The following is a 72089-nucleotide window of genomic DNA, read 5'->3' on the forward strand; positions in this document are numbered from 1 at the left end:
AGATAAGCGTACTTGTTTATAAAACAGGCACAACCACATAAAGATTGGATGGTCATCAGGAGTAATTCTGAGATTTTGGATCAGAGAAGAGGAAGCAGAACCACTCCAAAAGGGACACATCTTTCTCCTTATTCCTCCTTCCTTAGTAGTTGCCTTGTAATACTTACCAAACATTGGAAATCGTCCAAAAACTCCGATTTCAGTGTAAATCCAACTTAATTCAGATTGTTAACTAACCTTCAGAAGGAATGTACACTACATAATCAGATTCACAAAGAGAATCCAGACCAGAGCTGTCAATATGGCAGAAATGTTAGGTGTGTCATTAATTTGAGTGAGATGTGGCACTGATCTGCCGGAGAGACTGGGGTTTCCATGGCAACGGTATCCTCCAGCTACAACGTAAACTGATGCTTTCATCCTCAGTGGCTCCCTCCTATTATTAACATTATATCTCACCTAATACAAAGCTGATCCCGCCTACCCCGGGCCAACACTCATGTGTCGTCGATAGCGACGCTCTATATTTGCCTTTCCTGCACCGCACGTCTCCTCTCTTGGCTCCCAGTCCTCCCTGCCAGTATCCCAGACTGCTCCGCGCTCAGCAGCCGTTGGCTAGCAGCGCCGCCGCGCATGCGCAGTTTGTCCCGTGGCCTTCGCGGCTCCTCACCTGCGGCTGTGTCGCAGGAATATTTTTTTTTGTAACTTTTACAATCCGTCGGGTTGTGTGCCCATCCCGCCCGCAATCATGGTAAGGAGGCTCGATACCCCAGCCCGGGGCCCCGATGAGCGATGCCGAGTGTATATTTCACACAAAGGCGGCTCCACGGCCGGCAGGGATCGGGTTTTATTTCTCAGGGAGGGTTCGCTGACGAGTTCGCGCCTGACCGCGGCCTGGTAGTCGGGCTTCTCGAGTAGTTGTGAGGAGAAGGAAGAGGAAATGGGCCTTTATACCGTCAGGGCCTGGCTTTAGACTAAATCACTTGCAGCGTTTGGTATTCGGCACCCTGTGCAGAACTGGAGGGTTTACAACCAGCACAAAGCCCCAACCACGGCCGCGCTGGGAGAGTATTCAGTGTCTCTGCCCTCTTCAGCTTCTCTCCCTGGGGTTTGTTGGGACTTGTTCATCCTTTTGAACTTGATCAAGATGAGCAGTTTCACAATATTAAGACTCAGATTTTTTTTTAAACTGGCTGCAGATCAGTGAATGAGCAAGGACAGGCTGATGTTTCCGAGTAGAGATTCCCTCCTCCCCAGCCCAACTTCCATCTGATGGAAGGGTCTCACTTGAAATGTTAACCTGTTTATTTCGATATCTGATTGTGTTTTTACAGAATTTTCCACTTTTGCAGAATTATATTCATGCTTACATATGAATAAAGACTAGATCGACTGGGCTTGTATTTTTCAATGGAGTTTAGAAGAATGAGGGGAGATCTTATAGAAACATAAAATTCTGACGGGTTAGATGCAGGAAGAATGTTCCCGATGTTGGGAAAGTCCAGAACCAGGGGTCACAGTCTAAGGATAAGGGGTAAGCCATATAGCCGAGATGAGGAGAAACTTCTTCACTCAGAGAATTGTGAACCTGTGGAATTCTCTACCACAGAAAGTTGTTGGGGCCAGTTCTTTATATATATTCAAAAGGGAGTTAGATGTGGCCCTTACGGCTAAATGGATCAAGGGGTATGGAGAGAAAGCAGGAATGGGGTACTGAAATGCATGATCAGCCATGATCATATTGAATGGTGGTGCAGGCTCAAATGGCCTACTCCTGCACCTATTTTCTGTGTTTCTTACTGATGTAGATAACCTGCTGATAATGTCCTGAGTCTTGCCAGGGAAACCAATTTACTGCCAGTGAATTACTGTTGGAGTGTAGTCACTGTTGAAGAGTGGGATAATATTGTCAGGGCTCATGTTTCCTTGTACAATAGGAAGCAAAATGTCTTGAGTTGTTCCCAGGACTAAAGAGTAGCAGGGCAATAATATCAAGTAGCACCGAATATACTTTCATGTAAAAGCTTTCTTTAATTGTTTGAGACCAAGGAGAGGGCTGTCTATAATTATTTAACTATTTACTGCATTACAAGAGCTTTTTTTACATTTTAAGTTTGTATTCTTTCATGGTGTGCAGTTTTTTTTTGTTAAATGTGCTCTACATTGTTTTGGAGCAAATTAAGATCTATTGTGAGTGGAGCTGAAGCCCTTGACTAAAAATCAGAGCATAATGTCTTTAATTGTAGCAGTTTTCTCCCTCTGATGTCAGCATTGAGCTGTCTCAGATCAGGGATGCTGCAGGCTGGAACCCTTCTCAATTCTGCTAATATAATGCTTTAACTCCCATCAATGAGAATTTTTCACTTTCCACACCAGCTGGCTTTGTGATGCTGTCTATTTAGTGAATCGTGAAGTGTTTGGGCATTAGACTGTTGCTTCATAGGGAAAGGGTTAAAGACTGCCTTAGGGCACATTTATACTTCAGCTGTAGAGGTGCCTTAGTGGCAGTTAGTGTAAATGCTTCCTAATTCCATAGTCAGGACCTGACCTAGGAAAGGGAATCTCGCCCTGCTCCAGAGTGAGGTTGGATCCAAATTCTAGATTTACTTTACACAGATTTAGCATTGGTGTAAACATAAGCTGCTCTGTGCAAAAATCAAACTTGTAGTGTAAATACACCCTTTGGCTCAATAAATTTGGGATGCCTGTGTGTTAGGAAGCTTTCAGCATGTTCTAGGTTGAACTTTGCACTCTGGTCTCAGGTGAAATGGCAGTGTGCTAATTCACTGTTCCATCCACTCTTGACTAATATTTCTAATAGCAAGCTCAGGAATTAGATTGTTCATATGAGGTGGGAGAACGCAGGACAGCATGGAATACAACACCTTGCATTTATATAGCACTTTTAACAGATTAACAAGGTCTGTTCGCCTTCTGTGCGTGCTACGGTGTCAGAGTTTAAGCTGAAGGTAAGTACTTTTGAGTTTTACGGCAACAAGTGATCCTGGGGTAGAACTGTTAGGTTTGAGCATTAAGTGGTTTCCATCGCCCTGGTATCTTTATTTTCTATGTCTTTAAAACTGAGATGTGAATCAAAAGGTAATCTTGGTCAGCTGGACATCTGACCTATGGCAATCTATTAGTATGCTCGAGTCTCCAAACTGTACTAACAAGAAATCAAGTAGTAGTTAGGTAATGTACTTAAAAGCCAGAAAATCGTTAGATTGACTGGACTGAAGTTTCGTTGAAGTAGTGAGCCTTTGGTATGATCTTTTATTTCTCTCCTCAGACGGTGGGTAAGAGCAGTAAGATGCTTCAGCATATTGACTACAGAATGAGATGCATCCTCCAGGATGGGCGCATCTTCATTGGAACCTTCAAAGCTTTCGATAAACACATGAACCTTATCCTGTGTGACTGTGATGAGTTCAGGAAGATCAAGTAAGAAAGGTCTATAAGCTTATAGACCACAAATTCCTATCTGGACGGGTAGAATATTTGCTCCACAACAAATCTGTAGCTGTGATCTGGTTTGGTGGTGCTACCTGCTTCACATACCTTTTTTTACAGTGTCGAGATGGCAGTCATTATTAACTGTAACCACATGTCACATTGAATGGGCCATGCCAGTTTTGAAGCCTTTGACCAGAGTCTTGAGTTTCTTTATCAGTATTGGAACTTTTAAAAGAAAAATTACAAAGGAGTACATTGCTCCTAACAGTGCAGAATTCAGACTATTTAGCCATTGTTTTCTTTTGAGAAAACAGATCGTTCTCCATTATAAGTTGCCTAATTTCTACCCTCCATAACCAACTACTTGCCAGAAATTAGTCATTCTTAATTACTAGAAATCCGTTTCCTTCCCATTTGCGTTTTTTGTTGAATTTGCCAATTCACAATTATCCTTTGCAATAAACTGGTACAGGATTATTTACATTGAAGTGATGTGTTTCTAAACCAGTGATGGAAGTAAAGTATGCCAGTGAAATAGATGTACATTAGTGCCCTGTTAAGTGGGATTACTTCTCACCTAAAGCTATTGGGATGAGTCCTGTAGAGCATTAGTCAGGGCTCATTTAAAATTACAGGTGCCTTTATGGGCATCTAGTGACCTACAGTGGTCCACTCTTAAGTCAGATGTGTGGTTCTAGGATGTCTGCACACAGATCAGTGCCTTAGTACTGTGTTTCATATGTGAGTCTTTTGGACATTTCATTGCTCCTAAGTTGCCATTTTGTTATTTCTTGACAACATAGAATGAGAACATAAAATAGGTTCTCCTGCACCTATTTTCTATGTTTCTATGTAGAACTGCAAAGTTATTTTCAGTTTAACAAGCAGTTACAGTCCAGGCCATTGACATCGCCACTGAGTCTGTAATTACTACTTAACTGCACAGTGCACATGTGTGAATGTTAGGTGAGGATCGTCAATTGTGATGGCCCTCGTGGTTGAATAGCCTGCCTTGTACAATCACTTGTACATGAAGAATGACACTTGGGTGAGGTACTGGAGGGTGCCAGACTCCATAGGGCCATACCACAGTGAGTGTCAGTAGTTTCCAGAATGGAGGGGGGGGGCGTTTGCTGTAACAGCAACTTTGCTCCCAGGACTCCTGTAAACCCAATGTCTCAGTATTTCAAGGGCAGTCTCATTCTTGCACATCCCTTACAGAGCAGGGCAGACTTGATTCTATTTGGTCAGTAAGAAGTGGGTCGATGTAATTGAAGGCATAGCCTTGCTAACCTGGGGTAAAGTGCTGAGATGACAGTTTAACTGTGAGCCAATAGCTGGTTGTAACTACTAATTCTTCTGTGTTCTTACACAAGGCCAAAGAACTCCAAGCAGCCTGAGCGGGAGGAAAAGCGTGTTCTTGGACTAGTCTTGCTTCGAGGTGAAACCCTGGTTTCTATGACCGTGGAAGGACCTCCTCCCAAAGACGTAAGTATCTGGATTTAGCTGAGGTCTTCGGGGTTGGATGGTTCTGACATAAAATCAATAAGAATGATTCCCCTTTATTTAAGGAACTGCTCAATTTGGAATTCCGAGCATTTGGTATTCTATTGTTTTAGTATACTATAGTGTTGTATTGAATTCAGTGACTAGATTAGGAGAATAGAATGATTTGTCATAAGAAGTGCTTGAGACAGAGGCCAGCGTGTCTTTTAAAGGAACATTGCATAAATATTTGAAGCATGGCCATGGGGAGAGAGGCACAGTAGGATGAGTTTTGGATTAATCTAGAAATTGTTGGCAGATGCATTTGGCCAAGTCGTCTTCTAAATGCCTGTGGTTCTAAATAGAGCTACTTTCCATTTTGAGTTGTGCCAACGGGTAACTACTTGGAACAATAGCTAAAAGGTGGTTAGTTAGCTAAAAGGTAGATTTTTCAGGTTGTAACCTTCTACTGAGCCAGTCACAGTGACGTTTAACTGTACAGATAGCTAGATACACGGTGAGCGAACGAATGATGTTTGAGTAATCAATTGGTTTGCAGTTTTTTAGTTGGCCAGTGAGTGATGTATTTATGAAATCTTGTTTTCAACTGCAAATCTGAAGTCCTTTCCCTTGTGAGTTACCAATGTGGAAAGATGTTACTAAAGTGAAATGCTGGATGACGGCCTTTGGGAAATACTTTTAAAATAAAATGTTTAAAGCACTGATCGGTTTACTAGTATCGGAGTTACCAAACTGCAGCTGTACCGTGATACTAATCTCTGTTTGCTTCAGACCAAAATAACACTTGAAAAAAGAAGCAATAAAGTCCCCATTGCTGACGAGATTAAAGAATTTCAGTGGCTGTCTCTTGGACACCACTGTGGGTCAGCGCAGGAGTGTGCCGCATTGCTTCAGGAGTTCACTGGGACAGTTTCTTGTGGTGTTGTGCGATGGAGAATTTAGTGGTTGATTGGGGTGGATGCCAGTGCATCTGAGGGTCATGTTCGGGGCAACAGCGGTTGTGTGTCCCCCAGCAGTAAAGCACTAATATTTGACAGTTTGCGTGGGAGTAGGTTATTCATCCTGCTCTTTTGGCCAAAGAGAGCTTGTGGCCTAGGGTAATCTGGAGGGAGAGGAATTGACGGCAGCATTCGTTCAGTAATCTGTTGCTTTGCTAGATTTGGATTGTGGCTGTTCAGCTGAAGTGTAGGTTTCTTGGGTCACTTGGTGTGCCTTTCTAATTGCAGACTGGAATTGCTCGTGTGCCTCTTGCCGGTGCAGCTGGAGGTCCTGGTATTGGCCGGGCAGCCGGTCGCGGCGTCCCTGCTGGAGCACCGATGCCACAGGCTCCCGCTGGGTTAGCGGGTCCTGTCCGAGGAGTGGGGGGACCATCTCAACAGGTGAGAATCGTTCTGTCTCTTCATCCCTGTGCTGCAGAGCTTTCATTCTCTTCAACCAGACTGCAGCCAGATAATAAGATGCCCGTGTGCATTGCTTTATAATGTTTGTATCACCGACGTAAGGATCTGAATGACCAGTGGTGTGCAGGACCTTGCCTGCCCAGACTGATTTTGATGGCAAGTCAGTTGGGTTAATATAGCATTTGTATAGTTGTGTAAATCACTCTGTTTCTATGGGGAGGAAGAAAGAAAGACTTACATTTGTATAGCACCTTTCACGACCACTGGACATCTCAAAGCATTTTACAGCCAATGAAATACCTTTTGGCATGTAGTCACTGTCATAATGTGGGAAAAGTTCAATGGAAGAGTTCTATGTATTGTAATATAACCCTAAATAGGGAATGTGTACATAATGTATATTAATTTACAAACCATCACTGTCTAGTATACTTTACTGGGGAAGCCTTTGCACATTAAATTGACTGCAAATGTGTCAAAACAAAAGTAACTGGGGTAACTTGGGCTGCCAGCACCTTTTGAACAAACTCTTCACACTAGATCTCCCGTGATTTTTCCCTTGGAAAGTCGGGACAGTGCAAACTTCCCTCTGTGTTAGTGACCTTGTAGGTACAGGGGTCTGCAGCTTATGAGAGTTTGTTTATTGTTAGATGTACTGTTAGCTGCAGAGGTGGCTGTGCGTCACAGACTGACTGTGCCCAAATTTGACACTTTACAGATACAGTATTTACTGTAGTCAAGAGTCCCCATGTGTTTATTAATGCTGTTTATGCTGATGCAAATAGGTGATGACACCCCAAGCACGTGGAACTGCTGCAGCAGCTGCAGTCACATCCAGTATCGCGGCAGCCCCTCAACAGTACGCACCAGGCCGAGGAGGCCCACCACCAATGGGACGAGGAGCTCCCCCACCAGGTGAGAACTTAACACAATGGCAATAATCTGAGACTGTTGTGGTGAACACTGTACGATGTACAGTGGGGCCTACTAAAGGCGGACATACAGGAAGCTAACTGTTCAGTATGCCAGGGTCCAGTTGTCAACATTCCTCTTCTATTCCATTATTTCAGATTTCCCCCTTTTTCTCCCTGTTTCTCGATTAATGTAGCAGGAGATATAATCAAGCAGCCAATAAGCTTTTACTTTCTCTAGACCTCTAATCGGAGGTTAATAAAAAAAAATCCCAAATCAGCTGAGTAGCTGGTTCACATATTCAGCAACATAGAAATGTTTGAAGCAGTCACTCTGCATTGTTAGTGAAGGGCTGTTAATTTGTGACACACTAATGTTTATAACTTTTAAGATTTATTGTGGGTGATTACTTCAGCACATGGTGGACACAGTTGTGAAAAATGAAGCTTTAATTTTGCATTATAAGAAGCTGAATTATTAGGAGTTAAATATTCTGAGCTGCTTCTCTCTTCCCCCTCCACTCCAGCCTGGCTATAAGTTGGAGAGCAGAGATCTATGGTTTGATCCCCGCTCTGTGATGAGTTGGCTAGTTTTAGCCAGAACAGCAGTAGGGCACTATGATTGGTTTCAGTGCCTGATTTGTCGTTTGGGAGTGGAGGGGGTGCTGATACTGGCCAGTGTTCTCATTACTGGAGATGGACCATCAGGCAAGATTTGGCTTTGCTGCCTCTGACTGCTGACCTTTGTTGAGGCTCGGCTATGCAGAGTACCCACTTGATGTGGAGCAGCAGAGTGCGCACTATGATTGTCCCTCAAGCGAGCCAGTAACTTCAGGAAAGGAGGGCGGGACTGGTGGTTTCTAGCTCAATTCACGTGTGTTGTGCTTGTGTGCCCTGACATTGGTGGACACTGTTGTGAAAAATGGTTTTAATGGGTTTGCAGGTATGATGGGCCCGCCTCCTGGTATGAGGCCACCTATGGGTCCACCAATGGGAATGCCTCCTGGACGAGGAGCACCAATGGGAATGCCACCAGGAATGAGACCACCACCACCAGGAATGCGAGGTAAGTGTTTGAGAGAGTCTCGAATGGATGTTGAACCAAGGGTTGGAATACTGTTTTGTTCAATTTTGAAATTATCCACAGACTGATTTACAAAGGTATTCAACTTAATCTCAAGTACGGTAGCCTGGTGGTTATCATAGAAAATTGCGACTCGGAAGTAGCCCATCATGTCCGTTTCAGTCGAAAAAGCTACCCAGCCTAATCCCACCTTCCAGCACTAGATCCGTAGCCCTGTAGGTCACAGCTCTTTAAGTGCACATCCGAGTATTTTTTAAATATGATAAGGGTTTATGCCTCTACCACCCTTTTAGGCAGTGAGTTCCAGGCACCCACCACCCTCTGGGTGAATTTTTTTCCCTCATCTCCCCTCTAATCCTTCTTAACAACTACTTTAAATCTCTGACCCTGGTTATTGACCCCTCTGCTAAGGGAAATAGGTGCTTCCTATCCACTCTATCTAGGCCTTTCATAATTTTATACACTTGAATTAAATCTCCCCTCAGCCTCCTCTGCCTATCCAATCTTTCCTCATAGCTAAAATTTTCCAGTCCTGGCCTGATCCTCATAAATCTCCTCTGCACCTTCTCTGGTGCAATCACATAATTTCTGTAATGTGACCAGAACTGTATGCAGTACTCAAGCTGTGGCATAACTAGTATTGTATACAGTTCTAGCATAACTTTCCTGCTCTTATATTCTATGCCTCAGCTAATAAAGGAAAGCATTCTGTATACCTTTTTAACTACCTTATCAACCTGTAAGGATCTGTGGACATACACTCCCCTCTGTTCTTCCACACCTCTTAGTATCCACCCATTTATTGTGTATTCCCTTGCCTTGTTGCCCCTCCCCAAATACATTACCTCACACTTCTCCAGATTGAATTCCATTTTCCACTTTTCTGCCCAACTGACCAGTTCATCGATATCTTCCTGCAGTCGAGAGCTTTCCTCCTCACTGTCAACCACATGGCCAATTTTTGTATCATTTGCGAATTTCTTTATCATGCCCCCTACATTTAAGTCTACATCGTTAATATATACTACAAAAAGCAAAGGATCGAGTACTGTGGAATCCCACTGAAAACAGCCTTCCAGTCGCAAAAACACTTTGCTTCCTGCCACTAATCCAATTTTGGATCCAATTTGCCACTCTCCCTTGGATCCCATGGGCTTTTAATTTTTTCATCAGCCTTGTCAAAAAGCCTTGCTAAAATACATATAGACTACATGAAATGCACTGCCCTCATCTGCCCTCCTTGTTACCTCCTCATAAAATGCAATCAGGTTAGTCAGACATGACCTTCCCTTAACAAATCCATGCTGCCTGTCCTTGATTAATCTGTGTCTTTCTAAATGAAGGTTTATACTGTCCCTCAGAATTGATTCCAATAATTTGTCCATCACTGAGATTAAACTAACTGGCCTGTAATTACTCGGTTTATCCCTTCCTCCCTTTTTAAACAATGGTACAATGTGTTAACAGTTCTCCAAACCTTTGGCACCACTCCTGTAGCCAGAGAGGATTGGAAAATGATGGTCAGAGCCTCCACAATTTCCTCCCTTTTAATAGTCGAGGATATATTTAATTCGGTCCTGGCGACTTTCAAAGATGCTAAACCCCTTAATGATTCCTCACTTACAAGATCCAGTATTTCACTCTTCCTCCTTAACTTCAACGTCGGCATCGTTCCCCTTTTTTGTGGAGACAGCCACAAAGTATTCATTAAGTAACTTACCCACATCCTCCGCCTCCACATACAGATCACCATTTTAGTCCCTAATTGACCCTACTATTTCCTTAAGTTATCCTCTTGCTCTTTATGTAATTATAAAACATCTTTGTGTTTTCTTTGATTCTACTTGCCAGTATTTTTTCATGCCCTCTCCTTCCTTTCCTAGTTTCCTTCTTAATTTCACCCCTACACTTTCTGTAGTCTTCTAGACTTTCTGCAGTACAGAGCTCTAGATATCTGATACAGTGCACCTCTCTTATCCGATACTCTTTTACTCGGCTACCTCCCTCGTCCGGCATCATTCCCAGCAGGGGGGCTGGCCTCTCCCCACTGCCTCCGGTGCTCCCTCTGAGGCCGAGTCGACATGCTGCGTCCTGAGGCTGGCCGCATTTCGGGCCCAGCTTAGTCCTGGAAATCCTCCTGCCCGTCGCACCGCCACTGCTTGAAGATGTCGATCTTGTGGCCACAGTGGAAATTCCCCAGCTGACAGGAGAAGTGACGGAGCGCCGGTTGTTGCGGAAGGAAAGGGGCTGCAGCAGCCTGCTGCGCTTCTGGGCTGCCCTATCGTGTACATGCACTTCGTCGCTGTGGCCCAGCTGCAGCACGATGCGCCGGCTGTCCTGCGTGTCCACCATCCAGGTGCAGTCCAGCTGTGCCGTGGCACGCTGCGGGTGGAAGTAGTCAGGCAACGCAAAGGAGCCATAGAAATTGTCCAGCCCCTTGCCGCAGCTCCTCCTCTCCCGCCACCTCCGGGCCGACCGAGGGTGCCAGATAAGAGAGGTTCAAACTGTATAAGTTTCCCTTTTTTTTTTAAATCATTGAAATTTACAGCACGGAAGGAGGCCATTTCGGCACATCGTGTCCACGCCGGCCGACCAAGGGCTATCCAGCCTAATCACATTTTCCAGCTCTTGGTCCATAGTCCTGTAGGTTACTGCACTTTAAGTGCACATCCAAATATGTTTTAAATGTGGTGAGGGTTTCTGCCTCTACCACCCTTTCAGGCAGTGAGCTCCAGACCCCCACCACCCTCTTGGTGAAGAAATTTCCCCTCATATCTCCTCTAAACCTTCCCCCATTTTCTTTAAATCTATGCACCTGGTTGTTGACCCCTCTGTCAAGGGAAACAGGTCCTTCCTATCCACTCTTTCCAGGCCCCTCATAATTTTATACACCTGAATCGGATCTCCCCTTAGCCTCCTCTGTTCCAAAGAAAACAGACCCAGCACCTCCAATCTTTCCTCATAGCCAAAATTCTCCAGTCCAGGCAACATTCTTGTAAATCTCCTCTGCACTGGAAAAAGTGCAATCACATCTTTCCTGTAATGTGGTGACCAGAACTGTATGCAGTACTCAAGCTGTGGCTTAACTAGTATTGTATACAGTTCTAGTATAACCTCCTTGCTCTTGCATTTATAAGTCGAGGCATGGAATACAAGTCTTCCATATGCTTTCTTAACCACCTGGCCTGCTACCTTCAGGGCTCTGTGGACCTGCAATCCAAGGTCCCTTTGTTCCTCTGCACTTTTCAGATCGTACCATTTAATTCACATTTGGCAGTTGTGATTAGAAGGAAAACCTCTCCCTAAGATACAAGAAAACTAAATTACAAATGCCGGTAACTACAACCGCTGTATTCCCTTGCCTTCTTAGCCCTCCCCAAATGCATTACCTCACACTTACCAGATTGAATTCCATTAGCCACTGTTTTGCCCACCTGACCAGTACATTAATATCTTCCTGCAGTCCACAGCTTTCTTCTTCATTATCAACCACACAGCCTATTTTAGCGTAATCTGCAAATGTCTAATCATGCCCCCAACATTTAAGTCCAAATCATTGATATATACCACAAAAAGCAAGGGACCCAGCACCGAGCCCTGCGGAATCCCACTTGATACAGCCTTCCAGTCACAAAGACACCCATCAACCATTTCCCTTTGCTTCCTGCCTCCGAGCCAATTGTGGATCCAACTTGTCACTTTGCCCTGGAACCCATGGGCCAATACTTTTGTGACCAGTCTGCCATGTGGGACCTTATCAAAAGCTTTGCTTTATCTTACCCTGTATGCACCTCACCATCCAGGGGGCTTTAAATTTGGCACTTCTACTCCATTTCTTTGTAGGAACATGTTTACCCTGAACTCCATGTATCTCCCTCTTAAATGCTACCTACTGCTCTGAAATTGATTTATCTTCAAGTAGCTGTTTCCAGTCCACTTTTGCTAAATCACTTCCAACGTAGTAAAATTGGCCTTTGGTTATGGTATTGGACAAGCAACCCAGAGGTTGAGTTCAAATCCCACTGTGGCAAATGGTGACATTGAGCTCAAAAGCTGGTCATTTGTGGGCTAGCACCAGAAGGGAGTCTCTCCAACCTGTTCTGGCTTACTTGTGCCTCCAGTCCCATACTATGTGGTTAACTATCATTGTCCTCGAGGCAACTGGATGGGCGATACTGCCTTGTCTGAGTCATCCACATTCCAAGAAGTCATATATTTTATACAGCCAGTGTCTGGGATCCTCCTCCCACACCCGTACTATGAACAGATACTACTGAAGTCCTTCCCCAAAGGGTAATTTTCATGAGTAGTAAATGTCAGTAACACTTATGGGTAATGGATGTGGCTGAAAGTATTCTGAAAGCGAACCGTGTCAGAGGAGTCTAAATGGGGCAGAGGAGCAATGGGGTATAGATATACAAATCACTAATCGTGAAGCTGGTTAATAAGGCCATAAAAAAGACAAACCAAGGCATTGGGGTTCATTATAGAGGGATAGAATTGAAAGGCAGGGAAGTCACGTTAAATTTACATAGTCCCTTGGTTAGACCACACTTGGAGTACTGTGAACATTTCCAGGCTCCAAATTAACAAAAAGGATATGGAGGCATTGACGAGGGTGCCAAAAAGATTTGCAGGGATGGCACCAGAACTGAAAGTTATAATTATCAGGAAAGACTGAAACAGCTGGGTCTCTTTTTTTCTCTAGAAAAGAAAAGGCTGAGGGATGACCTAATGGAGGTCTTTACAATAATTAAAGGGTGTGAATTACAGCAACAGGCCTCTTTCTGTCACGCTCAATGCGTCTGTTTAGGCACATCTTGTAATCTCTGAAAGCAATATGCCGATTTATAAATAAGCTATAGAGACAGAGCTCCTGCTGCAATAAGGCTTACGACTTTCTTTAAGCAAAGTCTTGTTTCCCCATCCCACTATAGCAAGGGAATGTTGTCACATTCATGTTCTTCCTTCTACCTCAATTTGGGGAAGGAAATGCCACGAAGCTGGTTTCTGCATACGCTGTCAGCTGGGAACAACGTATTTATTTTGTTTTTTGTAATAAATATAAGTCTAATGGTAGGAGATATGAAGTTTCCTGGTGTGTCTAATTTGTGGTTTCCCTTCTAGGTCCTCCACCACCTGGCATGCGTCCACCGAGGCCGTGAAAATAAAACTAGTGAGACGTGCGGGCTGGTTGGTTACACCCAACTGCGTGGGAACGTTTGGCCATTGTGATGGGGTGGTGTCCTGAGCAGAGACTTTCCAAATCTTGCCGTTTGTAATGGCTGGTGGTTGCAATGCAATCGCTGAAATTTCTGGGACTGTTATCAATAGATTGGCGTTACAATAGACCCGACAGGATTTGTGTTGGCTTTTTATTGTAATATTTGACATTTTTATTAAAACGTTTTGGTAAGATGAAAGGCTGACTATCTTGGCATAATGGTGCTTCAGAGTCGGGTCATAAGAACATAAGAAATAGGAGCAGGAGTAGGCCATCTGGCCCCTCGAGCCTGCTCCGCCATTCAATAAGATCATGGCTGGTCTGATCTTGGCCTCAACTCCACTTCCCTGCCTGCTCCCCATAACCCTTGACTCCCTTATCATTCAAAAATCTGTCTCTCTCCACCTTAAATATATTCAATGACCCAGCCTCCACAGCTCTCTGGGGGTAGAGAATTCCAAAGATTCACGACCCTCTGAGAGATGTAATTCTTCCTCATTTCCGTTTTAAATGGGCAGCCCCTTATTCTGAAACTATGCCCCTTAGTTCTAGATTATCCCACGAGGGGAAACATCCTCTCTGCATCTACCGTGTCAAGCCCCCTCAGAATCTTACACGTTTCAATATAGTACAAATTGCTGAGAAATCTGGATAATTCTGTGGCATTGTTTCTCTTTGTATCAGCAGCAACATTTGTGATTTTTGAAAGTTTTTTTTTAAAGCAGTTTCTAATATTTAGGGAACATTTTAGTGATTTTGGAATCCCAATGAATGGTCTGAATCCTGGTATAAGGGGCCATCAGCCTTCTCTCATGAGCGGCTTACTGCTCCGTTGTTGGAGGCATAACTGTCAGTCTCCTGATTTTATGCTCCCATCACCATAGTACCTGTTTTTTAATTTTCTCTCGGAAGCTGTCTTTTGGTCTGCCCAGCCCCACTATGCAAGGTGCTCCCAAGACATTAGAACCATAAAAGTTTGTATCACAGAAGAAGCTATTTGGCCACTGCGTCTGCTGATTCTTTGCCAGAGCAATCCAAGCTGAGAGAATGCCCATCTTAATTCATCCAGAAACTAAAAACTCATTGCTGCATCTATTTGATTCTGAAATGATTTCAGAGTTTTTGCCTCCACTACTACATTCCAAGTGTTGATCACTCTGTGTGAAGACGAATTTACTGATTTCCGCTCTAAATGTTACCTTTTACTGGTTTGAACCAGAGAATTTGGAACGCGTTGCCACATGGAGTGGTTGGAGCAGATAGACATAAGAAATAGAAACAGGGGTAGGCCATTCAGCCCCTTGAACCTGCTCCGCATTCAATAAGATCACGGCTGATCTACCTTAAATCCACTTTCCTGCACTGTCCCCATATCCCTTGATTCCCTTGAGATCCGAAAATCTATCGATCTCTGTCTTGAATATACTCAACGACTGAACCTCCACAGCCCTCTGGGTAGAGCATTCCAAAGATTCACTGAAATTTCTCCTCATCTCAGTCCTAAATGGTCAACTCCTTATTCTGAGACTGACCCCTGGTTCTAGACTTCCCAGCCAAAGGAAACATCCTCCCTGCATCTATCCTGTAAGAATTTTGTATGTTTTGACACTTTTAAGGGAGGAGGAGGAGGAGAAGGGGGGGGGGGGGCGGGGGGCTTGATGCATATGTGAGGGAGAAGGAAACTGGGAGCTTTTGGAAGAGATGGAGTGGGAGGATACCCAAGTGGAGTACAAACACCAGTATGGACTAGTTGGGCTGAATGGCCTGTTTCTGTCTACATTCTATATGTCCCTTTGTCCTACCCTCACAGTTTTAATTTGTGGTAGTATTTTAGATTTAGGCATTGCATTAATTATCTTGTATACCTCTTGGGCTTTCTAGGCTGAAAAGCCCAAGTATCGCCAGTCTTTTCTGCACTCTGACCCCTGACACTAGGAAGCACTCTCGTGGCTCTTTGCACTACTTCCAGCACTTGAATGTCTCCCTTGTTTCTTGGTGAGCAGAACGAGATTCGGTACTCAAGGTGCAATCTGACCAGCACTCTGTACAGTTCACAACTTCCTCTGATTTGTATTCTTTTGGCTATGTAATTTAACCATCTGTTGGCTTTGTTGATTGCTGTTCGGTATTGGTTGGACATGTTTAGGTCTATTTTGCCTTCATCCTTAGCTAGTTTATCACCATTCAGAGTATGTGTGTGGCCCCATTTTTATTCCCCATGTGCTGTACTTTACATTTATATTAAATTTAATCTGCCATTGCTTTGCCCACTCACATTTTAACTCGTGCTTTAATTCCTGAGCTACCTTGATTCCACTGCCCCTCTTAATTTGGCATTTTCTGCTGTTTTGAACAATTTGCATTGAGATTCTGAATCCAGATAGAGATTTTGTCGGCCTAACACACATGGTTTCTACTTTCCAGAGGAAGGAATCCCCTTCAATCAGTCTCTCTGACTTGCAAACAGCACCTTTAAAGGATTTAAACCAATTATTGGGAGAGGATTCAGTCAGAAACAATAGTAAAATGATAGTTTAAATATATTTTAAAACGGAGCAAGAGCAGAGTTCAGGTCGCAAATAGTGATGTAGATACACCTGGTGGAATGAATTTTAAAATAACTAAAGTAGTAGCAGGAGTGAAATAAGAAATGTGCTCAGTTAAACGGTGAGACAGGCAGCAGAAGGCCAAGTTTGGGGGTCTCGCCCAAATAAAGAAAGACTTGCATTTATATAGCGCCTTTCATGACTGCCAGACATCTCGGCTCTTTACAGCCAATGAAGTACTTTTAGTAGTAGTCACTGTTGTAATGTGGGAAATGCGGCAGCCAATTTGCACACAGCAAGCTCCCACAAACAGCAATGTGATGATGATGACATACAGTTTTTTGTTCTGTTGATTGAGGGATAAATATTGGCCTGTACATCGGGGATAACTCCCCTGCTCTTCTTGGTGCCGTGGGATCTTTCACATCAATCTGAGAGGAAAGACTTGGCCGCGTTTTAACATCTCATCTGAAAGACGGCGGCTCTGACAGTGCAGTACTCCCTCAGCACTGCACTGGAGTGTCAGCCTAGTTTTGTGTGTGCAAATCCCTGGCTTAGGTGAATGTGTTACCGCTGACTCAGCTATATGAGTTTTATACATGCACGGAGTACAAGAAATAAATTGAGTGAATTGGAGGCTTAAATACAGCTTAGAGGATAGGACATGGTGGGCATTAGAGACATGGCTGCAAGCTGGTCGTGGTTGGGAATTCAATATTCCCAGTTATAAGGTCTTTAGAAAGGATATGGAAAATGAGGAAGGGTAGTCTTATTTAAGATGCTATTCCAACATTAATAAGAGGTAAGCGAAAGCAATCAGCAGAAAGTGGTTAGAATGGAGCAGTAAGAGAGGATGAAACTAATTGGAGTTATCTACAGGCCTGATAGCAATGAAGTGGCGGAACGTATTCAGAGATTAAAGATGCAAAGTTGTTTTAATGGGATAAATTTTCATATAAATTGGGAAGAGCAGAGTAGCTCAAGTCAGAAAGGTAGTGAATTTCTTGAGTGCGTTCAAGATCATTTTCGGAGCAGTATGTTCTAGAACCAACAAGAGGACAGGCCGTACTAGATATTATGAGCCAGCAATAGTTATTATTAGTAAGGGAATAGTGATCATAATATGATAGAATTCAATATTAGGTTTGAAAAGGAGAACATTAACACAATTACAATTCTAGATTTTGGTACGGCTAACTTTTAACGGAATGAGGCAGAGACTGACGACAGCAAACTGGTCAAAATATTATCAGGTAAAACTACAGATGAACAGTAGGAGATGTTCAAAAAATAATTTATCTTAATACAGGACCAGTATATACCCCTAAGGAACAAAAGCTCTACTTCCCAAATAAAACAGCCATGGTTGACAATGTAGTTTATATGGACTTCCAGATGGCATTCGATAAGGTTCCACATAAGAGACTGAGCTAAATTTAAAGCTCATGGAATTGAAGGCAAATGATTGACTTGGTTAAGCAGTAAAAGACAGTATGGGCAATGGGTATGTACTCGAATTGGAAGGAAGTGATTAATATTTTTAATTCATTCATAGGATGTGGGCGTCACTGGCCAAGGCCAGCATTTATTGCACATCCCTAATTGCCCTCGAAGGTGATGGTGAGCCGCTGCCTTGAACCGTATGGTGAAGGTACTCCTACAGTGCTGTTAGAGAGGGAATTCCAGGATTTTGACCCTTGGATGATGAAGGAATGGCGATGTATTTCTAAGTCAGGATGGTGTGTGGCTTGGAGGGGAACGTGGAGGTGATGGTGTTCCCATGTATCGGCTGCCCGTGTCCTTCAAGGTGGTAGAGGTCGTGGGTTTGGGAGGTGTTCCACAAGGATTTTTACTGGGGTCACAGCTATTCACTAGATTAATGACAAATAAAACAATAGAGTACCATATAGCCAAGCTTGCCGATTGGTGGTTTGGTCAGCAGTGTAGACCGGAGCATAACATTACAAAGAGGCAATGATAAAGTGAATGGGCGAAACTGGCAGATGGATTTCAACGCAGGTAAGTGTGAAGACATCCATTTTGGATCATAAGAGGATCGATCCGAATATTTAAATGGTGAAGAACTAGGAATAGTGGAGGTCCAAAGAGATTTAGGGGTCCATGTACACAGATCACTAAAACGTAGTAGTCAGGTCCAAAAAATAATCAAAAAGGCAAATTGAATGTTAGCCTTTATATCTAGAGAGTTAGAATATAAAGAAGAGGAAATTATACTACAGCTATACAACTCTTGTTGTAAAACAAAATTAAACAGTTAAATCAAGTGCCCCTGAACACTCCAAACACTTTTCAAGTGCCTTTTTTTGGTGATTTTTGGGCACTAAAACCATAAATTTTACAAGCGCCCCCTATAAAAGGGGAAAGGGGACACTAAAACCCGGCAATAAAAACAAATTAAACTTTAAAACATATAAAATTAAATTAAAATTTGGTTGCCGGGAGTGATGATGCACTCCAGTCCCTCCACCGCCCACCTCTACTACAGCTATACAAAGCCCTAGTTAGACTGCATCTGGAGTACTGTCAACATAGGCAGTCCCTCGGAATCGAGGAAGACTTGCTTCCATTCCTAAAGTGAGTCCTTTGGTGGCTGAACAATCCAATGCGGGAGCCACAGACCCTGTCACATGTGGGACAGACATTTGTCGGGGGTGGGGGGGGGAAACTGATTTGCTGCACGCTCCTTCCGCTGCCTGTGCCTGACCTCTTCACTCTCTCGGCAGCGAGACTCAAAGAGCTCAGTGCCCTCCCGGATGCACTTTCTCCACCTAGGGTGGTCTTTGGCCAGAGACTCCCAGGTGTCAGTGATGATGTCGTACTTTACCAGGGAGGCTTTGAGGGTGTCCTTGTAACGTTTCCATTGCCCACCTTTGGCTTGTTTGCCGTGAAGGAGCTCCGCATAGAGCAATTGCTTAGGGAGCCTCGCACTATGTGGCCTGCCCAGCAAAGCTGATCGAGTGTGGTCAGTGCTTCAATGCTGGGGATGTTAGCCTGGGCGAGGACACTGATGTTGGTGCGCCTGTCCTCCCAGGGGATTTGCAGGATCTTGCGGAGACATCGTTGGTGATATATCTCCAGTGACTTGAGGTGTCTTCTGTACATCGTCCATGCCTCTGATCCATACAGGTGGGCGAGTATTACTACAGCCATGTAGACCATGAGCTTGGTAGATTTGAGGGCCTGGTCTTCAAACACACTTTTCCTCAGGCGGCCAAAGGCTGCACTGGAGGCAATGTTGAATCTCTGCATCAATGTCTGTCTTTATTGATAAGAGGCTCCCGAGGTATGGGAAGTGGTCCATGTTGTCGAGGGCCGTGCCATGAATCTTGATGACTGGGGGTCAGTGCTGTGTGGCGAGGACAGGCTGGTGGACGATCTTTGTCTTACGGATGTTAAGTGTAAGGCCTATGCTTTCATATGCCATGGTGAATACGTTGACTATATCCTGGAGTTCAGCTTCAGAATGTGCGCAGACGCAAGCGTCATCCGCGTATGCAGCTTAACGACAGGTTGAGGTGATCTTGGACCTGACCTGGAGGCGGCATAGGTTAAACAGCTTCCCACTGGTTCTGTAGTTTAGTTCCACTCCAGCAGGGAATTATGTACCGTTCTGGGCACTGCACATTGGGATATATTGGCCTTGGAAGGAGTGCAGTGCAGATTCACCAGCATGGGTTAAATTATGAAGAGAGATTACATCAACCAGAGATTACATATACACGGAGCCCTATATACTCCTTTCAGGTGAAACCGGGATTTATTTGTACTTCTTTCAATTTAGTATACTGTATTCGCTGCTCACGATGTGGTCTCTACATTGGAGAGACCAAACGCAGATTGGGTGACCGCTTTGCGGAACACCTCCGTTCAGTCCGTACCCTGAGTGTGATCCTGAGCTTCCGGGCGCCTGTCACTTTAATTCGACACTCCACTCCCACTCTGATATCTCCGGCCTTCCAACTCCTTCACTGTTCCAATGAAGCTCAACGCAAGCTCGAGAACAGGCACCTCATCTTTTGTTTAGGCACTTTACAGCCTTCTGGAATCAATATCGAGTTCAATAATTTCAGACCATAACCTCTGCCCATCTTTGGCTCCCTTTCCCACCTCTCCCGATCTTATGTTTTTTTTCTCTTCGTGGCTGCTGGTCATTATTCTGCCATTCACACCCTATCTTGACTGACTAACCTGTTTCTAACTCCTGCCATTACCATTTCAATTCGGCCCATCATCCCTTTTGTCTCTCTAATCTCTCCTGCCTTCCACCTGATCACGGACGTTTCCCTTTGTCCTATCCTCCCCTCCCTCTTTCAGTGCTTCTTAAGATTGTGTTCTTTTCGAACATTCGCCAGTTCTGATGAAAGGTCATCGACCTGAAATGTTAACTCTGTTTCTCCAAAGATGCTGCCTGACCCACTGAGATTTCCAGCATTTTCTGTTTCTTTTACATAAATTAGGGTTGTATTCCCTGGAATATTGATGGTTAAGGGATAAAGATTGAGGTTTTTAGGATTTTGAATGGAATAAGGTAGATAGGCCATTTTGCTGAGGTATCAGTGTTCATTTACTGCTATTTTGTCAAAAATCCCTGCAATTGAAATTCGTGTACTTTGCTTCCTAATTCCATAACATTTTCTGTAAGCTTGTTGCTCAAGCTATTTTTGCATCTCTTCATCCTTTGTATCTGGATAGTTCATTGGTGAACATTCCATAATAAACACAATTGATATGCCTCCAACTTAAAATTACTTTCAGATCCTTTCAGTCTTCGTTCTCCCATTTGACTTTTATTGCCCAAAGTGCATTCTTTGGTTTTACTGCTTTTTTGCATCCCCTTCTAACTTTTGCTTCACTCAAGTGTTCCTTTTTGGATTTTTTAAACTTTGGGTATCCTTGGTTACTGCTTATTGGTTACCTGCTAAGATGGTGTGTAACACGGGTGAAAGCTCCAGACTTCAGCACCACGTCAACACCAGCAATGTATGGCGAGGGGAGCTCTCATCGTGGTCAGCTCGATCAACGGGAGTAACCGCTCCAGGCCAGAAGAAAGCAACCCAACCAATAACGAGCAGCTCCAACAGGGCATGTGATGGGAAAGAGCAACCGCATTCTGGATTGAGTGCGGGTCCGGATGGAGAGCGGGGGGGTTTGGTGCATCTGTGCAAGTCAACGTCAAAGTTCCTCCTAATTTACAGTCTAGGTGTGTGGTCTCTTAGAATCAAATTTACAGCACGGAAGGAGGCCATTTCGGCCCATTGTGTCCGCGCCGACCAACAAAGAGCCATCCATCCGAATCCCACTTTCCAGCTCTTGGTCCGTAGCCCTGTAGGTTACGGCACTCTAAGTGCACATCCAAATATTTTTAAAATATGGTGAGGGTTTCTGCCTCTACCACCCTTTCAGGCAGCGAGTTCCAGACCCCCACCACCCTCTGGGTGAAGAAATGTTTCCTCAAATCTCCTCTAAACCTCCTACCAATTACTTTAAATCAACGCCCCTTGGTTGCCGCAGTATCTCCCAGCAGCTGGTGAGTGGCCTGCGTGGGACCTCACGATTCTTGCACAGCCGCACACCTTATGGGGAACATTGGTCAACATTCTTAGCATTCACTCTGATGAAGTTAAATTACTGCTCACAACTACTGGACAAAAACCTAGAAGCTGCACCCAGATGTGTTGTAAATTCATGTCAGAATTCTGCTTGTACTGCCCTAAAGTACAATCCCCCCCCCGCAACCCCCTCCCCAGGTTTGATCTTTTAACTTCCCCGTCATTTACCTAAAAGCATTGCATCTCCCTGCAGCTCTGGAAGCTTTGCAGAGCTGGGGTTTTCGGTGAAGCATTCGCTATTTTGCTCCCAATGGAGACTTTCAACCAGGAGAGTTACCTGGATACATTGTTCCAGGAGGCAGTCACGGCCCTTAGGTTAAGCAGTACTTTAGCATTAGTCATTGGTCAGGGACAGGAGGGTGTGACTACGAGTGAGGAAGGTATGGGGACCAAGTAGGCAGTGATGGAGGAGCCTCAGCCCTTGACCGTGTCCAACAGGTCCATGGTTCTTGCTGCCTGTATGGATGAGAACGACTGCAGGGAGGATGGGCAAACAGACCACAGCAGCATGGTACAGGAGGCCATTCAAGTGGGGGGAGGGGGAGGGGGAGGGGGAAGAGTAAAAAGGAATGTGGTAGTGGTAGGCAGGGAGATAGATACTGTTCTTCGAGGGGGGGTTCTGAAGATTGTGTTGCCTGCACTTGGAGTGGGAGGGGGAGGATCCAGTTGTCACGGTCCACCTAGGAACCAATGACATAGGTAGAACTAGGAAAGAGGTTCTGCTGAGAGAGTTTGAGGAGCTAGGATCCAAGTTATAAAGCAGAACCTCAAAGGTAATAATCTCTGGACGTGCAAATTGGCATAGGGACAAACCGATTAGAGGTTTAAATGCGTGGTTGAAAGAGTGGTGTGGGAGGAAGGAGTTTCAGTTCAGGGGACACCAGCACCAGTACTGCGGAAAGAGGGAGCTGTTCCATTGGGACAGGCTCCACTTAAACTGGACAGGGCCCAGTGTCTTGGCAAACCAAATAACTAGGGCAGTAGACAGGGCTTTAAATTAATGAGGTGGGGGCGAGGAGGTAGGATACAGGAAAGAGTAAATTTAAAGGCCCTGTTAAAAGAAATATCAAGACTCTAGAGCAGAGTGGGTCAGGAAGGGACAGAGAGAGTAACAAAGGTAATAGGGCATCAGTGACTAAGGTGACATCAAGGAAAAATAGAAATAAGTCAAAGCTAAAGGCACTATATCTGAATGCGTGAAGCATTCGCAACAAAATAGATGAATTGCACAGATAGAAATTAATAGAAATTAGCCATTATGGACACGTGGTTGCAAAGAGGCCAAGGTTGGGAACTAAATACTCCAGATACTTAACTTCTAGAAGAAATAGGCAAAATGAAAAAGGAGGAGGGGTAGCCCTAATAAAGGATGGGGAGAGAAAGGATCTTAGCTCCAAAAATCAAGAAGTAGATTCAGTTTTGGGTGGAGCTAAGAAACAGCAGGGGACAGAAAACTTTGGAGAGAGTTGTTTATAGGCCTCCAAACAGTAGTGGTAATGTAGGGCAGAGTATAAATCAGGAAATTAGAGGCAATTGTAACAAGGGTAATACAGTAATTAATCATGGGGGACATTAATCTACATATCGACTGGGCAAACCAAATTTGCAGTAATAGCATGGAGGATGAATTCATGGAATGTATACAAGATAGTTTTCTAGATCAGTATGTTGAGGAACGAACTAGGGAACAATTAGATCTAATAACCTTGTAGTAAAGGGACCTTTAGGGAAGAGTGACCATAATATGATAGAATTTTATATTGAGTTTGAAAGTGATTCTGAAATTAGGGACTAAATCTAAACAAGGCAAATTACATAGGTGTGAGGGGCGAGTTGGCTAAGGTAGATTGGGAAACTATATTAAACGGTAGGAAGGTAGACAAGCAAAGGCTAGCATTTAAAGAATTAATACATCATTTACAAAAAATACACATTTTTAAGGCTCAATAACCCCACAGGAAAAGTGGTCCAACTGTGGCTAATAATAGAAGTTAAAGATAGTATTAGATCAAAAGAAGAGGCTTAAAATATTGCCCTAAAGAGTAGTAAATCTGAGGATTGTGAGGATTTTAGAATTCAGCAAAGGAAAACCAAGAATAATAAAAAGGGAAAATAGAATGAGAGTAAACTACCAAGAGCCAAAGAAACAGACTGTAAAAGCTTCAAAAGCCATAAGGGCCATATCCAACTTCCTCTTGAATATATCTAACGAACTGGCATCAACAACTCTCTGCGGAAGAGAATTCCACAGGTTAACAACTCTCTGAGTGAAGAAGTTTCTCCTCATCTCGGTCAGACTGTAAAGGATAATGTGGATAAATGTGAGGTTATCCACTTTGGTGGCAAAAACACAAAGGCAGAATATTATCTGAATGGCGGCAGGTTAGGAAAAGGGGAGGTGCAACAAGACCTGGGTGTCATGGTACATCAGTCATTGAAAGTTGACATGCAAGTGCAGCAGGCGGTGAAGAAGGCAAATAGCATGTTGGCCTTCATAGCTAGGTGATTTGAATATAGGAGCAGGGAGGTTTTGCTGCAGCTGTACAGGGCCTTGGTGAGGCCTCACCTGGAATATTATGTTCAGTTTTGGTCTCTTAATCTGAGGAAGGACGTTCTTACTATTGAGGAAGTGCAGCGAAGGTTCACCAGACTGATTCCCAGGATGGCAGGACTGACATATGAGGAGAGACTGGATCGACTGGGCCTGTATTCACTGGAGTTTAGAAGAATGAGAGGGGATCTCATAGAAACATATAAAATTCTGACGGGACTGGACAAGTTAGATGCAGGAAGAATGTTCCCGATGTTGGGGGAGTCCAGAACCGGGGTCACAGTCTAAGGATAATGGGTAAGCCATTTAGGACCAAGATGAGGAGAAACTTCTTCACTCAGAGAGTTGTTAACCTGTGGAATTCTCTTCCGCAGACAGTTGTTGATGCCAGTTCGTTAGATATATTCAACAGGGAGTTGGATATGGCCCTTACGGCTAAAGGGATCAAGGGGTATGGAGAGAAAGCAGGAAAGAGGTACTGAGGTGAATGATCAGCCATGATCTTATTGAATGGTGGTGCAGGCTCGAAGGGCCGAATGGTCTACTCCTGCACCTATTTTCTATGTATCTATAGGTATGTAAAAAGGAAAAGATTAGCGAAAGTAAATGTGGGTCCCTTACAGGCTGAGACAGGAGAAATTATAATGGGGAATAAGGAAATGGAAGAGAAATTAAACAAATACTTTGTGTCTGTCTTCACGTATTTATGAAAGGGAAATCATGCTTGACGAATCTGTTAAGAGTTTTTTGAGGTTGTAACTAGCAGGATAAAGGGGAACCAGTAGATGTGGTGTATTTGGATTTTCAGAAGGCATTCGATAAAGTGCCTCACAAGATGTTATTGAACAAAATTAGGGCTCATGGGATTGGGGTAATATGGATTGAGGATTGGTTAATGGACAGAAAACAGAGTTGGAATAAAGGGGTCATTTTCGGGTTGGCAGGCTGTAAATAGTGGGGTACCACAAGGATCAGTGCTTGGGCCTCAGCTATTCACAATCTATATCAATGATTTGGATGAGGGGACCAAATGTAATATATCCAAGTTTGCTGATGATACAAAGCTAGGTGGGAATGTACGTTGTGAGAAGGATGCAAAGAGGCTTCAAGCGTATATAGACAGGTTAAGTGAGTGGGCAAGAAGATGGTAAATGGAATATAATTTGGAGAAATGTGAAATTATCCATTTTGCTAGGAAAAATAGAAAAGCAGAGTTTTTAAAAAAATGGTCAGAGATTGGGAAATGTTGGTGTTCATTGGAACCTTGGTGTCCCTGTACATGAATCACAAATTTTAATATGCAGGTACAGCAAGCAATTAGAAAACCAAATGGTATGTTGGCCTTTATTACAAGAGGATTTGAGTATAAGAGTAAAGACATAATACTGCAATTATATAGGGCCCTGATGAGACAACATCTGGAGTGTTGTGTAGTTTTGGTCTCCTAACCCAAGGAAGGATATACTTGCCATGGAGGGAGTGCAACAAAGGTTCACCAGACTGATTCCTTGGATGGGGGGGTGGGGTTGTCCTATGAGGAGAGATTGAGTTGAGTGACTGGGCCTATATTCTCTAGAGTTTAGAAGAATGAGAGGTGATCTCATTGAAAGGTACACAATTCTTACAGGGTTTGACAGGGTAGATACAGGGAGGATGTTTCCCCTGATTGGTGAGTCTAGAACCTGGGGTCAGTTTCAGAATAAGGGGTTGGCCATTTAGGACTGAGCTGAGAAATTTCTTCATTCAGAGGGTGGTGAATCTTTGGAATTCTCCAGCCCAGAGGGCTGTGGAGGCTCAGTTGATGAGTATATTCAAGCCAGATCGATAGATTTTTGGATATTAAGGGAATCAAGGGATATGGGGATAGTGCAGGAAAGTGGAGTTGAGGTAGAAGATCAGCCATGATCTTACTGAATAGCGGGGCAGGTTCGAGGGGCCGAATGGCCTCCACCTGCTTCTATTTATGAAGTTCTTATTAACCACCTTTACATTTAGCAATCAATAGTTGTCTTCAGTGTCTGTGCCTGAATTGTATTAAATGTAGTCTGTCTTCACCGGAACCCTCCTGCAGAGCAGCCCTCTCAATCAGTTGGAACACAATGTACATCTTGGCTGCTGTGGGAATCATCCTAACGCACTTAACCTGAAAACTGTACTTAGTAATTGGAAACTGTTAATGACAGTAGCCACTGACTCCATCCCCATCCTTAGCCAATGTCTGAGGCTGAAACAGACGGCTCACAAACTCGTCGTCCTATTTGACCCCGAGCTGACCTCAGATCCTCTCCATCACCTAGACAGTCTACTTCCACCTTCATAATATCATCCGTCTCCACCCCACCTCAACACATCCACTGAAACCCTCATTCATGCTTTGGTTACCTTCCAATGCTGTCCAGTTTGGCCTCCCACTTTCACTAACCTTTAGCTCACCCAAAACACTGCTGTCCGTATGCTAACTCATACCAAGTGCCCTTCTCTCCTGTGCTCGCTGATCTACATTCGCTCCCCCAGTCTGACAAAGCCTCGATTTTAAAATTCTCATCCGAGTATTCAAATCCCTCCATGGCCTCGCCCCTTATTTCTGTAACCTCCTGCAACCCTCCGAGATCTCTGAGCTCCTCCAATTCTGGCCTCCTGCGCATGCCCGATTTTAATCGCCCCACCATTGGTGGTCGTGCCTGCTGCCGTCTAGACCTTAAGCCCTGGAATTCCCTCCCTAAACCTCTCTATTTCTCCTTCTTTAAGATGCACTTTGACCAAGCTTTTGATTAACTGTCCTAATATCGCATTATGTGGCTTGGTATCAAATTTTGTTTGATTATGCGCCTATCAAGCACCTTGGGACAACTTGCTACGGTAAAGGTGCTATATAAATAGAAAAAGTGAAATTCTTTAACTTTTATTAGAAAGCAATCACGTTTGTACAGCACATGTGAAAACATCCACTATTCTTAATATACAAAGAACTGGCCCAAGAATGAGTGTCCATTTCTCGAATAAATAGTGCTTATGTCTCAAAGATTCACACAAAGGAGCCATACAATCATAAAATCAATTCTATGGCACCGTTGTCTAATTTTCTCATTCTTTTCAACGTTTTGCAAATAGTTTGCAGGTAAAATTAACAAGTGAGGTCTGTTAATATAACAAAATCTTGGTCAAGGGTAGATTGCCTCCTTACTGAGGTATGGTTGCACCGGTACCACCCACCTGCGTTTACCTTACCCAAGTGGCAGCATAGTTTCTTTTGCTCATGAACGTCATCGGACCATTTGATCATAAGGAGCATCAAGGCCAAGCCTGATCCTGTCCTCAACAGTATGCTGCACGCATACACTGCCAGAAAGGCTCACTGGGTAACAATGGGGAGAAGGCAGCCTGGCCAATTTTCTCTTCTCTAACCCCGGCGCCGATGTTTCACTTCCTAACGTCTGGATCAAAATTAAAATAATTTCAGAAATATGCCAGCTATCTCATGAGGTTTTGCTGATGCTCCACTTGAGGAAGGAGGTCTGTGCTGAATCCCACACCTAGTGTCAGCAGCAGAGATTCCCTGTGTCATTGAGCAATAGATTGCTAAAAAATCATTTCAATGCCCATGACTGGAGACGGTGGTGTGTTTGAATTAAATAAAAGAACGCTAAGATGTCTGCAGGACACAATAACAGCTGAAAATTGAGACATAACTGTTTCACATTATAATCCCTGCACTTCTGAGAGTCCCACCTACACCAGAAAGGACTGAGCCCATAGTAAGCACGACTTTGAAAGACTGGGATTGTTCCTCTTGACCTGTATTAATGAACGGTGTGATCTCAGTTCCAATGGAGTTAAAGGTGAGTGTGATCATGGCTTTTGGTGCTCAACGTGTTCCAATGGATTGATAAAGCAATTGGTTCTTACTTAGGATTTCTCCCAGGGTCTGATTTATAAATCAGTTTCACTCATAAAATGTGGCACATTTGTGAAGGTTGCAGGCCGACCTCAAGTATTTATTCACTCTTGAAAAGGCAATTTCATAAATCTCTTCGGTAGCTCTACTGTCGGGGTTCATCTCCTCTTGTACCTGAAACACAAGCACATGATTCATTTCACATGTACACTGCATCAACACGCAAACAGCTGATGGACAAGTCTTCGGGAAAATGGGCAACAGGAAGAGGGGGGCATTAAGCAGAAGAATCGATATAGTGTTTAGTGCTGGCCCTCAAATTTTAAAAATGAAGTCCTGGTTTCAAGAACACGAGCCAATCAGAGTTAAAAAAAAGATATTTAAAATGACAAATAAAAACTACACACACTTGAGTTTAATTATTTGTGCTCAGAATGTGGGTGACACTGATGAGATAATATTAACTGAGGGCATTAGGAACCAACCACATGGTGTAGGACAGGAGTCACGTGTAGGCTACACCAGGTAAGGGAGTCAGGTCCCACTTTCCCTGATGGATATTAGTGAACCAGTTGGGTATCTCCAATAATCTGCAGTTTTCCTGTTATCAGTCCACCAAGGACCTGATTTGTTGAATTCTGTTTCACACATTGCCACGGTGGGTTTTCAACATTCGAGCTCTGGGGTGCTGGTCCAGTACTAGGCTGTACTTGTACTGTAACGGTGCTGTTGTACCGATGAGGCAAGTGGTCACCTGTAGTGGCACAATTCACAAAAGCACAACTTGCCCCCTCCCCAATTAGAAGCAAACATTCCCGCGGGGATTCCCAGACCTCCCACCGTTACTTCAGCAGCAAGCCGGCTGAAACAGCAGATCTTCCAGCAGACTATTGAGAACCCGCGGACATTCCAGTGACAAAAGTTCAGAAACCCACTGTATAAAGGCAGCTTTTTAATGAACAAATCCACCGTTGCCTTTGACAAGATGCAAGCAGCGGCTGGTCTTTTGCTTTAACCCTCACTTTCTTTCTGTATGGTCATTTAGGATCACACAAGATCGATATGGATGGCAAGGCCATTCAGTCCATCTAAAGTCACCCTGCGATCAATAGGGAGAGGGCAAGGAGAGAGGGAAAACTTCCGGGTCACAATTAAAAAGAATTTGCCATGACCATTTATTCAAGAGATCCCTTTGAAATGGTGTCATATAAATGTCAGGCATGGCAAGTCAGCTGCATGCCTGCCAGCACTCTATCCCATCGGGTACAGCAGTTTGGGTCACTCTTTCACAGAAGTCCCACTTGGGTGAGGTACCAGAGGGCAACGGCTGACTGTGAAACTGTAACTCAACACCATCAAGGGGAGAGGGGAAGGGAGATTGGAGAATATAAAAAAGTTGAGCGTATCATCCAACACTCAATTATACCATTAGAAAAACACCACTAAGCCACACAGAATAGAACGTGGAGGTTTCGACTCCAAGTTTGTGCTGCTCTCAGATGGGACATTGAAATTGGCTTCAGCACCCTTGAGCAAAGGGGAAAAAATAGCACATTTTATGACCACAGGACGTCCCAAAGCACTTTACAGCCAATGAAGTACTTTTGGAGTGCAGTCACCGCTGTAATGTGGGTATCATGGCAGCCAATTTGCGCACAGCAAGCTCCCACAAACAGCAATTTGATAATGATCAGATAGTCTGTTTTTGTTATGTTGATGGAGGGATAAGTATTGACCTGGACACCGGGGATAACTCCCCTGCTCTTCTTCAAAATAGTGCCATGGGATCTTTTATCTCCACCTGAGTGTAACATCTCATCCGAAAGATGGCAAATCCGACAGTGCAATGCTCCCTCAGCACTGCACTGGAGTGTCAGCCTAAATTTTTGTGCTCAAGGCTCTGGAGTGGAACTGGAACCCACAATCTTCTGACTCAGAGGCAAGTGTTACAAACTGAGCCACACGTGAACAAGTGGCCATGGCTCTTAGTCCCGATTCCTGGTGGAAAGTGCGCTTTTGTTGATGTCGAGCGAGGACAGGATTGGACAGAGTTAAATAAACTACCAAGACATATGAGTTAACACATGAAGGGTGGGCCCTTTGGCGAAGTACTAGAGGGTTGCTTGTGCCTGTAGGACTACACCACGACTCTAGGTACAGCCTTCAGGCAAGGAGGATAGAAAAATTGGGAATAAAACTCCCTTTTAAAAAGAAAAATACGAACAAAGTAAGTACACTTTGGGCTGTGAACCATTGGTTTTCTGAATGTAACAATACCATTGCAAAGGCAGCCCTCTCCCATTGGCTGAAGGACCACTCAATGGCAGCCATTCGTGTTACTGCAGAAACGCTTACCTGGACTTGGATTTAAAGGCACCGCCTTTCCTGTGCTGCGATATTCCGAGTCTCTTTCGGTCTTCAAAGGACGGCCTGCAAAGAAACCAAGATGCAATGTATGCAGACACTGAAATATTGGCTGCTTCAGTGAGTTAGTCCCTCAATGCGCAGTCCACTAGCATTTTGTGCTCCTTAGTGTTAGTGCCGAAGAATGGAACATAAAGCACTCTCATTTCAGGAATCGAATGGTTAGATGCAGAATGTAGCTTCCTCTACTCTGCTCCAAACTAAACCTTAACCTTGCTCTCCCGATTACACCAGTGTGACATTTTCCATTTTCCACATGAGTCATGGAGGCCAGTGAGGCTCCATGTTGTGCATCTTTGTTGCCTAAGAGATAAAAGCATTCCTGCCCTATAGAAAGACTGCAATAATAGCTGGCAGTACCAGCAGTTATATACTCAGCAAAGCTTTTCACAATATGTATCCACAGAGAGAGCACCCTTTGACCCCAGCTGGATGTTCACCTCAAAGGTGGCCTCCCACCCACACACTTAAAAATAAAGCACAGGGGTCTATCTTCCTAACCATACCCTCCAACCCAGGAGCTCTAACCACCTGCTGTATATTCCCCACAAGGGCTCTACCATTCTATCCAACTACACGCTCTCCTCACGAGCATTATTCTCGTATCCTGCTACATGCCTCTCTCCTCCCCATCCCCCCACCTCACCCCAGGTCTCTACCCACCCATCCAACTACATCCCAACACTATGGCACTACTTACCCAGCTCTGTACTGTTTAAGGGCCTTCTGACTTGTGTTCGTCAACTCTTCATCAAACACAGACTTCTTTGATTTGTTTGCTCTGTTCTTTTTATTTCCTAAAGAAAAAAATATTTTATTCAATATATGACCATTTTTTCGACTGTACCGCTCATTGGAGGCAATTCATGGGATATATACGGCAGAGAATCAGGTTTTTTGGCCCAACCAGACCATTCGTTTACTTTCACAACAGCAGGTACAGATGTGCTCCTGGTTCAGAAGTAGATCTCATTCGGGTCCCGCCAGTTTACCAACCTGCAGCTGGGTTTGGCTCGTCCTCAGGCATCACGCGCGCTCTCTTCGGTCTGCGGCCTCGTTTAGCAGCGCGCTCTGCGTACATCTGCGATTTCACCATTTCAAACTGTGTTCTCTCTTCCGCCTGAGGTACATGAGAGCACAACATCATCACATCTGCTGCGATACACCACAGCCTCACCTACATTTTGATGGACACACCATTTCTGGGCACCATGGAATAATGAGATAGGTTCACCGCCGCTATTCCCTAAATGGAGCATCCCAGACATTGCCCGTTCCATGTGTGGAGTGGATACCAAGCACACCCACAGCAATCACCATAGGCAGTCCCTCGAGCTTGCTTCCACTCCAAAAGTGAGCTCTCAGGTGGCTGAACAGTCCAATATGGGAATTACAGTCTCTGTCACAGGAAGACAAAGGAGGTGGGGAGGGACAATTGAGGACCAGTCAGATGGTTCCTCCTCTCCATTTCCATGCATCCTGGTCTGTTAAATCCCATCTTGCTCAAATTCTACATTACTTACCTCCATTACTAATGTGTAGCTAACTTTTTCGCTCCCCATTAAGATATACCTGGATCAAGTTCTCTGCTCTATTGGCCTTCTTCGCAAGGTCTCTAGTTCCATTTGGTTTAGGGTGAAGGTATCCCCAGTACTTGCCCCAATGCTTTAGGAATCTGAAATCCTCCCTTCTTCACCGATTCTTGATCTTCTGTTAATGTTTTACTTATTGATTGTGATGATGACTTCATCTCATAATGCTACTTCTCTTCACTACCTCCAACGAACCTGGCACTGGGAATATCCCGGAAATTATAACCTGACATGAATACACATGCACTGCCCAATAGGACTCAGTGGATAGTGAACAGGACCGGGATCCTTGGCTGATTTTTTCTCTCCTCTCTATCCCAAAAGCACTGAGGTCAATTGTATATGACCATACTGCTGTTCTGGCTGAGATTAAATACCTCAGTAGAGATCTGGGATTAAACCTGGGATGTACCACATTTACCTTTAGTCAGTCATCCAGAAGCTTTGAACTTTCACGTGTTCTTGATGGTAAAAAGGTTGTGTAAATAAACACTCCAGAATAATCTAATACAGCGATATTAAATTCCCCCAAAATTTGTCTGGTACTCACCGTCATTTCTCCCTTTTTCTTAATACTTTCCATCAACAATTTCCTCTTCTTTTTGCCCCTCAAGGCAACGTCGAACTCCTGCAGAGCCTTTGCAACTGGGTTTAAAAAAAGCATTGAACATATCATTTTATTAAATATTTCCTGTCAACTTTTTCCATGACCAATTCTTATGTTCACATTTAATGGGAAATGCCCAATGTAAACTTGTAAAGATGTAGGGCCGAAAATCACACGCACCTGGCGAAGCCTCGGAAAAGCAGAGTCTCGGGGCGTAATGCGCCATGAACCGGCTTTTCCGATCTGTCAAAACAGATTCTACGCATGCCCGCAGGAAGGACATCCGCGCTGAGGCGATCAACTCATGCCCAGCGAAAATCCATTAAACTTTAACGTCTGGTAAAAAGCAGGTGCATAGCTCAATTTTACCAGCATAACACTTTTAAAACATAGAATAATTACATTTAATCATTCATTTTTATATTAAAAACCCTGTCCATTAAGGTAAGTTTATTTTTAACCCTATTAAAACACATCAAAAAAAATTTCCAAAAAATATTTTACATTTAATTTCAATTAATTTTAAATATGAGTTTTTAAAAAATGTTATTGTGCTGTGTTTCTTGTTTTGGAGGTTATTCTCATTGATAGTAATGGGAGTTCGTATAAACGGAGTTCCCATTTTTATCAATGAGAATACTAGATAGTGATTGGTGGTCCAGGCCCATGTGATTCAAGCAGATGCGTCCGTACGTGGAAGACAGATCCCCGTGCGCTGCGCAGCGAATGAAGGCCTCAGATGCATTCCTATGTTCCTCCGGGACCAACAGGCAGTTTCATAGATTCTTTATAGAGGCATACGTACGAAGGAAGCCTCTGACCGCAATTTTCGGTCCGTAATTACACCTCCCCTCACTCAGTGGAGGCACTGCTACGCCACCACTGGTGCTCGAATGTCATTACAGCATGATGTGTTTTCAAAAGTAGTCCTGATGAAAGGTCATCGATCTGAAACGTTAACCCTGTTTCTCTCTCCACAGATGCTGCCTGACCCGCTGAGTATTTCCAGCATTATCTGGGGGGTTTTCTATTAGTGTTTGTGGTATTTGTGCACGGAAACTTAACACATTTGTATGATATTTCTCAGACCACTATATTAACAGCCATTAACCCATTTAAATAAACAGGTTAACACCTGTATTACAATAGTAGTCATACAAATGAGTTAAGAATTAATCTGCTAATATTGCAATGGCAACTTCTACCTGTTTGTATTTATTAATCAATAGCAGAAAGATTTTGATCTGTTTTTGATATTTATGAAGATATGGTCATGTATTGCTCTGCTGTCAAGTTGCACATTTCACACAACCAGACAACACTTCCCATCAGGTTTATGGCATTCCCTTAAGTCCGGGATCCCTTCCATACATTCACTGCCATCAGTCTAAGCTGTGAGCTCCAGTCCTCTCTATCACCGCTACTCCAAGCCATATCCTCATCCCTGTCTCCCAATTGTTAGTCCATCCTTCAATACCATCACACCCAGTCCTTATCCTTCCCTTCAGCACCACTAATCCCAGTAATATCCCCCACCCTTTCGTCTTTCACCACTATTTCAACAACACCCCTACCTCCCCCACCCCCCCAATCTTCTTCATTCCGACCTTTACAAAGATTATTCCAAGCAAAAAATAATCTTCTCCCAGCACGCTTACCATCATTTTTCCAAGCATACGCCCCATTGTTTGTCCTTATGATGACCTCTTCTCCAATACCATGCGATTTCTCCGCCTGATCTTACCGCTGCACAAACTAGACATTTCTGTGCTTTGCCACCCTATAGGCTGCAGGAAAGCTGCCACCCTGTCCAAAATAAAGCTCACCTTTGTCTTTCTTGCGCTCCTCTCTGGTTTGGAACCAGCTGCGTTCTGGCCCGGTCTCTTCATTGTCCTTCTGCAGCTTGTTTTTGGCAGTGTTGATCTGTAGGGAACAAGTAAATCGGGAATCAATAGTCTGCCTCTAATTGCAGTGTCACAGGTTAACAGTAGTGCTATTCCCTCCATCCCCACCGTAGGTTACAACAACTTGTATTTATATAGCGCCTTTAATGTACTGCAACGTCCCAAGGAGCTTCACAGAAGTACTCTGTGATAAAAATTTGACACCGAGCCACATAAGTAGAAATTAGGGCAGGTGACCAAAAGCTTGGTCAAAAAGGTAGGTTTTACGGAGCTTCTTGAAGGAGGAAGGAGAAGGTAGAGGGGCGGAGAGGTTTAGGCAGGGAGTTCTAGAGCTTGCGGTCTAGGCAACAGAAGGCACGGCCACCAATGGTTGAGCGATTATAATCAGGGATCCTCAGGAGCACATACATCTCAGGGGGTTGTGGGGCTGGAGGAGATTACAGAGATAGGGAGGGGCGAGGCCATGGAGAGATTTGAAAATAAGGATGAGAATTTTGAAACTGAGGCATTGTTTAACCGGAAGCCAATGTAGGTCAGCGAGCACAGGGGTGGTGGGTGAGCGGGACTTGGTGCGAGTTAGGACACGGGCAGCCGAGTTTTGGATCACCTCTAGTTTACATAGTGTAGAATGTGGGAGGACAGTCAGAAGAGTGTTGGAATAGTCAAGTCTAGTTACCAACAAAACAATATTATTCTCTCAATCCTGCACCAGTTACTGCACAATCATGAACTAAGTTGCTGGGTTCAACAATAATGTGGGACACGTGTGGAAAAAACTATTGACAGAAAATGTTCCTACTTGTTGATACATTTCTTGGTATTTAATCACCACCAAATTAAAGTAATGAGCTTTTAGCAGAGTCCCTTTTAATAGACTGCATCGACCCTGCACTGCGCATAATGTGACTCAGTGTGCAGATATCAGTAAGCAGGAAACTCACCGTTATCTAACATCTGAGAGATTTATTTTTCAAAAAGCAAATTTTTCTGCCACATGTTGGTCTTGACAACTCCAGTACGAGTCATCACGTACTGATCGGCTGTGAAGCACGTTCCCAGTGTTTGGTCATCTTGCAGCCCATCTTCAATGCCTCATTTGTAACAGTGAACTACAGTCTGTAAAGTGGTGTAATACTTGAGGGAACATGTCATGTACCTGAGCCTCCGATCGCTGCAGCATCTTCTCCTCCTTTTCTAGCTGTAATACAGCATAGATTTCCTTCTCTAGTTTCTCGATCTTGTCCCGGAACTTCATCACCACCTCTATGAAGATAGGGACGAGGGAATCAACGCGAGGTCCCGTACAGGACAGGTTATGTACACAGTACTGGGGCACCCAAAGAATCCTTGTGGCACCCCAAGTTGGGACACTGAATAAATTTAAGACAGAAATAGACAGTTTCTTAAACGATAAGGGGATAAGGGGTTATGGGGAACGGGCAGGGAAATGGAGCTGAGTCCATGATCAGATCAGCCATGATCTTATTGAATGGCGGAACAGGCTCGAGGGGCCAAATGGCCGACTCCTGTTCCTATTTCTTATGTTCTGGTGAGCACCAACACTTGCTGAGCTCTGGCACCACAAGCACCAGAAATCCTTCAGCACAGTATCCCAGATCATTCTTCACGTGTGAGCTTAGACAGCGAGCATCAGCCGGTTAGTTTATTAAGAGGATATTGGAGCCAAACCCATTCCTGTCAGGGGACACACACACGCACATTCCAGCACCATCACTGGATGGTGATCAGGAGCAGTGCAGCAGCCAGACAAGTGCAGGTGTGGGACACAGAGGGGCCCACAGCTCAGGGCCGGTGGCCTTACAACCTAATCAAGCACAGTTGTCCCATCAGCTCTCACCTTGTGGGATGACGCGAGCTTTCACTTCAGTTTGGGCTTTCCTCACAATCTCTTTCAACATTTTCCTTTCCATCTCGCCAACGAGGGAGACAGATCGTCCGCTGCGGCCAGCTCGTGCCGTGCGGCCCACCCTGTGCACGTAGTGTTTGACAGTATTGGGCATCGTGAAGTTGATAACCTGGTTCAGAAGGAACACAGACTCTGTTACTGATACCAACCAACACACAATAGCAGTCAGTTTATTTATGGACTAAAGCTTCTCATGACTTGTCAAACGCAGATCAAACTTTTCACCAAGTATGTTTTTACACCGTAGTTTTTGAAGTTATAAAAATTCTCACAGGAACAGAATCTGTGTTATAGAGTTCTCTGCATTAGTACTCCATCTACCTCAACATTCATTTGTATAGGTCCCAAAGGCAGGGCTGTCGAAGTCCAGGTGGGATCTTTACTATATCACAAAGCTTTGAAGAAGAGCCAATTCCGTTTGAATAGTTTTCAGATATTGTTATAGGAGCCATGGCTCCAACAGACTCTCCGAGGGTGCACCACTCTCCTGAGTTTAGCTGAGCTGGCAGCGCCACTACTAATTAAGGCCCACTGGCAGCTAGCGTGCCCGCGCTAAAAGGGAGGAAATGCAGCTCCAGCAGCTTAAAGAGAAAGGGAGACCTAACAGCAGCTCACAGGGCCATTGAGAATTTGGATCTCGGACTCCTGAGGAAAGGTCCTTTACGGTGTAGAGTGCCACTGATTGTGGCAGTACCGTGCCTATTGTCAACTGCACTCCGTTAGTGTAAAAGTATCTTTAGGTACAGAACCAGAACCTACCCCACTATGTAATTCCCCCATCAATTACCCATCTACATATTTATTGAGTCACTTACGGTTTTGACCCCATCAATGTCCAATCCTCTGGCAGCTACATCAGTGGCTACAAGAATATCAATCTGTTCATCCTTAAAGCGCCTGTCACCATGGAAACAAAGACAAGGGATAAGCCAAGAACAGCCTGATATTTACATTTCTGCAGTGGAACATTCTCCAGGAAGCGACCCCGGTTATATTACAAGATGGCTCGAATACACCTGGTGCAAAAAAACTCTTGGAAAGGGGCAGGGGGGAAATTTAAATTTTCCCTTGTGTCTCACCGAAGGAAACATTCTACATGCACATGTATAGCCAGTAAGAGTTAAAAAAAACGATTTTACATTGAAGGGCGTTATAGTCTTGTCTTCACCCAGCATTTCCCAGTAAGGGCCAATGAACGACAACCAGGAATGGGAGCTGGCCGATGCCCCTTGCCAGCCCCAGGTCCCTGATGTTAATTGCACTACCCCAAACTGCTGCCCTGGCTGAGATTTTAGCAAACTCAGCACAGAACAGGGGCTCAACCTGGGCCATCCTGCTCTGTCGGCCTCAGTATCACACCAAGCACTGCCTTCATCCACTGAGCTATCAATAGATTTTGACATTCTCAAACAAATTCTGCATTTGAAAATGTGAAGTTATGACAGTTCTTATAGGTTAGAATATTGACCAGAGTACACCCCAAAAAGACAAAAGAGAGTGCCTTCACTACCCAGAGATTACAGTGGGAACTGTTGCCTAGTCTTGGCCATTAGGAAAGGCATTACAAATGAGTAAGAACACAAGGGAACTATACTGGAGTTATAATCCCACGTGTGCAGCACTAAATCTGGGACAATAATCGTAAGTGAGAAGTACTGGAAACGTTCAATTGTGATACGTGTGATATATTCTTTACGACATCACTAACAAACAAACTTTACAAGATGGCTCCAATACATCATGGGACTTTTATTGTATTTACATCAGTAGTTGCATTGCCACAGTAGTCCACTATGTGGAACAGTAGTCCACTAGAGAGAGCTCTATATTACAATATGGACTCCATAAGACTGGTTAAACTTAGGAAGATAATCAAAGTGTTAGTGTCCAGCCACAAACTGAACTACTCACACAACACTGCAACATGTTACTCACACTCCTCCCCTGAAGGCACCAATGCCTGCTGGGGTACGGTTCCACAGATGCTGGCAGCCCTCTTACACCTCACCCAAGAGCCCATTTTTCGAGTGAAAGCCTGGACAGTGCAAGTCAGCAGGCTATTCCTTCGCAGAGGGCATCAAGGGCAAAACTGATTCCACCTCCATCTGACAGTCACACACACACACACACACATCTTTCAGCAGGGGGTCATTGGATAACGGTCAAGAGTAGGGAATCCAGACTGATTTGTGGATCCTAAGCAAGGGGCACTGAGCGACAACAAATGCTCCAGCTGAGATAGGTTCACGCAACAGATTGGGGATTAAACCTCGGTTGTGCATGGCAGACCACAACGTACAGTGCCTTTACCCAACAAGTAAATAGGGAGGTAAATGGAATATTGGCCTTTATTGCAAGGGGGGTGGGGTTAAAAGTAGGGAAGTCCTGCTACAACTGTTGGTGAGGCCACACCTGGAGTACTGCGTACAGTTTTGGTCTCCTTATTTAAGGAGGGATACACTTGCATTAGAGGCAGTTCAGAGAAGGTTCGCTAGATTGATTCCAGGGATGAAGGGGTTGTCCTATGAAGAAAGGTTGAGCAGGTTGGGCTGAGATTCATTGGAGTTTAGAAAAATGAGAGGTGATTTTATTGAAACGTACAAGATTCTGAGGGGGCTTGACAGGGTAGATGCAGAGAGGATGTTTCCGCTCGTAGGGAATCTAGAACTAGGGGGCATAGTTTCAGAATAAGGAGTCGCCCATTTAAAACGGAAATGAGAAGGAATTTCTTCTCTCAGAGGGTTGTGAATCTTTGGAATTCTCTGCCTCAGAGAGCTGTGGAGGCTGGGTCATTGAATATATTTAAGGTGGAGATAGACAGATTTTTGAATGATAAGTGAGTGAAGGGTTATGGGGAGTGGGCAGGGAAATGGAGTTGAGTCCAAGATAAGATCAGCCATGATCTTATTGAATGGCAGAGCAGGCTAAAGGGGCCAAATGGCTTACTCCTGCTCCTATTTCTTCATTCACTCCCTTATTCATTCACACTCTCATTCATTTACTCACTCTCTCATTCTTTCATTCATTCATTCATTCATTCACTCTCTCAATGTTCTTACCCAGAGGGGGTAGAAGAGTAATGTGACTTGTACCAACTTTTCAATTGGTTAGTCCCCTTACCTCAGGGCCTCCAGTCGCTGGGTTTGAGAGAGATCACCGTGCAGCTCGCCAACCTTCAATCCCATCAGCCCCAGGAGGATGTGCATTCGATGAGCCTGTTTTTTAGTCTGTGTAAACAGCATGACGTGGTCCTGAAACGTTCGAGTCAGAAGAGCTACAGAGGGAGGAAAGAAAAACTATTGTACCAAATTGTATTCAATTTCCCCCATATTAAATGCACAACCTTTCATCACTCCTTTCCCATATTAAATACAAATTCCTATTGAAAGAAAGCAAGAAAGAAGAAACGACGAGAGAAAAAGACAGTTGTATTTATATAGCGCCTTTCACGATCTCAGAATATTGCAAAGCAGTTTACAGCCAATTTGCGCACAGCAAGCTCCCGGAAATAGCAATGTGATATTTGTTTTATTAGTGCTGTATTTAATAATCTGTTTTAGTGCTGTAGGTTGAGGGATAAATATTGTCCAGGACACCGGGGAGAACGCGCCTGCTCTTCTTTGAATAGTGCTGTGGGATCTTTTACGTTCACCTGAGGGAACAGTCGGGGCCTCGGTTCAACATCTCACTGAAAGATGGCACCTCCGACAGTGCAGCACTCCCCCGGTTCTGCACTGGAGTGTCAGCCTGGAGTAAGTCCACTTCCCAGAAACAATACATTACAACAGTAAAAGTACTTCATTGGCTGCAAAGTGCTTTGGGACGTCCTGAGGTCATGAAAGGCACAATATAAATACAGACTTTCTTTCTATTAAACACAGGATATCTATTTCTAGCCTGTTGTAGTGGGAGTGCTGCAGTTGTCAATTCTTTCTGTAGAAGCAGAGCCCTAACTAAAAGCAACAACTTAGACAGAAAAGTGACCAGCCCTAAGTTAGTACCGGTCACCAATGTACTGGCATCAGCCGCAATTTAGGGGGGAAAAAATGGAGAGAGCTGTTGAACAATTGGACTGATAACCATTCATCATTTGTTGTGTTGGGGCACAAGCTACACTGCAATTCAAACACATCCCACTTACCGGAAACAACTGCCTCCCTGTCCCCCTCACGGTTTGGGCGGATTCGGACGAATTCCTGGCGGAGGAACGGTGCCACATCAGTGTTACTGTTCACAAAGATTCTCACTGGGTTCTTCAGGGACACCGATGCCAGGTCTTTCACCTGCAGGTAAAGATAGAGAGGGGAGAGTATCAGAGAGTGAGTGGGGATCTGTTCACAGGGTTTTAAAATATTAAATTAAACCCTCTGACCAAATAAGCAAGTGCTCTTGGAAAAGACACACTGTCATGAAGAAAGGGATAAACCAGGTAACTTCGGGCCAGTCAACTTAACAATGGTAATGGATAATCTTATAGAGAGATATGGACGGATTAAAGACTGACGGCACAGATTTGTGAAAGGCAGAGAAGATCTGGCAAATTTAATGAGGTTTCTTTTTGAGGCAATAACGATGTGCATTAACAAAGAAAGTGCAGTGGTAGAGTGCGCACGGATTTTCAAGTCATTTAACAAGGTGCTGTGTAGGAGGGTTGTTGAGAAAATTAAGGTATACAGTATTAAGGTTATGTGGCAAGATGTTGGCTACAGGGCAAAGGAGAAAGTAGTGGTTAGTGGGTGTATATCCAATTGGAAGGGTGTGGCATCCCCCAAAGGCTAGTTTTGGGACCACTGCTTCTCAATACATCTTTATTTGGGTATGGAGCACTTCCCCCCGCCCCCCCCCACCCAAAATTTGCAGATGACACAAAAATAAGGACTGTGAAGAAGATTGTGACTTCAGGAAGAGATTGTGTATGTAGATGACCAATGAAATTTAATGTGTTGAAATGTGAGGTGACTTAGGAAGAATGAGAGGAAATATACACTGAATGGTTAAACTTCAAAGGGAAAAGCAGAGCCGAGAGGCTTAGAGGTTCAAGTACACAAGTGTTTAAAAGCGGGGAAAAAAAATACACATATGGGATCCTAGGCTTTATAAATTGACTAACAGAGTACAATAATAACGAGGTAATGCTAAACCTATACAAATATTAAATTAGGACACTACTGAAATAATGTGTCCGTTTTGAGTGCATTACTTAGGAAGCATGTCAAGGTCATTAACAGCATACCGAAAAGATTTATACCAGGGAAAGGCTGATGGGAGGCTCCCTATCTATCTTCAGAGTTTATAGTTTGCCTCAACTACACTTGGAGGAACGAGCTAACTCGTCGTTTTCCACATTCAGTCTGTCTGACCCTGCAACATGGTAGAAATTCTTCCGGCCTGCTCCACAGCAACACCTCCCACGTACCTCATCAGTCATGGTGGCAGAGAATAGCATCGCCTGTCGCTGGTGGGAGCAGAGGCGAATTATCTCCTTCATCTGTTCCTCAAAGTACTCGTCCAGCATTCTGCAGAGGCATGGGGAGAGGGGGGACAGACATAAAGCGCTGATCAGTGACCTCACTCAGGGATTGCACCAATATTATTGTGTGTAAATAAAGCACAGCAGCTGCAGCAACTTGAACAGAAGGCCATAGTCGGAAGAATGCAGTGTTCTAGAGGGATTACAGGGATGGAGGTAGGTGGGGCAAGATGTGATTAAAGACAAGGATTTCATGTAAAGCCAGTGAAAATCAACAAAAACCTGGGAGGGGTGGGTAAATGAAAATTAGCGTGGAACAGGACTCAAGTAGTACTCTAACAACACAGATAAAGGGCTGCAGGGCTCATCTGATTCAGAACAGTATCTAACAGCCATTTGGACTCAGAGTTCCCGCTCCTGATCAAGTTGCCCCTACTGAACGCCTGTGCGTGGGGATGTCAGGCGAGGGCACGATGGAGCTCGGGGATTGAGATATCTACACGCAGTTGCCAGTTCTCGCACATGAAGAATGACCACTTTGACAAACTGCCAGGGGGCTTGCTGTGCTCGTGGATCCACATCCTAACACAGGAAAAAGAAATGTTTCACAAATTCATGTAGAGGTGCAGTCCCCACCGCTTATAGCGGGCGCATTCATGCAAATGCAACTTGCCCGCTACATGTGACGGTCGCTGTAACTTTAACAGACTCTTACAGTGAGCTCCCAAAATAATGCCAACGCAAACACTTAATAAGTGTGAGGATTATTGGCAAGCACTATGGGCTGGCAGGGAGCAGCATGGTGCGTGCAAGCAACTTCGATAAATGGCAGTGACAAATGGTCAGTGCCAGTTGCCCAATACTGACACCTGCCTGGGATAAACGGGGTCTGGCTAAGTGGTGGGAACTGTTATAGAGAGAGATTTTCCAATAGAGCAACGGCACCTGTCGCATAATGTTAAAACTAAATATGTAACTTTGTATTAAATGTGTGTGTAAAATGTATAAAGATGTCTGCTCGTAGTTCAGCAAAGCCTCAAGGGATTTCAGCTTGCAGAAAAAGACTGCATTCCTAGTTACTGTAACTGCTGTTTCTCACACAGGAATACACATAAAAAAAAAATGAGTTCGGCAGATGTCCCTAATCAACTGACTTTCAGGCCTCAGACAAGATGTCCTGGTCTATGTTAGAACAATACAACTCTAACAGGATTAAGATACGTAGACTGCCCAGAGACAGCACCCAAGGACAGTAAGATAAGGGGGGGCCCGGACCATGTCACAAGACCCTGAATAACTCTTAGCAACACGAGGCAATCACGCAGCCACCTAATGTTTAGAGACTACTTCTATTGGTCTATTTGAATCTATATGTAATCTATAATCAATATGATTGGATAGTGTCCGACCGAAATGGGCTGATGTAACCGTAGCAAACTGTTGTAAAACACATAAAAATCCATGAAACCCTTTGTTCGGCAGAGAGAGGTACCTGGACCCACCAGTTGCTTCATCTCCCCGCCGGCGTAATAAACCGTTTTGATGTATGGACCGACCCTGAGTGACGAGTGATTCTTCGAGGGTACATTTGCGCTAACAGGGACTGTACATCCAACATTAATTACTCCCTAGTTTAAAGTTTTGCTTATGGCTTTCAAAGGATATTAACAGTCGGTCAGTGAAATTATGGGACAATCCCCTCTTCGGCTTCACACACCCGAGATACGGTTCTGCCCTTTTGCTCCCACCTCTTTACCCCTGGACAGGGCTGCTTTGTCCCTTCTTACCTGTCCGCTTCGTCCAGAATAAGGACCTCAATGCTGCTGAGGTCAAAAGATGGACAGTTGTGAAGATGATCGATCAGTCGGCCGGGGGTGGCAATGAGAACATCGGGTCCCGCTCTCAGGGATGCCTCCTGGGATTTTACATCCAGTCCACCTGGAAGCAGACAGGACATTTCAGATAGTTATCTAAGGGCAGCAGTGCAGCATTCCCATCCCATCCATCACCTTGCATTGTCTTTATTCCGTCTTTCTTACTGTTAGGAGACAATTACCCATAAAGCAGAACCCTCCAGGCTGCCTCGTACCCCATGCTCCACTACAGAAAGCTCCCACCATGGGCTGTATCTAGGATTTATTGCAAAATGAAACTTATTTGTTCAAAAATGTCATTTAATCGTAGTGGCTGCAGTAGAATTTTTGCATTAAAAGCAAAACCATAGTACGGTTACAATCTTTTAAATTTACTTGAATATTTAGATGAGGTAAAGACATTCTATGCTGCGAACCATATCTTATGCAATGTACAGACTCGGACATCATCCTCCAGTGTTTGATAATTCTATAAGCTCTGTAAAATCTTATGTGATAAAGGTATTTTCTTTGAATGGATTGTTAGGGCAAAGTTTCCCTCTATCTGTATCCTCTGCTCTTTCTCTGCTTGGGCAGACTCCTGCAGCACAGAGAATGAACACATGCCAACAGCACCCTGTGTCCTCAGAGTCTCCCCAGTCAGCCACCATGCAGATTTTCTATCCTCCTCTGCTGGGAAATGACACAGCATTTGATCAACATACCCGTCCTCGTCAGGGCTCCGATCAGGGCTCAGTGGAGTGGGGACCATAACCTGCTCTGTGCCACTGACTGCCCACACAATAACGCTACACATTCTTTGATAAAGAGTATCCCGAAGTAGCCACACATCTCAAACCTTAACGTACACGTGGTTCCTCATACTCGAGACCTGTTTTCTGACTGCGACAGGCACGCGCGGACACAGTCCAAACTTACCAACAGCGAGACAGACGGTGATGGATGTGAACTGTGCCAAATGTCTGGAGACAGCGTGCACTTGGATGCCAAGCTCGCGAGTTGGAACTAGAACCAAGACCCTGGTAATAGGAGCCTGTCGTGGTTTATAGATCAGACGTTCCAGGACCGGCAGCATGAAGGCAGCAGTTTTACCTATGGGGCAGGAGAATGAAAAGAGAAAAAAATCAACAGAGACATGCGTGAGAGTTTAATCTCGTTTTAATGATCAGCAACGTATGAACTTTTTTGTTTAGTGTTTCCCACATTACAACAGTGACTACATTCCAACAGTACTTCATTGGTGGTCGTGAAAGGCATTATATAAATCCAAGGGTTGGATTTTCGATTGTCTAACGCCTCAGTTAGCGGCCAGTGGGGGCATTAACGGGAGTGTAAGAGGTTAGCGACCAGGAGCGCAGCGTTTAGCACCCCGACCAAAAATTCATTAGTCCCCCCGGGGGGGCGCAAACCAGTAGCGTCTGTCTGCTGACGATCACTCCAATCTCGACGTATTCCTGGTGCAACGCCCACGCCAGTCCAAAAATTAGGCGTGGCCGCCTCATTTAGCGGCCGGCAAAACATGGTCTGGAAAAACAGTGGGTCCAGGCTGCAGAGTCGTTAGCTGGCGGCTATTTAAAGGGATGAGGAAGCGCTTCCCTCAGAGGTCAGTCAGTGCAACTTATAGACAGAGCACGGTGCGTGAGCCTCCCAGTTTGCAGCGGCAGACAGACATAACAGTACAGGTTGAAAACAAGTGATTTTGAAAACGTTAATGGGTGCATTACTTCAGACTCGGAGTTCCGCGCATGCACAATGGGTCTGCCAAACTTACCGACCAAACTTTTGTTATGGCGCTCCCCACCGCTACCCAGTGTGCAACGGCTGATTTAGTGCCCGTCAGCTCCTCAACCGATTCGGACGAATTTCTGAGTATAGGACGCAAACTTTTTCAAGGCGCTAAAATTACCGCTCCGCCTTTTAGCACCTTGAAAAAGTTTACACCCTACACCCAGAAATTCATCCGAATCAGGCGAGGAGCTGACAGGGGCACTAAATCAGCCCCAAATTAGGCGCGCCCGAATTCTCGTCCCCGCCCCCCCCACCACTCCAATAGTATTTCTTTCTTTCTTTTGCTTCTTATCAATGATCTAAGTGAGGTATTCTTGCTTAAAATGTGTTTGGAACCAAATGCGAATGAACATGTTTAGATAAAGGTATTCCACAGGACACCCTCACCCAGCCTTATGATTACTCCAGGTAATTTCACCTGAGAAGAGGATTATAGCCTCAAGTGTGATCCAAAAACCCAACATTACTTCCAGTTACAGCTGACCTCTCCCCTGCCATTCTTCCCGAGTTGCAGCAGGATATCTACAGATATAGTCCAGCCTCCAACCCCCTTCCTCCTGTGCAGCACAAGAATCAGCGGGTTACTTTGTTTTTAATCCAAAAGTAATGCTGACATCACAAGACCTCGAGGTTGTGTTTGCCTCCATCACTTTAACTATAAGTTGATTTAATTACTCCTTTAATACACCCGTGAAGCAGAGAACTACTGGGGAAATTCTAGATTCTTCTACTTGTCAGTAATTCTGTACTTACTAGCTGGAGAACATTTACTTTTGTTCAGTCACCAGACCGAGAGGCAGCCAGGTTCAACACCTAGTCTGTGATGAGTCAACTGACTTCAGCAGAGGTAAAAGAGGGCTGGTCTTCAGCGAAAGGGGCTGGGAGAAGGATGGAAGATGGGAAATCAATGAGGGTTCCGGTTCTTGATCGCTAGCCCGTGCCTTGTGTTGGATAGTGCGTGTTTGTGCATATAGGGCAAGGTCAGGATCAAACTCTACTGTGATGCCACCTGTGGTCAAATAGCTAGCAAGCTAGCCTTTGTTTTCGAAGCTCACCCGAACAAAGGTTACCTTGATGAGGTAGGCCAGACGGTGCTGTGGGATCGCCGCCCTCGGTGCCGAGGGATCGCCGCCCTTGGGAGAAGAGGTGGTGGGAAATTGGGGAACAAGCCCAGATGATCAATAGCAGCTGCAAGACATGGACAGGAAAGCCGCCAGTTCTCGGCAACTTCAGAGCAGAGACCAGCTCCCAATATCAATAATACAATGAGCACAACAGCACACACCCATCCTCTGGAAACCACACCATACCCTGACAGCATCATCACACAAAGATGCCACACAACATGCTGCCTTGCCTTCGACCCTGGTATAAACTGCAATAAGCAAAGATGTAACACACCAATGGTATAAAAATGAGATGTGGATAACCCTGGAAGAACCGTTGCATGATATCACAGCAATGAGGGCTTGACAGGGTAGATGCAGGGAGGATGTTTCCTCTGGCTGGGGAGTCTAGAGCCAGGAGTCACAGTCTCAGAATAAAGGGTCGGCCATTTAGGACTGAGATGAGGAGAAGCTTTTTCACTCAGAGGGTGGTGAATCTTTGGAATTCTCTGTCCCAGAGAGCTGTGGAGGATCAGTCTTTGAGTATGTTCAAGACTGAGATCGACAGATTTTTGAATACTAAGGGAGTCAAGGGACATGGGGACAGTGCAGGAAAGTGGAGTTGAGGTAGAAGATCAGCCATGATCTTATTGAATGGCAGAGCAGACTCGAGGGGCCGAATGGCCTCCCCCTACTCCTAGTTCTTATGGTCAATGCTTACGGTTCTCAGGTGCAATAAGAACATGGCCCAGGTACAGGAAATATCGGGCACATCATCATAACCACAAGTTCCTATTCCTGGTGCAGAGATCAGCACAAAAGTACACGCCCGCCTCAGGTATTGGGAGATGACCAAGCGAGGCACTAAAGCAACACCTACCTGTCCCAGTAGCAGCACAGGCGCACAGGTCTCTGCCCAGCAAACCCAAAGGAATACACGCTTTCTGAATGGGGGTTGGTTGTTTGAAACCCACTGCAGTGATTGCCTAAACAGTCACACGAAAGAGGAACAATGGTTAGAAAGGCGGGAAGAGACAGAGATCCAAGCTTTGCGGTCCAACAGTATCACAGGTAGGCACTGATTCAATCACCAGCAAATTAAACAGTACAATTCCAATAGTGTACTCTATTGGGATTATTAAAATACAAGCAGCATGTACAATACTGCCTACATAAGTGAGTTTTGCAGGTTATGTCATTTCTCTGATACTGGGAAGCAGTAAACCAAGTGTTATATCAGAGGGTGAAGCACAAGCCCAAGATTAATTGAGAACTAAAGATATTTATTAAAAATTGAAAATTAGACTACTGCAACTATTTCACTGAAAAATTATCTGTAAATACACTTCCCAGTGTGGAACAGAGTCATACAAAACCAGGATGGTCCCAGATTCAATCCACTCGGTACTGATTCAATCCAGGGTGCCAGTGGAGTGTGATAATAGGTTGTAGTCACTCCCCGGGTTACTAATACTATTAAATTCCCATCCGTCAGCTGAGCAGCAACGATGGGGCCGAATGAATTCACCCCACTGTTGTCGCTTTTGAACTAGCCAGGCTGCTTCGTATCTCTTTCTGTGACAAGTCACTCTTGACATTGTCTATCCAGAGCTTCCTTGGTCCTCTTCAGCTTCTTCAAAGAATCTTACTGCATATAAGGGGGCCATTTGGTCTACCATGCTTGTGCCGGCTCTTTGAAAGAGCTCTCCAATTAGTCCCACTTCCCTGCTCTTTCCCCATAGCCCTGTAATTTTTTTTCCCTTTTCAAGTATAAAGTTACTAATGAATCTGCTGCTACCGGCCTTTCAGGCAGTGCATTTAAGATCATAACTTGCTGCGTTAAAAAAAAAATGCTCATCTTCCCTCTGGTTCTTTTGCTTAAATCTGAGTCCTCTGGTTACAGACCCTCCTGTCAGTGCAAACCTTCTCCCCATCTACTCCATCAAAACACTTAATTTCAAACACCTCTATTAAATCTTCCCTTAACTTTCTCTGCTCGAAGGTCAACAATCTCAGATTACCTAGTCTTGCCACATAACCGAAGGTCCCCAGCTCTGGTACCATTCTAGTAAATCTCCTCTGCAGCCTCTCCAAGGCCTTGGCATCCTTCCTAAAGTGTGGTGCCCAGAATTGGGCACAATATTCCAGCTGAGGCCTAATCATAAAGGTTTAGCATAACATCCTTGCTTTTGTACTCTATGCCTCTATTTATAAAGTCAAGGAACCCGTATGTTTTTTTCCAACAGCCTTCTTAACTTGTCCTGTCACCTTCAAAAGATGTGTGCGTGTAAACCGCGAGATTTCTCTATTCCTGCACCCCCTTTAAAACAGTACCATTTAATTTATATTGCCTCCCTTCAATCTTCCTTCCAAAATGCACCTCTTCACACTTCTTTGCATGAAACTGCCACGCGTTCACCCTCTTCACCAGTCTGTCTATGTCCTCCTGAAGTCTTGTTCCATGTAACTGGGCTAGGGAGGGAAAATTAGCCAGTGTTCACATCCCATCCAGATTCTCCTGTTTAAAAAGTGCATCTGTAGTTGTTGGGTGAGGGCAGGACTGAGCTTGGCTGGGATTTAACAGGCAGTCAGTCAACCTGGTGACACTCACTGTCTAGGCTCATACATGAGGAATGACCATTTGGCAAGGTACTAGAGTAACAGGTGCATTTGGAATTGTACTCCTGCAAGAGCCAATACCTTCACGAGGGAGATTACTGAGGAGAAAATTTGTGTTATCAATTCATATTGTGCAATGCGAGATCAGATTTTGAAGGTGTCTCATGCCAAGGCTACACTTTCCAGAAGAGACCAATTCTTCACAAGAAACAGCCAATAGGAGCATGTGTACATCGGTACATTCCCAACAGGTTCATCAATTTACAAGCAGAAAGTAGCACACAGAATTGAAACTGTAAATGGAAATGCTTCCTTCCCAGAAAGGAAGGCACTTCCCAGGCAAATGATGGGTAATGACGGCAGTAAGACATGTTGATGCCTATATGTCTCGCCAAGTGACGTACAATACCTTTAAAAGTGGTCGAGAGAGATTCATGTCCTGGAATGTCAGACTTTCATCAAACTGAGGGGCATCCTCAAAGAACGCCCGCGATTCCTGCACGGAAGCACAAACAGCAGTGTGAATCTGGCAGCCAACAAACTCCAAAAAATAGCTTCATGTTCCTCATCCACCCTCCCAGTTTAATAATCTTTCACTCCTCCCAACTCCATCCCAATGCTCTGTCAATCTCTCCATTTCCTTACATTAGTTCTCCCTCCTCCTCACAACATGCTACTATCAGACTCCTCTCATTCCCTCTCCCCGTACCACACTCCTTCTACACGTCACTCTGTTGTCCCATCCCTCACTCCCTTCCTTCCACTCAGCCCTGCAGTGCTTCCCTCCTTCCAGTTGCCTCTCCAATCCCATACAGCTCCTCTCTTCCACTCAATCTTTGAATATTCCCCACTCAGTTGTGGGTTCCAAAAGCTAAATTAAGGAAAGCAAAAAAAAAAAAATCATCTCAAGCCACTATGAAGAGTCATGGACAGGTGTCTGCTGCAGGCCTCCCTGAGACACTCAAGTGACTCGCCTTCAGCAATGCAATACCCTCATTATCACCAGACCACAGTAGGAGACAAAACACCTGAAGTACTCACATCCACAGGAGCTTTCTTTTTTCTCTTCTTTCCCTTTAATTTCAGTGTGTCTGTGAAACAATCAGCGATAAGTCAGTCTCTGAACATGCACACTACGTACTCAATAAAGAGACGGAAACAAACTATACAATATTACCATGGAACCCCAAAGCCAATTAATTTACCTGCTTTCTGTAAAATATCCTCATCTCCAGAGGAGAACTCGGAAATCGACTCATCGTCTTCCTCATCCTCTGGCTCCTCTTCTCCGTCTGATTCCTCCGCTTCATCTTTAGCCTCTGCCTCATCTGGCTCTTCCTCATCTTCCTTTATCGCATCTGGATTGGACACAGTGTCTTCAGTCGAGTTGGTCTTTATTAGCTTTGCTTCTTTTGTAGATTTCTCCTGGGAATGAGAAACATTTAAACCAAAAGCAGAGACAGATACAAGTTCCTCTTCTTTCCTCCTCTCAGTTTGTTCTTATCCCTCCTGTAATGTATTTGCTTCAGGGGTTCTTTGCTTAAGAAATCATAGCAACACATTGCTATTAAGAACTAGTTGGTTTATTAGCAAAAGGTTTAACAATTACACTACACATTGCCAGTTTATCCATCAGGCTCACAACCACCTGCCTCATCGTGAATCCCCCGAACCCAACTGACTGGGATTTTATGGAGTCTTGTGAACATCTCGTGACTGCCGAAGACACTCCCAACTCAACAGCTCTACAACTATTTTTAGCATCCTTACAGGTGCAAATGTTACACCCCTCCCAGCAGTATCCTTTCAAGGATCACTTCTCCTCCCCAACCTACGTCCATTTCTGGAGCCGTATGCAAAAATCAGAGAGGAGACGTCAACTTCCACTGAAAGATCCTTAATTTGTCATGTTCTCCGAATTGTTCAGTAAGTTTATCCAGTGAGGAACTGACCTCACTGTCCCAGCTTTTATCTTGGTTTGTGCTGAGGTAGACAATCTCAGTCAAAAAAAGGTGCTAGAAATATCCTCAGCCTTAGTTTGGGGCGGGGAGGAAAGAAAGAACTTGGCTCGGACTCATACTCCGCATTGCTATCCAGTGAACATTGTTGAGGTGTGCATGTGGACATAAAGCAAGGCTAGAATCAGGGTCTCTGCAGTTTAACAGCCCGAGAAAAAGAATATAAGAGACTTTAACAAGAACAATCCATTGGGCCCAAAAGCATTTATGACTAATCTCAACTCTTAAGTGACAATTTTCTTAGCATAACGCTCAATCCCTTCACTACAGAAACAAATAAAACTATCCTTTGAATCCATTTGCCCAGTCCAAAGGAACATTGGAATAGGAGTAGGCCATTCAGTCTTTCAACCCTGTTCCGTCATTCAATTAGAATTGTAACAACTCCATTTACCCGCCTTGATTCCATATCTGTGGGACAAGGACTAAAAAGGTTGTTTGAATTCCTGCCAACTTAACTTGGTTACATTGTGGACACAGCAGAGGATAGATCACCACCAACAACAACTTGTATTTATATAGTGCCTTTAACTTAGCAAAACGTGCCAAGATGCTTCACAGCAGACAAAAAAAAAATGTGACACCGAGCCACACAAGAAGAAATTACGGCAGAGCTTGGTCAAAGAGGTAGGTTCTAAGGAGCATCTTAAAGGAGGAAAGAGAGGTAGAGAGCTTTAGGAAGGGAATCCCAGGCAGCTGAAGGCACCATAGCAACAAGAACGAGTCTGGGCCGGCTGGAGATTATTTTGAACACCTGCATATGGTAGGTTGTGGACAGAGAGAGAAAACAAGTGTGCCAATCAACCGTCGGTGATATTTGTTGGAACCTATTGTTGATCAGCCAGTCTCAGAGGTTGGTAGTAGACTAAAAAGGGCTTTTAAAAAGTTGACAAAGGAGACACAGCTCCACTCTCGCCTTTCACTTTCTGGTGGTGCCACCTACCTGATATCTTCTTGACTGCTTGCTACCAATCTTCCCGACAGCTTGAGCCAACCAGGAGTATATGACATTTGTTATGGGGTTAGTCTAAGATAGACATTTGGTTTCTAAAGGTTATGCATTTTGGAAATTCAGAGGGTGTTGTTGCATTGTTAAAGCAATTCTAATTTGTACATAAACCCAAGATATTGTTTAGATTCTAATGAAAATTTGAGATTGTGTTAATAATAAATGAATAACAAATCCATGGTTTGTGACTGAAGTTTCTTTCGGAAAAAGAGCCCATTAAGTTAAATAAAATTAAATCATATGGAGATAAATAGATAATTCCCCAAAGTAAAGTGTAAACTTTACACCTTTCTGCTCTTACACATTCCATTAGTCTTTCAAATTATTTGTTGTACCTGTCCTCTAGTTTTTAGTGATTTCTGTACACGGATCCCAAAATCTTTCAGCTTTAGAAACTACTCTGTGATCTTTCTTAGCACAAAAGTAGCTGACCTCACACTTCCCAAATTGATCTCCAGCTGTCAGTTTTGCCCACTCACTTAATCTATCAATGGCCCATTTCAACTTTCTGCTCCCACCTACTCAACTTACTTTTTAACGAGATCCTCACTCTTCCTGGTCCATACTCCACACTGTAGGCTGACCAGGTCAACTGATGTTTCAGTGTGTAAATGAACTGGTCATTGTGGGACTGAGCCACTCAGAGCAGGAACATTCCAGCTTCAGTCCTTGGTCTGTGCTCAGTTCATTGGTCTCCACAAAGCTAACAGTGGGCGTATTAACTGGACTAGGAAGGGAAAAAATCTACCAGTGTTCCCGCTGCTAACCGCTATCCAGCGACCCTTGGATCAGCACCTGTGTGGAAAGGATCAGATGGATTGTGAACCCTCCGGCCTCCTTATTGTCTAGGTTTGCACGTGAAGAATGGCCACTTGGGCAAGGTGCTGAAAGACTGCTAGCCCCGGTGAAACTCTCGCCCGGCAAAAGTCAGCAGCTTAAGACTTTTATTAGTTTTAGATCTGGAAAAGGAAGAAAGATAAGGAAAAATGGGCGGGAAATTTAGCCTGTAGATCAAGGCTTCTATATCCAACTGAGCTCTCCATGCCTGGACATTCAGACACTCTCAATTCCATGACAAATATGTTGAAAATAACTAACCTCTTTCTTTCTTTTCTTTCGCACTTTGTCGATCTTTTCATCCAGGGTTGTTGGTGCTTTCTGGAATTGAGCAGAAAAGTGAAGTTAACATTGTTTCACGAACACAGCTATAAATTCTGCAGGCGAGCAGCGGAACACAGCTATGCCTTGCCTTCTGATCACAAGTTGCCAAGTTTGGGTGCCCAGACTCCACTCGTCATCCTAACGCACTTTGTGACCCAGTGCTCAACAAGAGCCAGGAGTAAAGCACCCACCTCAGGGTACTGAAACTCCTGGCCATCTCCTACCAAATAATCAGCAAGTGCACTGACAGGGGACATATTAAACCAATGGGACTTGCCTACTGCCCCAAAAAGAGGCATGTGATATGGGGCCTATACACACACACTTCAGATAACCGCTAGATACTTATTTAATCCAAACTACCCTTAACTTAGCACAAAAGCAAACAGATAGAAAGCTGCCAAGTTGACCTATTCACTATGATTTCAGGAACTCTTTGAACACCAGCGCTCAATATTATGACTGGCAGCATTTCTGGGCTACAGCACTGTATCACTACAGCAGCAACAGAGAATGCTGCAACACTAAATACAATCTGGTGTTTATTCAAGACTGTTAGGGTAACTGCAGCCTGTAGTCAAGACAGAGATCACAGATCCTCACACTCTTCTTCAGTTGACTCAGGACATCTGCCATCATCCAGCTGTCATCACATTCCCCATCCTTCTCGGTGAAGAGAAAGTCTTCACTGAAGTCCACGCACTGCTTCCTCAACTTCTTTTTCTTCAGCAAAATGACAGGCGGATCCTAAACACAGAAATATAACAGTCTTACAAGTCAGAAAGAAATGTGATGCGTACAAGACCAGTCCTCCCACTGCTCATTCACAGACAACATAGTACACCAGAACATCGCAAAGCATAACTCCACTAGTCTGCACAGATCAGTGATCCAAATGGGAGATGCCTTCAAGAGGGAACTTCCGAATGTGGCAATCTTTCATCAGCTCGAGTAGTTATTTTACAGACTATGTCAAAATTAATAGCTATAAATTTAGGAATTAGCATTAGCCCACAGACCAGGACTAGTATATTTAGCTACAGACAACTATTATTGGGAGTATGACTGTTCCAAAAATTGACGGGACAAGTGCAAAATGACTCCCAAGTTTAACAATCTTAAAACTTTAAATAAGCAACAAGAGCCAAGACTGAAGGAGGGAGAGCTGCAATTAAAATATCACAGTGCTGTAGGAGCAATTCATTCCTATCAGCTATTGCTGGCAGGCGGTGTTACAGTTCCCCCTCCCGACTCCATTCTCTGCTCTCAATGTTAATTTTAAGCTGTGATGGTTAATTTAATTACAATTCTCCTTCTTGACTTGAAATTTAAGTAGCTATTCACACAAGACAAGTTTCCTTTACAGCCATTGGTATTCCATACATCAAATTCTGAGTGATTAATCGCTAGCCTAACTGTGATTAGTCCCTACTAGACTGCATTAGTTGCAAAGGTAACTCAATAGGATGAGGTACCTGTGGCCAAACTTCCTCAAAGGAACACCCCTGCCATAGCCCTGAACTCACATCCTTCTCCAGTTTCTCTCCGATCTCCCCCTCATGACATTTCTGAGCTCATTTTGTCCATGAGACTCACTTCCTGCTCCCTTGACCCTATTCCCACTAAACTGCTGACCACCCAACTTCCTTTTCTGGCTCCCATGTTAGCCGACATTGTTAACAGTTCTCTCTCCTCAGGTACTGTCTCCCTCTCCCTCAAATCTGCCGTCATCACCCCTCTGCTCAAAACAACAACACTCGATCCCTGCGTTCTTGCAAACTAACCTTGACCCCGCCCCCCCCTATTTCTCGTCTGCATTTTGTCCCTTGGCAGTATCATTCGGAAACACAGTGTCAGTATCCACACTTACACTGATGACATGCACCTCTACCTCAATACCACTTCTGTCGACCCCTCCACGGTCTCTAAATTGTCAGACTGCTTGTCCGACATTCAGTTCTGATGAGCAGAAATTTTCTCCAATTTAATATTGGGAAGACCAAAGTCATTGTTTTCGGTCCCGGCCACAAACTCTGTTCCCTAGCCACTGACTCCATCCCTTTCCCCAACTTCTGTCCGAGGCTGAACCAGGCTGTTCACAATCTTGAAATGAACTTTCGACCACATATCCGCTGTATAACTAAGACTGCCTATTTCCACCTCCATAACATTGCCCGTCTCTATCCTTGCCTCCACTCATCCTCTGCTGAAGCCCTCATCCATGCCTTTGTTACCTCTAGATTTGACTATTCCAATGCATTCCTGGCTGTCCTCCACATCCTACCCTATGTAAACTAGAGGTGATCCAAAACTCGGCTGGCTGTGTCCTAACTCGCACCAAGTCCTGCTCACCCAACACCCCTCGCTGAGTTACACTTGGCTTCCAGTTAAGCAACACCTTGGTTTCAAAATGCTCATCCTTATTTTCAAATCCCTCCATGGTCTCGCCTCTCCCTATCTCTAATCTCCTCCAGCCCCTCAATACCACCACACCCCCGCCGCCATGGTGTCCGCGCTCCTCTAATTCTGCCCTCTTGCGCATCCCTGATTATAATTGCTCAGTTGCCTAGGCCCCAAACTCTGAAACTCCCTGCTTAAACCTCTCTGCATCTCTATCCTCCTTCAAAACGCTCCTTAAAACATACCTCTTTTGCGCTGATTTCTACTAATGCGGCTTGGTGTCAAATTTTTATCTTATAATACTCCTGTGATGCGCCTTGGGCCGATTTACTACATTAAAGACGCTATATAAATACAGGTTGTTGTTGCTGTTGATCTATTTAAAATAAAATACTCTGAAGGTTCTGCCAATTTTCCTGGTATTGTTCGACACAGTAATGTTGCTTCAATAACCTTCCCACACAAGTATCAGGAACTTGGAAACCAGACTAGGCTGACACTGAGGGATTGCTACATTGTTGAGAAGGTGCAGTCTTTCAGATGAGGCATTAAACCGAGGTGCTATCTACGCATTCAGGTAGATGCAAAAGATGGCACCATTCAATTCTATACTAATACTGTGTGTCCTGGCCAACATTCCTCCCTCGATCTCTACTACCAAGCACAGAATGAGTTGTCATTCATTTCATGTTAGTGCAATCTTGCTCTGCACAAATTATCCACCATGTTTGTCTACATAACAGAAATTACACTTTAAAAGCTGTGGTGCTTTGGATCTTGAGGATATGAAAAGCACCATGTAAATGCAAGCTTTCTTTCCAACTCTTGCTCAATAACCTGACTTCAGGAACTACCAGCTGTGATGAATATCTATCTGCATTATATTCCTTAGACACTTTTTTTTGAAAGGCAGTCCCACTGTGTTCATATATTTTTTAAATTAATTCACGAGATGTGGACGCGAATGGCACAGAACGACATCAGGGGCCCCATTTTAAAGACCACCAGCGGCACCAGGCGAGCTCCAGGGCACCCACCGCCCCGCCATACCCACACCCGCAACGCCCTTCGCCCCTATGCCCACCCCAGACCTCCAACACCTCCGTGCCCACCCCAGACCCCCAACCCCCCCCCAGACCCCAACCCCCTGTGCCCACCCCAGACCCCCAACACCTCCGTGCCCACCCCAGACCCCAACCCCCTGTGCCCACCCCAGACCCCCAACCCCCCCCCGTGCCCACCCCAGACCCCCAACCCCCCGTGCCCACCCAGACCCCCAACCCCCCCCTCCCCACCCCAGACCCCCCCTTGCCCACCCCCGACGCCTCCCTAGACCCCTCTGTGCCCCCCTAAACCCCCCCCCCCACTCCCCCAGGCCCCTAAACCAGGCGAGCTCCAGGCCCCCACCCGCCCAGCAGGCGCTGAAGCCGAGGCCCAGCCATCCCCCGGTGTCCCCGTCACTCGCTCAGCTCCCCTTCGCCTCCCTCACCTCGCCCTCAGACCCCGTCTCCTCCTCCTCCTCCTCAGGGACCACGTCGCCCTCCCCGATTGTCCGGATCAGATCCACAGCCGCCATCGCGCCACGTGGAGGAAGCGCCCGTCGCCAACACTCCGCCGCCGCAAACAGTCGGGCACAACAAACGTTCCGGCCTGTGAGCGAAGGAACTGACAGCTTCACTGCAGGACAGAGAGAGAAGGTTGGAGCAGCTGAACCGAACGCTTACAGTCAATCATCCAGAGTTTACTCAATATAATTCTGCAAACCATAATATCAAAGTCAATTTGTGTCATCTGCAAATTTTGAAATTGTGCCCTGCACACCCCTGTCCAAATCATTTATATATATATCAAGAAAATCAGTGGTCCTGGTGCCGACCTCTGGGGAACACCACCCATATACAGCAGGCACATCAAATTGCTGGAGAAATATCACCAACAATGTCTCCGCAAGATCCTGCAAATCCCCTGGGAGGACAGACGCACCAACATCACTGTTCTCGATCAGGTCAACATCCCCAGCATCGAAGCACTGACCACACTCGACCAGCTCCGTTGGGCAGGCCACATTGTCCGCATGCCCGACACGAGACTCCCAAAGCAAGCGCTCTACTCGGAACTCCTACATGGCAGGTGAGCCCCAGGTGGGCAGAGGAAACGTTTCAAGGACACCCTCAAAGCCTCCTTGATAAAATGCAACATCCCCACCGACACATAGAAACATAGAAAATAGGTGCAGGAGTAGGCCACTCGGCCCCTCGAGCCTGCACCACCATTCAATAAGACCATGGCTGATCATTCCCTCAGTACCCCTTTCCTGCTTTCTCTCCATACCCCTTGATCCCTTTAGCCGTAAGGGCCATATCTAACTCCCTCTTGAATATATCCAATGAACTGGCATCAACAACTCTCTGCGGCAGGGAATTCCACAGGTTAACAACTCTGAGTGAAGAAGTTTCTCCTCATCTCAGTCCTAAATGACCTACCCCTTATCCTAAGACTGTGTCCCCTGGTTCTGGACTTCCCCAACATCGGGAACATTCTTCTCGCATCTAACCTATCCAGTCCCGTCAGAATCTCATACGTTTCTATGAGATCCCCTCTCATCCTTCTGAACTCCAGTGTATAAAGGCCCAGTTGATCCAGTCTCTCCTCATGTGTCAGTCCAGCCATCCCTGGAATTAGTCTGGTGAACCTTCGCTGCACTCCCTCAATAGCAAGAACATCCTTCCTCAGATTAGGAGACCAAAACTGAACACAATATTCCAGGTGAGGCCTCACCAAGGCCCTGTACAACTGCAGTAAGACCTCCCTGCTCCTATACTCAAATCCCTTAGCTATGAAGGCCAACATGCCATTTGCCTTCTTCACCGCCTGCTGTACCTGCATGCCAACTTTCAATGACTGATGAACCATGACACCCAGGTCCCGTTGCACCTCCCCTTTTCCTAATCTGCCGCCATTCAGATAATATTCTGCCTTCATGTTTTTGCCCCCAAAGTGGATAACCTCACATTTATCCACATTATACTGCATCTGCCATGCATTTGCCCATTCACCTAACCTGTCCAAATCACCCTGCAGCCTCTTAGCATCCTCCTCACAGCTCACATCGCCACCCAGTTTAGTGTCATCTACAAACTTGGAGATATTACACTCAATTCCTTCATCCAAAATCATTAATCTATATTGTAAAGAGCTGGGGTCCCAGCACTGAGCCCTGCGGCACTCCACTAGTCACTGCCTCCCATTCCGAAAAGGACCCGTTTATCCCGACTCTCTGCTTCCTGCCAACCAATTCTCTATCCACGCCAGTACATTACCCCCCAATACCATGTGCTTTGATTTTGCACACCAATCTCTTATGTGGGACCTTGTCAAAGTCCTTTTGAAAGTCCAAATACACCACATCCACTGGTTCTCCCTTGTCCACTCTACTAGTTACATCCTCAAAAAATTCCAGAAGATTTGACAAGCATGATTTCCCTTTCATAAATCCATGCTGACTTGGATCGATCCTGTAACTGCTTTCCAAATGCGCTGCTATTTCATCCTTAATAATTGATTCCAACATTTTCCCCACTACTGATGTCAGGCTAACCGGTCTATAATTACCTGTTTTCGCTCTCCCTCTCTTTTTAAAAAGTGGTGTTACATTAGCTACCCTCCAGTCCGTAGGAACTGATCCAGACTGTTGGAAAATGATCACTAATGCATCCACTATTTCTAGGGCCACTTCCTTAAGTACTCTGGGATACAGACAATCAAGCCCCAGGGATTTATCGGCCTTCAATCCCATCAATTTCCCCAACACAATTTCCCGGCTAATAAGGATATCCTTCAGTTCCTCCTTCTCAATAGACCCTCGGTCCCCTAGTACATCCGGAAGGTTATTTGTGTCTTCCTTTGTGAAGACAGAACCAAAGTATTTGTTCAATTGGTCTGCCATTTCTTTGTTCCCCATTATAAATTCACCTGAGTCCGACTGCAAGGGACCTACGTTTGTCTTCACTAATCTGGGAGTCTGTGGCCAAAGACTGCCCAAAATGGAGGAAGAGCATCCGGGAGGGCGCTGAGCACCTCGAGTCTCGTCACCAAAAACAAATGCAGGCAGCGGAAGGAGCGTGCGACAAACCAGACTCCACACACATCCTTTCCTTCAACCACTGTCTATCCCACCTGTGACAGAGACTATAATTCCCGTATTGGACTCTACAGTCACCTGAGAACTCATTTTTAGAATGGAAGCAAGACTTCCTCGATTTCGAAGGACTGCCTATGATGATACCTTCCTCCAGTCCAAAAACAACCATTCACCCTACTCTCTCTTTCCTCTCACATAGCCAATTTCATATCCAGGCTGTCACTGTCAGTGGCTAGCACTCTCGCCTCTGAGTCAGAAGATTGTGGGTTCAAGCCCCACTCCAGAAACTTGAGCACAAAAATCTAGGCTGACACTCCCAGTACAGTGCTGACGGAGTGCCGCACTGTCGGAGTTGCCATCTTTCGGATGAGACGTTAAACCGAGGCCCCGTCTGCTCTCAGGTGGATGTAAAAGATCCCATGGCACTATTTTGAAGAATAGCAGGGGAGTTCTCCCCAGTGTCATAGAATCATAGAATGGTTACAGCACGGAAGGCGGCCACGTCGAGCCCATGCCGACGCTCAGCTAGTCCCACTCCCCTGCCCTTGCCCAGCAGCCCTGCAAATCTTTTTCCTTCAGATACTTATAAAATTCCCTGTTTAAAGATAAAATTGACTCTGCCTCCATCTCCCTTCTAGGCAGTGCATTCCAGATCTTAACCACTCGCTGCGTTAAAATGCTTTTTCTTACGTCGCCTTTGGTTCTTTTGCCAATCACCCTAAATCTCTGGCTCTCGGCCCTTCTGCCAATGGGAACAGTTTCTCTCTACTCGTCCAGACCCCTCTATCAAATCTCCTCTCAATCTTCGCTGCTCCAAGAACAACCCTAGATTCTCCAGTATATCAATGTAACTGAAGTCCCTCATTCCTGGAATAATTCTCGTAAATCTTCTCTGCACCTTCTCTAAGGCCTTCATATACTTCCTAAAGTGCAGTGCCCAGAATTGGGGCTGAATCAGTGTTTTATACAAGTTCATCATAATTCACACACTTTTGTACTCTATACCTCTATTTATGAAGCCTAGGATCCCGTAAGCCTTTTTAACTGATTTCTTAACCTGCCCTGCCACTTTCAACGATTTATGCACACATACCGCCAGATCCCTCTGTTCCTGCACCCCATTTAGGATTGTACCATTTAGTTTATATATCCTCTCCTCATTCTTTCTACCAAAATACATCACTTCACATTTTTCTACCTAAATTTCATCTGCCACGTGTCTATCCATTTCACCAGCCTGTCTATGTCTTCCTGAAGTCTATCACTCTCTTCCTCACTGTTCACTATACTTCCAAGTTTTGTGTCATCCTCAAATTTTTAAATTGTACCCTGCACACCCAAGTCATTAACATATATAAAGAAAAGCAGTGGTCCCAGTACCGACCCCTGGGGAACACCACTGTATACCTTCCTCCAGTCCGAAAAACAACCGTTCACCACTTGTCTCTGTTTCCTGTCACTTAGCCAATTTCATATCCAGGCTGCCACTGTCCCTTTTATTCCATGGGCTTCAATTTTGCTGGCAAGCCTATTATATGACACTTTGTCGAATGCCTTTTGGAAATCCAATGTTCACCACATCAACCAAATTACCCTCATCAACCCTCTCTGTTACCTCATCAAAAAACTCGATCAAGTTGGTTAAACACAATTTGCCTTTAATAAATCCGTGCTGACTTTCCTTGATTAATCCATCCCTATCCAAGTAACTACTAATTTTGTCCCTAATTACTGTTTCTAAAAGCTTCCCCACTACCGAGGTTAACCTGACCGGCCTGTAGTTGCTGGGTTTATCTTTACACCCTTTTTTGAACAATGGTGTGACATTTGCAAATCTCCAGTTCTCTGGCACCACACCGTATCTATGGAGGATTGGAATATTATGACCAGTACCTCCGCGATTTCCGCCTTCAATTCCCTCAGCATTCTAGGATGCATTCCATCCGCTCCTGGTTTTTATCTAATTTAAGTAGAGCCAGCCTTTCTAATACCTCTTCTTTATCAATTTTTATCCTATCAAGTGTCTCCACCACCTCCCCCTTCACTATGTCTATGGCAGCATCCTCTTAAGAACATAAGGACGTAATAAATAGGAGCAGGAGTAGGCCATCGGCACCCCAAACCTGCTCCGCCATTTAATAAGATCATGGCTGATCTGATCTTGGCCTCAACTCCACTTCCCTGCCCGCACCCCTTAACCCTCAACTCTCCTATAGTTCAAGAATTTGATAATCTCAGCCTTAAATATATTCAATGACAGCCTCCACAGCTTTCAGGAGTAGAGAATTCCATAGATTTATGACCCTCTGAGAGAAGAAATTCCTTCTCATCTCCGTCTTAAATGGGCGACCCCTTATTCTGAAACTATGTCCCCTAGTTCTAGATTTCCCCACGAGGGGAAACATTCTCTCAGCACCTACCCTGTCATACCCCCTCAATCTTATGTGTTTTAATAAGATCACCTCTCATTCTTCTAAACGCTAATGAGTACCGACCCAACCTTTCCTCATAAGACAACTCCTTCATCCCAGGAATCAACCTCATGAACCTTCTCTGAACTGCCTCCAATGCAAGTATATCCCTCCTTAAATAAGAAGACCAAAACTGGATGCAGTATCTATGTGTGGTCTCACCAACCTACAGTTGTAGAAAAATTTCCCTACTTTTATATTCCATCCCCACTTTTATACTCTAACCCCCTTGCAATAAAGACCAACATTCCATTCGCCTTCCTAATTACTTGCTGTACCTGCATGCTAACATTTTGTGTTTCATGTACGAGTTACCCCAGCATTCTGTAGTCTCCATTTAAATAATATTTTGCTTTTCTATTCTTCCTAGCCAGAAGTGGATATCCTCACATTTTCCCACATTATACTCCATCTGCCAAATTTTTGCCCACTCACTTAACCTATCTATATTCCTTTGCAGACTATATGTGTCCACCTCACAACTTGCTTTCCCACTTATCTTTGTATCGGCAGCAAATTTGGCTACATTACATTTGGTCCCTTCATCCAAGTCATTAATATAGATTGTAAATAGTTGAGGCCCCAGCATTCATTATCATAGGCGGCCCCTCGAACGAGGATGACTTGCTTCCACAAGAGTTCACAGATGTTTCAATGAAGGACCCAATGTTCCAGTCCTGAACTCCAATTGAGGAGGTGGAAGATGCCTGTGCGTGGATTTTTTTTAACGTGTGGTGACTGTTGCACATCAGCCACCACACGGGCTTGACATAGCTAGACATTTATCCAGTGGCAATGGTTGAACTAGGATGGCTGGAGACCTGTATTAATCCCTGTGGCATCCCACTAGTTACAGTTTGCCAACCTAAAAATGATCCAATTATTCCAATTCTCTGTTTTCAGTTAGTTAACCAATCCTCTATCCATGCTAATATATCACCCCCAACACCATCCGCTCTTAGCCTGTGTAGTAATCTTTTATGTGGCACCTTATCGAATGCCTTTTTGAAATCCAAATACCCAAATCTACTGGTTCCTCTTTATCCACCCTGTTCTTTACATCCTCAAAGAACTCTAATAAATTTGTCAAACATGGGCCCAGAAATCCTGATCGAGGTCTTCCCATGGGCAAACTACTGAAAAAAGGAAAAAAAATGTGCAATTACCTGAAGGTGCTGCGCTCGCTCGAACTTCCGATCCTGAGGCCTTCACTCACTGCGCATCGGAGCGCGTGCACGTCGGGACATGTGCGGGGCTGGAGCTGGAGTCACATGGCTCTGGCCAGCCAATCAATGCAAGTATTTTCTCATTCATAATAATGGCAACGCCATAAGTTGGAGTTCCCATTATTATGAATGAGGAAACCCCCACAAACACTCAAAGCACTAATAAAAAATAGAAAAATACACATACATATTTAAGATTCATTTAAATGAAAGTTCTTATTAAAAAAAAATACTTCCCGACTTTTTTAAACCTTTTTTTAATTATGCCTTAAAATAAACTTACCATAGTGGGGAGGGTTTTTAACAATAAAATATGTTTTCATATGTGTTTATTTAATTTAATTTTAATGTTTATGTAGGTTTTTAAACACTTGTGCCTGTAAAAATACGCTATACGCCTGCTTTTTCAGGTGCAAATTTTTGAAGACATTTGCTGGGCAAGATATTTGTAAATATCACAAATCTTGCCCTGCAAGTGTCGTCGCTCCCGATATGAGCGAGATCTGTCAAGCCAGAAACTTGACAGATCGGAGAAGCCGGTTGTCAGCGCATGCGCATTGCGCACTGAAAACCGACTTTTCCAATGCCTTCCCGGATCCGTAGAAACTTCGTACGGACCCGGGACATCGGAATTTCAGGGTCATGATTTCCCTTTCATAGAACCACTTTGTGGTTGATTGATTTATGATTTTCTAAATGTCCTGCTATTACTTCCTCAATAACAGACTCCAACATTTTCCCAATGACAGATGTCAGGCTAACTGGCCTATAGTTTCCTGCTTTCTGTCTCCATCCTTTCTTGAATAGGGGCGTTACATTTGCGGTTTCCCATCCGCTGGGACCTTTCCAGAATCCAGGGAATTTTGGAAGATTAACTTGCCAGGGGGATGGAAACCTGAGAACAAATTCAATAGGGAAGGAAGTAAAGCAGAAAGTGGATAGCAAGAATTTAGAAAGTGAATCTGTAAGACAGAGGAAACAAGGGTTAGTAAGTAGTAATCAAGGAGCTCTTCCTGTGCTAAATGATATATACTTCAATGCAAAGAGTATAACGAATAAGGCGGATGAGCTAAGAGCACTTGGGAGTATGACATTAGCCATTACAAAAATATGGCTGAAAGAGGGGCAGGTTTGGCAGATCAATATTCCTGGTTACAGGATTTTTCGACAAGATAGAGAGGGACGGGGGGAGGGGGGGGGGTTGCAGTATTGATTAAAGAAACCATTACAGCGGTGAGGAGGGATGATATGTTAGAGGGATCATCAAATGAGGCCATATGGGTCGAATTGAAAAATAAAAAAGGGGCGATCACACTGCTGGGCGTGTATTATAGACCCCCAAACAGTGGGAGGAAGATAGAGGAGCAAATATGTCGGCAAATTGCTGTGAAGTCCAAAAACCATAGGGCAGTAATAGTAGGAGATTTTAACTATCCTAATATTGATTGGGACAAATATAGTGTGAAGGGTATAGAGGGTGTGGAAGAACATTTTTAGTCAGTATGTTGCAAGCCCAACACGAGAGGGGGCGGTTTTGGATTTTGTTTTGGGGAATGAAGCTGGGCAGGTTGAAAGGATATTAGTGGGAGAGTACTTGGGTGCCAGTGACCATAATTCAGTCAGATTCAAGTTGGTTATGAATAAGGACAAGGATAGGCCTGGAATAAAAGTCCCGAATTAGGGAAAAGCTAACTTTGCTAAGTTAAGGAGTGATTTGGCCATAGTGGACTGGAAACAGCTACTTGTGGGTAAATCAGTGTCGGAACAGTGGGAGGTATCCAAGGAGGAGATCCGGAAGGCTTAGGTCAAACATGTGCCCTTAAAGAAAAACGGTGGGAATAATAATTCTAGAGTCCCCTAGATGTCTAGGGACTTACAGGAGAGGATAAAGAAAAAAAGGGACGCTTATGTCCTATGCCAACGGCTAAATACTATAGAATCTTTAGAGGAATATAGAAAGTTAAGAAGCAAAATTAAAAAGGATATTAGGAATGATAAGAGAGAGCACTAAAAATTCTTGGCTAGTAAAATTAAGGAAAACACTAAGATGTTCTTTAAGTAAATTAAGGGTAAGAGGGTAACTAAAGAAAGGGTAAGGCCTATTAGAGACCATGAGGGTAATCTTTGTGTAGAAGCGGAAGATGTTGGTAAGGTCCTTAACAAATACTTTGCATCTGTTTTCACAAAGGAAAGGGGCAATGCAGATACTGCTATCGGGGAGGAGTGTGATATGCTGGATGAAATAAATATAGTGAGAGAGGGAGTATTAAGGGGTTTAGCAGCTTTGAAAGTAGATAAGTCCCCTGTTGTGTATAAGTATACTCCCTGTACACTCAATGTACAGTTACATTAGACAAGTGGATATACCTTCACACTGTATACACTATGCTTGTACCACCAGAGGGTGCAACTGGTGGAGACCTCGGGGTCACCTGTACACGACAGGTAACCAGGTATAAAAGTGAGCTCACCATGCAGTACCCTCACTCAGGAGCTGTAATAAATGGACTAAGGTCACCACAGTTCAAGTACCTTGCCTCGTGGAGTCATTATTAGAGTGCTTACAGACACAATAACTGGCGACAAGATTACGAATTTCCATGCAAAAATGGCTAACCTTGGCACATTTCAACAATTCGCCGATGGGGAAGATTAAGAGACCTTTGTGGAAAGGCTTGAACACTTTTTCATTGCGAACGACATGGCGGGAGACACCCCGACCTCGCTGGCTGATAAGCGCAGAGCTATCCTGCTCAGCAGCTGGACCTGCTAGCCCCAGCGAAGACAATGACCAAAACATATGTGGAACTCGTAATGATGATACAGGAACAACTCAAACCTAAAGAGAGCATCCTCACAGCCAGACACCGGTTCTACAACCACCGGCGGCCCAAAGGCCAAGGAATCGCGAAACATGCTGCAGAGCTCAGATGATTGGCTGCACCATGTGATTTTAGCGACCACCTCACTGAAGCGCAGCGGGACATCCTCATTATTGGAATCGGCTACGAGGGCCTTCTCCACAGGTTGCTTTCTGCGAACACTGCTGTTATCCTGCAGAAGGCAATTCATGGCATTCATGAATCTTGGTCTGCAATTCCAAGCAGATGACTCACCCTCAGGACTTTAACCCGGCAAGTACTGTGAACCGACTGGTGCCTTTTAGAGGCAAGGCTGCTGCAAGCAGTCTCTCTCAGGGAAGAGAGAACAGAACCCCGAGTTCCGCAACCATGAGTCCACCACATGGGGCCAACCAGCTAACCTCATGCTGGCGCTGTGGAGGAAATCACTCGTGGAGTCATTACTAGAGTGCTTACAGACATAATAACTGGCGACGAATTTCCACGCGAAAATGGCTAACCTTTGCACGTTTCAACAATTCGCCGATGGGGAAGATTGAGAGACCTTTGTGGAAAGGCTCGAACACTTTTTCATTGCGAATGACCTGGCGGGAGACAACCTGACCTCACTGGCTGCCGTTACAAAGACGATGGATGCAAAGGCTGTAACACGAAGGGCCACCTCCAGCGAATGTGCAAGAGAAATTGTACTCACCAAGTCGATGAAGAGTTGGCTGATCATCAGGACTCCAGCGACAATGAAGAGAGCTCAGCTGCCTCATGGATGATGAGGTGTACGGAGTGTTTACCTGCACCACCGAGAGTTCCCCGTTGAAAACGGAAGTCGAAATCAACGGTATTCCAGTCACGATGGAGGTGGACACAGGGGCGAGCCAGTCACTGATGAATCAGGCGGCCTTTGAGAAACTCTGGGACAATCCAGTCGAACGACCTAAAATGATCCCGATCCAAGTGAAGCTGCTCACCTACACAAACGACACCATCCCAGTCGTTGGCAGCATGGATGTCCAGGTGTCCCATGATGGCGCGATGCACAAGTTACCTTTGCTGGTGATGGTCCAACGCTGCTAGGAAGAAGATGGAATGAAAGATCCATTGGAGCTGGGAAAGCCTCCAGCGATCATTGTCCTCAGTGGCCCCGAATTTGGATCCAGCGCAGCACCTGAAAAACCAGCCGCTCAACTCGACTGCATGGAGACGACCCAGACCGCTCAACCCAATGGCGAGATGATCCAGCCACAACGACCCGACCTCACCTTCCAGGCTCCAGTGGCAGGACTCAGGAGAAAGAAACTCGGTGCAGAAGGCAACTTCCCTGCTTCCATGGCAGAAACTGGGGAGAAAAGGATCACCACAGCCTACCTCATGGAGAGAAAGAAGATGGCACCCGAACCACGAGGTGAAGCGCCTGAAGTAAAGATGGCGGCCGCCAGACCACGAGGGGCAGCATTGATGGAGTAACACATGATGCCGAGCAGCGAACCGGATTGGGGTAAAGATTGCAAGGCCCTCTTAAAGGAGACCGGCAACCCCCATCACAATTAAAGGGACAGTTCCACTCTTTATACAGCGATGTCGGTGATACATATGTAAGAGATGTAATTGACAGATTCAAGTATGTAAATATAACTAAGCATGTTAAGTCGGGCGATTGCAGTCGGAACCAATCTATTGTGAGAGTAAATGAAGTGATGATGTGCGATGCCGGGTTCTACATGCATGCCGACAAAACCAAAGGCAACCTCCCGTCAGAAGCACCCAGGTCCAGCGGGCTACCCGATCATGTAGCCTGCACCTCAGGGACCAATGTGATGCCCCAGGGAGTGTGACCACACACAGAGGGAGCTTACCAGCTGCAGGGCCAGGGGTCAGCGGATGGCAAAGGCACCACTACTGATACCCTGCCCCTGATTGGCTCTACCTCTCTGGCCACCAGGGCCAGTACCGGGAGCAAGGGGCTAGCACCCTCCAGCTTTCCCAATGGGACCTGGGATGACCAGGCTCCCACTATCGCTGAAGGGCAACAAAGAGACACCGCAGCCCTCAAAGGAGGACAGGGAGGTCACACACTCCTGTGGCTCTGCCCACCACTAGGCAACGGCAAAGGCCCTGAGACTGAGCCAGGTGAGCGATCCGAGCCCACCTAGCTGGCAGGGGGCGCAGCGCCGCCATCAGACAACCTGAACACAGTCCGGTCACTCTGAAACTAGTGTCCTCACCCAACTGCACCTACACAATCCAGGGGCAAGACTGTGATACCACATATGTACCTTACCTGTTAAATGTTCTTGTTCCAATACTGCAGAACCCAAACAGTGATGCAATTAATCCTATGTTTTTTTTTTGGTTCATTCTATCTGTACATGTATGCACATGCAGGTGTTGAGCTACAAACATGGTCTATGTATGGGGAGGGGGGGAATGGATGTATGTAACGGCAGTAATCATGGGGGATTTTAACCTACATATCGATTGGTCAAATCAAATCGCACGGGGTAGCCTTGAGGAGGAATTCATAGAATGCATACGGGATTGTTTCTTAGAACAGTATGTTACAGAACCTACAAAGGAGCAAGCTATCTTAGATCTGCTCCTGTGTAATGAGACAGGAATAATAAACAATCTCCTCGTAAAAGATCCTCTCGGAATGAATGATCACAGTATGGTTGAATTTGTAATACAGATTGAGGGTGAGGAAGTAGTGTCTCAAACGAGCGTACTATGCTTAAACAAAGGGGACTACAGTGGGATGAGGGCAGAGTTGGCTAAAGTAGACTGGGAACACAGACTAAACGGTGGCACAATTGAGGACTTTTAAGGAGCTCTTTCATAGTGCTCAACAAAAATATATTCCAGTGAAAAAGAAGGGCGGTAAGAGAAGGGATAACCAGCCGTGGATAACCAAGGAAATAAAGGAGAGTATCAAATTAAAAACCAATGCGTATAAGGTAGCCAAGGTTAGTGGGAAACTAGAAGATTGGGAAAAATTTTAAACGACAGCAAAGAATGACTAAGAAAGCAATAAAGAAAGGAAAGATAGATTATGAAAGTAAACTTGCGCAAAACATAAAAACAGATAGTAAAAGCTTTTATCGATATATAAAACGGAAAAGAGTGACTAAAGTAAATGTTGGTCCCTTAGAAGATGAGAAAGGAGATTTAATAATGGGAAATGTGGAAATGGCTGAGACCTTAAACAATTATTTTGCTTCGGTCTTCACAGTGGAAGACACAAAAACCATGCCAAAAATTGCTGGTCACAGGAATGTGGGGTTGGAATGGAGGACCTTGAGACAATCACTATCACTAGGGGGGTAGTGCTGGACAGGCTAATGGGACTCAAGGTAGACAAGTCCCCTGGTCCTGATGAAGTGCATCCCAGGGTATTAAAAGAGATGGTGGAAGTTATAGCAGATGCATTCGTTATAATCTACCAAAATTCTCTGGACTCTGGGGAGGTACCATCGGATTGGAAAGCAGCTAATGTAATGCCTCTGTTTAAAAAAGGGGGCAGACAAAAGGCAGGTAACTATAGGCCGGTTAGTTTAACATCTGTAGTGGGGAAAATGCTTGAAGCTATCATTAAGGAAGAAATAGCGGGACATCTAGATAGGAATAGTGCAATCAAGCAGACGCAACATGAATTCATGAAGGGGAAATCATGTTTAGCTAATTTACTGGAATTCTTTGAGGATATAATGAGCATGGTGGATAGAGATGTGCCGATGGATGTGGTGTATTTAGATTTCCAAAAGGCATTCAATAAGGTGCCACACAAAAGGTTATTGCAGAAGATAAAGGTACACGGAGTCAGAGGAAATGTATTAGCATGGCTGGCTAACAGAAAGCAGAGAGTTGGGATAAATGGGTCCTTTTCAGGTTGGAAATCGGTGGTTCGTGGTGTGCCACAGGGATCGGTGCTGGGACCACAACTGTTTACAATATACATAGATGACCTGGAAGAGGGGACAGAGAGTAGTGTAACAAAATTTGCAGATGACACAAAGAAGTGGGAAAGCGGGTTGTGTAGAGGACACAGAGAGGCTGCAAAGAGATTTAGATAGGTTAAGCGAATGGGCTACGGTTTGGCAGATGGAATACAATGTCGGAAAATGTGAGGTCATCCACCTTGGAAAAAAAAACAGTAAAAGGGAATATTATTTGAATGGGGAGAAATTACAACATGCTGCGGTGCAGAGGGACCTGGGGGTCCTTGTGCATGAATCCCAAAAAGTTAGTTTGCAGGTACAGCAGGTAATCAGGAAGGCGAATGGAATGTTGGCCTTCATTGCGAGAGGGATGAAGTACAAAAGCAGGGAGGTCCTGCTGCAACTGTACAGGGTATTGGTGAGGCCGCAACTGGAGTACTGCGTGCAGTTTTGGTCACGTTACTTAAGGAAGGATATACTAGCTTTGGAGGGGGTACAGAGACGATTCACTTGGCTGATTCTGGAGATGAGGGGGTTACCTTATCATGATAGATTGAGTAGACTGGGTCTTTACTCGTTGGAGTTCAGAAGGATGAGGGGTGATCTTATAGAAACATTTAAAATAATGAAAGGGATAGACAAGATAGAGGCAGAGAGGTTGTTTCCACTGGTCGGGGAGACTAGAACTAGGGGGCACAGCCTCAAAATACGGGGGAGCCAATTTAAAACCGAGTTGAGAAGGAATTTCTTCTCCCAGAGGGTTGTGAATCTGTGGAATTCTCTGCCCAAGGAAGCAGTTGAGGCTAGCTCATTGAATGTATTCAAATCACAGATAGATAGATTTTTAACCAATAAGGGAATTAAGGGTTATGGGGAGCGGGCGGGTAAGTAGAGCTGAGTCCACGGCCAGATCAGCCATGATCTTGTTGAATGGCGGAGCAGGCTCGAGGGGCTAGATGGCCTACTCCTGTTCCTAATTCTTATGTTCTTATGTTCTTATGTAGCCATGGACACACATGGATCACACCCAGAACCCACTCAACCCCCACTGCAACCTCAAACTGTCCACTGCTGACCATTTCCCAAATGTTGTGGCAATAAGGATTTGGGGGTCAACAGGGAGAGAGCCTAGCCAAAGCATAGACAAGGCGCAAGGACTTTGAGCACTCAATTCTAGGGCCAGAGCACACAATGCAAAGGCCAGTGGCACAAGACTTAGGGGAGAGTGATGTTGTGTATGTATAACATAAGTATACTCCCTGTACACTCAATGTACAATTACATAAGACTACTGGATGTACCTTCACACTGTATACACTATGCTTGTACCACCAGAGGATGCAACTGGTGGAGACCTAGGGG

General features: G+C 44.8%; 2 protein-coding genes across 2 annotated transcripts; one reads left to right on the top strand and one right to left on the bottom strand.

Moving 5' to 3' along the window:
• Positions 1-640: 640 nt before the first annotated feature.
• On the top strand, positions 641-13777 carry snrpb (small nuclear ribonucleoprotein polypeptides B and B1). Its single transcript, XM_070895955.1, has 7 exons — positions 641-751; positions 3290-3441; positions 4830-4941; positions 6186-6338; positions 7145-7274; positions 8214-8336; positions 13482-13777. The coding sequence occupies exons 1-7, from the start codon at positions 749-751 to the stop codon at positions 13517-13519; spliced, it is 711 nt and encodes a 236-aa protein (XP_070752056.1). The 5' UTR covers positions 641-748; the 3' UTR covers positions 13520-13777.
• Positions 13778-27191: 13414 nt separating this feature from the next.
• On the bottom strand, positions 27192-57706 carry ddx27 (DEAD (Asp-Glu-Ala-Asp) box polypeptide 27). Its single transcript, XM_070895956.1, has 21 exons — positions 57589-57706; positions 54303-54446; positions 53637-53696; positions 50717-50936; positions 50553-50602; positions 49921-50007; positions 47773-47878; positions 44917-45090; positions 43912-44062; positions 42071-42170; positions 40796-40937; positions 39775-39928; positions 37470-37551; positions 36586-36763; positions 35884-35990; positions 34650-34746; positions 32767-32861; positions 31621-31744; positions 31325-31421; positions 30556-30630; positions 27192-28374 (listed from the first exon to the last, which is right to left on the bottom strand). The coding sequence occupies exons 1-21, from the start codon at positions 57673-57675 to the stop codon at positions 28359-28361; spliced, it is 2346 nt and encodes a 781-aa protein (XP_070752057.1). The 5' UTR covers positions 57676-57706; the 3' UTR covers positions 27192-28358.
• Between the last annotated feature and the right edge of the window lie 14383 nt (positions 57707-72089).

The sequence above is a fragment of the Pristiophorus japonicus genome, chromosome 12 (genome assembly GCF_044704955.1).
Source record: "Pristiophorus japonicus isolate sPriJap1 chromosome 12, sPriJap1.hap1, whole genome shotgun sequence".
Lineage (NCBI taxonomy): Eukaryota > Metazoa > Chordata > Chondrichthyes > Pristiophoridae > Pristiophorus > Pristiophorus japonicus.

Bases quoted from the DNA above. Each gene is read 5' to 3' on its own strand.
- snrpb (XM_070895955.1), top strand. The intron at 3,442-4,829 runs GTAAGAAAGGTC...TTCTTACACAAG, and splicing joins GATGAGTTCAGGAAGATCAA to GCCAAAGAACTCCAAGCAGC. The intron at 7,275-8,213 runs GTGAGAACTTAA...ATGGGTTTGCAG, and splicing joins ACGAGGAGCTCCCCCACCAG to GTATGATGGGCCCGCCTCCT.
- ddx27 (XM_070895956.1), bottom strand. From the start codon at position 57,675: ATGGCGGCTGTGGATCTGATCCGGACAATCGGGGAGGGCGACGTGGTC. The intron at 45,091-47,772 runs GTAGGTGTTGCT...CCTGCCCCATAG, and splicing joins CTGTGCTGCTACTGGGACAG to GTAAAACTGCTGCCTTCATG. The intron at 30,631-31,324 runs GTAAGTAGTGCC...GTTTCTTTGCAG, and splicing joins CTTAAACAGTACAGAGCTGG to GCCGTCCTTTGAAGACCGAA.